The sequence below is a fragment of the Brachypodium distachyon genome, chromosome 1 (assembly GCF_000005505.3).
Source record: "Brachypodium distachyon strain Bd21 chromosome 1, Brachypodium_distachyon_v3.0, whole genome shotgun sequence".
In the NCBI taxonomy this organism is placed as follows: Eukaryota; Viridiplantae; Streptophyta; class Magnoliopsida; order Poales; family Poaceae; genus Brachypodium; species Brachypodium distachyon.
In genome coordinates this window covers 71530214-71599056 of record NC_016131.3, presented here as the reverse complement: position 1 = coordinate 71599056, position 68843 = coordinate 71530214, and the positions used below count along the sequence as shown (strand labels likewise).

General features: G+C 46.2%; 8 protein-coding genes and 1 long non-coding RNA gene across 20 annotated transcripts; 4 read left to right on the top strand and 5 right to left on the bottom strand.

The window, feature by feature from the left end:
* Nucleotides 1-619: 619 nt before the first annotated feature.
* Nucleotides 620-1429, bottom strand: LOC100833210 (LYR motif-containing protein 4). Of its 2 annotated transcripts, none has more exons than XM_003558698.4 (2): nt 1271-1429; nt 620-1188 (listed from the first exon to the last, which is right to left on the bottom strand). In XM_003558698.4, the coding sequence occupies exon 2, from the start codon at nt 1171-1173 to the stop codon at nt 895-897; it is 279 nt and encodes a 92-aa protein (XP_003558746.1). In that variant the 5' UTR covers nt 1174-1188; nt 1271-1429; the 3' UTR covers nt 620-894. The 2 variants fall into 2 exon arrangements, with proteins under 2 accessions (XP_003558746.1, XP_010229152.1); XM_010230850.3 differs by having other exon boundaries at nt 620-1204; nt 1271-1428.
* A 96-nt stretch (nt 1430-1525) lies between these two features.
* Nucleotides 1526-8507, top strand: LOC100846678 (protein CHROMATIN REMODELING 35). 5 transcript variants are annotated; one of them, XM_024454800.1, is made up of 7 exons: nt 1526-1681; nt 2751-3363; nt 3687-3791; nt 4210-4443; nt 5558-5752; nt 6246-8023; nt 8126-8507. In XM_024454800.1, exons 2-7 carry the CDS (start codon nt 2752-2754, stop codon nt 8127-8129), a joined length of 2928 nt encoding a protein of 975 aa, XP_024310568.1. In that variant the 5' UTR covers nt 1526-1681; nt 2751; the 3' UTR covers nt 8130-8507. The 5 variants fall into 5 exon arrangements, with proteins under 5 accessions (XP_024310568.1, XP_024310572.1, XP_010229150.1 ...); XM_024454804.1 differs by having other exon boundaries at nt 3705-3791; nt 8126-8345; XM_010230848.3 differs by having other exon boundaries at nt 3699-3791; nt 5585-5752; nt 8126-8345.
* A 202-nt stretch (nt 8508-8709) lies between these two features.
* Nucleotides 8710-12482, bottom strand: LOC100846373 (BEL1-like homeodomain protein 7). Of its 6 annotated transcripts, none has more exons than XM_024454808.1 (7): nt 12147-12482; nt 11739-11951; nt 11589-11652; nt 10408-11152; nt 9951-10333; nt 9794-9854; nt 8710-9712 (listed from the first exon to the last, which is right to left on the bottom strand). In XM_024454808.1, the coding sequence occupies exons 4-7, from the start codon at nt 11125-11127 to the stop codon at nt 9104-9106; spliced, it is 1773 nt and encodes a 590-aa protein (XP_024310576.1). In that variant the 5' UTR covers nt 11128-11152; nt 11589-11652; nt 11739-11951; nt 12147-12482; the 3' UTR covers nt 8710-9103. The 6 variants fall into 6 exon arrangements, with proteins under 6 accessions (XP_024310576.1, XP_010229144.1, XP_014752493.1 ...); XM_010230842.3 differs by having other exon boundaries at nt 10408-11219; nt 12147-12480; XM_014897007.2 differs by having other exon boundaries at nt 10408-11216; nt 12147-12479.
* A 10659-nt stretch (nt 12483-23141) lies between these two features.
* LOC112270026 lies at nt 23142-23720 on the top strand. The gene is made up of 2 exons (XR_002962324.1): nt 23142-23466; nt 23593-23720. It is a non-coding gene; the product is annotated as an uncharacterized LOC112270026 (long non-coding RNA).
* On the bottom strand, nt 23618-29623 carry LOC100832280 (beta-galactosidase 5). The gene is made up of 19 exons (XM_003558695.4): nt 29231-29623; nt 28775-28870; nt 28576-28688; nt 28393-28459; nt 28208-28300; nt 27759-27902; nt 27349-27437; nt 27094-27199; nt 26896-26983; nt 26615-26733; nt 26368-26529; nt 26077-26255; nt 25832-25941; nt 25635-25744; nt 25438-25548; nt 25222-25329; nt 24935-25137; nt 24416-24749; nt 23618-24229 (listed from the first exon to the last, which is right to left on the bottom strand). The coding sequence occupies exons 1-19, from the start codon at nt 29396-29398 to the stop codon at nt 24110-24112; spliced, it is 2520 nt and encodes an 839-aa protein (XP_003558743.1). The 5' UTR covers nt 29399-29623; the 3' UTR covers nt 23618-24109.
* Nucleotides 29624-38386: 8763 nt separating this feature from the next.
* LOC100831990 (protein TORNADO 2) lies at nt 38387-39434 on the top strand. The gene has a single exon (XM_003558694.4). It carries the CDS (start codon nt 38541-38543, stop codon nt 39351-39353), a length of 813 nt encoding a protein of 270 aa, XP_003558742.1. The 5' UTR covers nt 38387-38540; the 3' UTR covers nt 39354-39434.
* A 43-nt stretch (nt 39435-39477) lies between these two features.
* Nucleotides 39478-40323, bottom strand: LOC100831683 (protein PAM68, chloroplastic). The gene has a single exon (XM_003558693.4). It carries the CDS (start codon nt 40249-40251, stop codon nt 39610-39612), a length of 642 nt encoding a protein of 213 aa, XP_003558741.1. The 5' UTR covers nt 40252-40323; the 3' UTR covers nt 39478-39609.
* Nucleotides 40324-42464: 2141 nt separating this feature from the next.
* On the top strand, nt 42465-43107 carry LOC112270209 (E3 ubiquitin-protein ligase ptr1-like). Its single transcript, XM_024458083.1, has 2 exons — nt 42465-42791; nt 42870-43107. The coding sequence occupies exons 1-2, from the start codon at nt 42524-42526 to the stop codon at nt 42902-42904; spliced, it is 303 nt and encodes a 100-aa protein (XP_024313851.1). The 5' UTR covers nt 42465-42523; the 3' UTR covers nt 42905-43107.
* A 13843-nt stretch (nt 43108-56950) lies between these two features.
* LOC100846067 lies at nt 56951-67156 on the bottom strand. 2 transcript variants are annotated; one of them, XM_024462123.1, is made up of 14 exons: nt 64688-67156; nt 64467-64595; nt 64190-64378; nt 64040-64107; nt 62222-62811; nt 62005-62124; nt 61171-61269; nt 60449-60537; nt 60170-60379; nt 59752-60024; nt 58977-59121; nt 58571-58704; nt 57647-57727; nt 56951-57548 (listed from the first exon to the last, which is right to left on the bottom strand). In XM_024462123.1, the coding sequence occupies exons 1-14, from the start codon at nt 67139-67141 to the stop codon at nt 57462-57464; spliced, it is 4668 nt and encodes a 1555-aa protein (XP_024317891.1). In that variant the 5' UTR covers nt 67142-67156; the 3' UTR covers nt 56951-57461. The 2 variants fall into 2 exon arrangements, with proteins under 2 accessions (XP_024317891.1, XP_010229142.1); XM_010230840.3 differs by having other exon boundaries at nt 56953-57548; nt 60449-60534.
* Between the last annotated feature and the right edge of the window lie 1687 nt (nt 67157-68843).

Genomic DNA, 68843 nt, shown 5'->3' with positions numbered 1-68843 from the left:
ATGGACTGGCCAGTGAATGTAATTGATAAGAAAAAAAATAAAGATATCTTGTTGACTGACAAAAAACAAATAACTGTGAAACTTGGTCCAGCAAATATGCAAGGGGAGCAAATATGAAACAGTGGAAGCGCCCTACAAGGCCGCAAAGATTATCGGACGAAAAAGGCACAGGGAAGGGCACCAGCCAACACAAGGTCGGGGGATAGCCTCAAGGCCTAGAATGCATGCTGCCATGTGCCCTATGCATGATGGAACCTGAAGAGTGAACATCAATTTTTGTGAATGTATATTCACAACCCTGGTCCTTAAGCTACCCAATGGCATCTAGCAACACAAAAAGAAGCATCAGGAGTTATTACTTCAGTCCATCTCCATGTTAGAAAGGGCCAGTGTTTTGGTGCTAGGGCTATAAAATCTGGTAGACACTAGTTAGTCAGTGGTGCATAACCTATATTTTCTGTTTCGCACAACAACTTATGATGTATGCAATCTAATCTGGTTTTAGCTTTGTAGCTGTGGATGAACCCCATATCCCCCATTCCATCAACCAGAGTAACATGACTTTAATGGACGATTGCCAATTCAACACTTTGGTCAGCACCACAAGTATGCAGTAGCATGAAAATACATGTGAGATGTGATAGACAAAGCCAGCACAGGTCCAAGAGTACCATAGCAACGCTATGCAGGTAGCAAGATAATTTTACAGGTAACAATGGCATGTGAATATGTGAACATATGATTACTATGATCGTTTGTTTGCTAATTTATTGAACAAAAAGGAACCATGTCATGGCAATTACCCGGCAAACATAGTATCAGCAGAGTTACACAATGGCGTCAAATCACCGTAACCCGACTACACAACAGAGCACTGAAACCTCTCTCCGTGGATCACTGCACCTTCATCATCTCCGCGACACTTTTGGCCTTGGGCGCGTACAGGGAGTACACCAGCACCTGCCGCTTGGCCACCTCCAGCTGCTGCTTCCCGTCCGCGAAAGCCGCCGCCGCGGCAGGCGCGTCGGCGAGGGCGCGGTTCTCGCGGAAGGCGTCCGCCGCGCGGCGGCGGGTGTACTCGCGGATGTTGTAGTCCGAGAACTGCCTCGCCGTGCGTAGGAGTGTGCGGAAGAGGGAGAAAACCTCCGGCCTGGATGGGGCCGCCGCCGCCATGGTCGTGTGCCGAGGCTACAGAAGAAGAAACCTACAGATGCCTGAGGGCTTTGGAAGGTTTGGGGGAGAGCGTAACAAGACGAAATTGATGCCTCACCTCGTGGAGGAGCTCTTGGCGGCGCACAGGGGAGTCGGCGCGGCGGGAGCAGCTAGTCCGGCGGGCGATGGGACGAGGAGGATGTCAGGGGGAGCGGCGGGGGAGAGAGACCGATCGACCTAGAGAAGGGAGAGAGGATTGTGGGGTTTGGGGGAGCACACGCCACACGATGGCATTTCCCTGTAATTTCTAGTCAAGTTTGGAGGCATTTTCTGAAAAGGCAGACAGACAGCTGGAACTGGAAGGCGGAAGCTGAGCTCCGGAGAGCAAAGAGTCATGTGAACTGTGTTGTGGAACACCCAACGTTTGCACTACTCGAGAAAGAACACAGCGCCTCTTGCCCTCAACAAATCTCTTCTGCTTCTAGCAAATCCTCCCAAGGCTTTTCGGATTCCTCCGTTGCCCCGCAAGGTACGTTTCCTCCTGCCCTCTCCCGCAGCATCCCCTCGATTATTTTCCGCGGCGCTCTTCTGCATTCTCCCCCCTTTTGCTCTCCCCGGTTCTTGGGTTTGGGGTTTTGGAGCAGCGCAGCTGGGGACCGATCAGTGCGGATTTTTTTTCCGGGTAGGATCATCTGACTGATATTGTCGATCGTACCGGACGCTTTCGTAGTTTTTTGTCCAAATAGACTGGTTTCTTGAGGTCGTAATTGAGAAGATCGCGTCATAAATGGAGCTGAAGGCAGTAGGTTTGGTTGCTGCGGGTTGTCACTTACAAGCAGAAAAATTATCGGTCGATTTTATGCTCATTTTATTGGCTGAATTTATTGCGCATTTTGGTATTAGTGTTGGGCTGACTGACCAACAGCAAACTCCCCAAAATTTGGTCCCTGGCGTGACTTCATTTTCCAATTGTTGCCCCTGTGGTTAAGATGGCTGGATTTGGCTGAAGCTTCTGTTCTTGATTTTTGTTATTTTCTGAAGGAACATACTTGCTCTTTTTGGTACGTTTTTATTCTATGGCTATGGTGATACTTAAAACTAATTAACAGGGTTAGAATGAAAACATCGAATGCTTATACTTACGGGAGTGTCTATTTCTCAGTCGACTGAGAAATAATTATTTCTCAGTCAACAATGTAGCCATCCAATGAAGACTTTCTTATCCATCGGACCTACATTAATCTTACACGAATCTCAATGATTGAATCAAAAGGTTGTTATCATCGACTTAGAAATAGTTATTTTTGAGTCGCCTAAGAAATAGCAAAACCGTATACTTAATGTGTGACGAAATCGTTGATCTGTTTCTTGAATTTGTAGACCAATGTTTGTTTGTGTAACTTGTAGTTATGGTCACAAATAACTGTTCCCATCTGTTCTGTTATGGCCACTCTGTACTTGCTATGCATATTAGCATGGTGAAGGGTGACAAATGCTAATATGTATAACTAGCAAGTACAAAGTGGCCGTAACAAGTATGAGCATACTTGCATTACATGCCGCTTAATACAGCAAGTCTTTTTTCTTCTATTCTGCAGGATGGATCCTAGTGGCTGCAAAAGACAGAAACATGAAATTGAGCATGATAGCTCACCAGGCAACCAGTCTCAGGCAACCATCATCAGTCATAACAGTTCTGTCCGCCTTCGATTTCTCGAGCAGTTTGACGACTTGAAGTATGCAAGTGCCACTAAAGATTACAAGGCAGTCAATGCCAAGATGCATGAACTTCTCAGCACCCTTGAAAAGCTCAAAGAAGTACCTATCAAGTTGCCCTATGTCAGTCCAGTGCTCAAGACATCAGATGCAAGATTACATAGCGCTACCCAAAGTGGGAGCAATTTTAGTTCTGATAATATTATTGACTTGGATCCGGACAATGTTGGAGATCATACCCATCCTAACATGGAAAATACTGGGGCTCACAATACAACCTATTTAGTTGATTCCGGTGACGGGGACATGATTAAATCAATCAGAGATGGAAATTCATCTGGTTGTATGCAAAATGTCAATTTTACCCAAGAATGCTCATTGGCTGAGCAGCCTGGCCAATACCAGGACATCATCATGTTGGGTAATGAAAACATAAATTCTGAAGATCAAGCTGTAGCTAAGCAAGGAAATGACATCATGGACATTGACAATGAGGTGCAGTCAACTCATCATTAAAATCCAAAAAAATAAATCAATGCATCTGATATAAGGCATTATTACCATAGTTTTGTGCTGCATTAATAAGAGAGGAGGTCAATAGGATTCACAAAATTGGAAATTGAGTCTCTTTTTGCCATAAATTGATTATATATTAGGAAGCCATAAATCATTTTTTATACAAATAAGATATGAGCATGACTGTCCCTAAATATTTAGTCAACTTCTGCCACTGCTTAACAGTATCAAGTTTGTCTAAACTTATGCTAACATGATAACTTACATTTTCTTTAAATTACTTATTACTGACTAGTTGTCAGCTGTGTTTCAAGCTCAAGGAAAGTGCTTTATTTGATGGCCATAGTTCTTCAGAGTCACCAGAACTGATCAAGCAAGGACATGGCGACATAAGTATTTACAATGAGGTTGACTTTTCTGTTAGCTCTGCAAATGTTAATCAATATTGTTGAATCATATTATGTCTATATGCCTAACAATATCACATCTCAGTAGCATCATAAGTCCTTGAACAAGGAATACAAGCATTAGTAAGATGTTGTATTTCGCTTGGAATAACTCAATGATATCTGTGAAGTAAATTTCTAATATGTTATGAATTGGGTATATTTCTAATCTTCTGACTATCCCGCTTTAGTTTGCTTTGTTGAACTACAAATAACTTTTGCTTTCGTTTCATCAATTTTTTTCCATATAATATACTTGCTCTGTTTCAAAAAGGAAAAAATAACTGTTTGATTTAGTGAGAGATTTTTTTTAATAATCACAATGTTTGAATTTATGGGTGAAATTATTTCTCCTAGTCACTGTATTGCATTTCAACAGAACCATGACGAGCAGAAAGGAAAAAGGGAAGGGGAGGGTGAAGATGTCCAAAGTGCAGGAAGCATAGAGAACAACAGTGTACCTGTTGTAGATTCTTATGATATATCTTGTGAGGTCATACAAAGTGAGTCAACAGAAAATGGAAATTATGATCGCTATGATAACAATGACAGCCCAGTTGATGAGCTAGAATACCTTTGGAGGGACATGTCGCTTGCATTGGCATGTTCGAAGGTATTTATTTAATCAACTCTTTGCATTTGTCTTTTGATATATCTTTTCTTTAGTTTCCTGGATCAAGTTAGACCTGAGTATTTTCATGATAAAAAACCTCAGTGCCTAGTTTCTTTCGTATGTATTTCATGAAACAGTGATAATGGTTTTGATGCAGCATTCTCTGACTACTTGGTTCTCAGCAAATACACCCCATAGAACATATACATGCCTATACCCTACTAGCTAAATGCCGTGCGTTGCTACGGATAAAACATATTAGACTGCTCGTGAATTAAAAAACTTTTATGTATTAATGACACGTGTTAGTAATTTATCTTAGCTTCGATGGAAAACACCATCCATATCTTAATTATTTAACATATTTAATTGTTGTGTTAGGAGGTGGTAAGCTTTTTTTTTTACGATAGAGGAGGCAAAGAGGTGACGGACCGACGCCACCAATTGCCTCTTTTATAAGAGTAAAGATAGTTGAGCGCCGTTGCTCCGTCTACTTGGTGTATAACTGTATATTGTCGAAAAGAAGGAAACGAAGTGATTGCTGTCTTCGTTTTTCGAGATTTTACTACCTCCTTTTCACAAAGAATGGCACACATGTTTTTCAAGATTTTACTTTGACCAACAATTAGACTAATGATTTGAGGGTTATGTGATACAAAAATTATACCATTGGATTCGTATTTCAAAAACGTTTCCAACGATATAAATTTGTAACATATAATTTACATATTATTGGTCTAATCGTTGGTCAAAGTTCGACCTTGAAATGCGTGGGCGGCTGGGCGCCATTCTTTGTGAAAAGGAGGGAGTATAAGCCAAGCAAACCCTTTATTTGGTGCAACACACGACCAAATAGCAGAATAATCCAGATCTTGCAAACCACCAAAGTTTAACAAGTTGGTACAAGCTCCTCACAGAAAAAGATCAGGCAGCTCCAATTTTACTATTCCTTTGATCAGGCAAGGATATGTGACCATTTTCTGCATCACATGATCTGATGGGTTGTCTTAAAACAGAAAGTTTTGCATTTGTCTCAGATCCTTTTAATTTTGTTCGTCATCATACTATTTGAATTTTTTTTAACAATGGTCCTTTACTTTCTTATTCATGAGAGTCTCGCCAACTTAGCTTACCTGAACAGACCATTGGAAGTGATCACAGTATTGTTCCGTCGGAGAATACTTGTGGAGAAGTTGTGGATGATTGTCATCATGACTTCCTGATGAGAGATGATTTGGGACTTGTTTGCCGTGTTTGTGGTCTGATCAAGAAACCCATTGATACTATTATTGAGTGCCAGTGGAAAAAGGTACGGAGCTTGTTATCCAGTTAGTCCAACTTACTTTGTTGAATGTTCTGGTGATAATTACTAGATGTATGCAAAGTATTAAATTTTCATAGTTACTTCTTACATGTTGGCAAGTTTTTTGGGCATCATAATATCAAGTGGTTATAGAGCATCCTGTCAACAACTCATTGATGCTTAACCTTGAATGAAGCAAATGATATTTTTTCTTTATCACTTATTGTGCCATTAATGACCAATAGACGAAACAATTTCTTACGCGAACACTCATCGAAATCTTATTTACTTGTGGTCTAACTTTTGACGGATGCAGTTGGTTTTGTTTTTGAACTTCAATTCCTAAGTCGCGTATGAATTACTGGGATGTAATTAGACCAAGTAAATCCTGTCCCAATCCCCCTCCTTAAAAAATGTGAATAAAAAATTTCCTTTTATTTTACAATTTCCATGCTGGAACTTGGAAGTTACATCTCTCATTTTCTCTTGCATGCATCAGCCCAAGCAATCATACAGGACATACCCGTCAGGACACAGAAACTCTAATGATCTGGATACACCTATTAATCTTTCAAGAAACATTCTTCAAATGTTACCTGATCCTCTTTCGATCCACCCTCAGCATTTACAACAGATGAAACCTCACCAACTTGAAGGTTTTAATTTCTTGGTCAAGAACTTGGCAGATGAGAAAAACCCTGGGGGCTGTATTCTAGCACATGCACCAGGTTCTGGAAAGACCTTTATGCTAATTAGCTTTGTCCAGAGCTACCTGACCAAATACCCTGAAGGACGGCCATTGATTGTCCTTCCAGTGGGCATTTTGGCAACATGGAGAACAGAATTTCTCCGTTGGCAGATTGAGGACATTCCCTTGTATGACTTCTACTCCTCCAAAGCTAATAACCGGTCTGATCAATTAAAAGTTTTGAACTTGTGGGAAGAAAATAGAAGCATAATGTTGCTTGGGTATGAGCATTTTGCACGCATAGTTTCTGAGCACACTTGTGATACTGAAACCGTCAAGTGTCGAAAGAAACTGTTGAAGGTCCCAAGCCTTGTCATTCTAGATGAAGGCCACACTGCCAGAAATAAGGAAACTGACTTGCTCACTTCACTTGCAACAATAGAAACTCCTAGAAAAGTGGTGCTCTCAGGAACCTTGTTTCAGAATCATGTAAGTGAGGTTTTCAACATTTTGAACCTTGTCCGGCCAAATTTCTTGAAGATGGAGAGATCCCGTGCGATAGTGAAGCGCATATTAAGCAAGGTTGATATGTTTGGGAAGAGTGCATGGTCAAAGAACACTTCAGATAAGTGCTTCTATGATATGGTTGAAGAAAACCTTCAAAAGGATGCAAATGATAAAATCAGAGAGATGATCATTGAGAATCTACGTGAGCTAACTGCAAATGTGCTCCACTATTATCAAGGCGAGCTTTCAGAGGAGCTACCTGGGCTTGTGGACTTCACAGTTTTTCTTAATATGACTACCAAGCAGGAAGAGAGCATTAAGAGTTTTGTGGGACAAAATAAATTTAGTAAACGTTCAAACTGCAATGCTGTTTCTCTTCATCCATGCTTAAAGGATATCAAGAACATATGTGAGAAAAATGAAAATACCACATATCAGAAGATCTTTTTGAGGAATCATGAGAAAATTAGCTCCGTGATGAGTGGAATTGATATAAACGATGGGGCGAAACTAAAGTTTATACACAATCTCTTGTCTCTTTCAGAATCTGCTGGAGAGAAGGTACTTGTGTTCAGCCAGTATGTCTGTTCTCTACTTTTCTTGGAAATGCTGTTCACAAGAATGAAAGGATGGAAACCAGACATGCACATGTTCATGATACATGGCGGATCAGTTCAGAGAGACAAGACCATCGAGAGATTCAACCACTCACCAGATGCTAAAGTTCTCTTTGGTTCCATCAAGGCTTGCAGCGAGGGCATCTCGCTCGTTGGTGCATCACGTGTTGTCATTCTGGATGTCCATGAAAATCCTTCTGTGATGCGCCAGGCGATTGGACGTGCATTCAGACCAGGACAGACTAAAATGGTGTACTGCTACCGTCTCGTTGCCGCTGACTCCCCTGAAGAGGATGATCACAAGACAGCCTTTCGAAAAGAACGGGTGGCCAAGCTGTGGTTTGAATGGAACGAGGTTTGTGTAAATGATGATTTTGAGCTTACTGATGTTGATGTTTCAGAGAGCGAGGATATTTTTCTGGAAAGCCCTGCAATGCGACAAGATATCAAATCCCTATACAAAAGGTATGTGTATCTTAATCATGAATATGAATCTGATTAAACCTGTTATTTTCTGCTATGAGGTTGAATGCATCAATGAATACACAACAATTTGTTTTGTTGCAGGTGAATACCAGTGGCGAGCGCTAACCAATGAGCATGCAGTACAATTGGTATAGGTGGTTCAAGTGAGAAAGAACCCAGGAAAGGAGCTGAAGCAAACTTCCTGTGCTTGTTTGCAGTATTTTGCTTATCATTTGAAGTGTTTTAGTAGTACAAGCACTTGCACTCTAAGCTTTGGTTGACATCTTGTGTCTTCATTAAACATGACGATAAATTTCTGGACATCAGTGTACGAGCAGTCAAGTATGTGGTACTGCAAAATGACTATTCACGATTTCGTTCGGTTTCGATCTTGTGCCGTTCGTGTGGAACCAATTGTGTGATGTACGTTCTCTGTCAGATGAACAAGGCAACCTATTCTGAACTATCTAAGAGCTGTTAGTACTATTACTCTGTGAAAAACCAGTACATCCATGTCACTGCATGTCACGGCTGCCTGAATCAGACGATCATATTGCTTATCCATGGGATCTAATTACCATGCTGCATGTGTCTACAATGTTTCCTTTTAGGTTCATAAATTCTGCTGTTCTGTTCTTGTTCCAAACTGCAAATGGCAGCACATCTTCAGAAAGTGAGAACAGTGCTATAGGAAACATCGCTAGAAGCATGATTTTAATTATCTGCATGTCTAGGAGCATAAAAGAAGGATACAGTTCAAGAAACTGGGGTCCAGTTGGATCAACAAATCATTATCGTGTCAGGAAAATGATGGATCAACCAATCGGCGCCGGCAAAAACCTGTGCAGGCTAAGCCAAAAATACCAATCTACTACTGTATCATCTTTACAGCAAAAGCTACACCCCCCACACCCCCCCCCCCCCCCCCCCCCCGGCTCATATACACCTTGAATCATACAACCTACTCCACTTATACCGAACCAGTCTGTCCAGTTGTACCGTATAATTTTGTATGTATATGTACGTAAAATCGTGTACCATGTATACCCGGCCCGCCGCCGCCTGCGTTGCGCTGCGCTATTACGTGACGAAATCGTGCAGCAGCTGCGCCGCCGCCGCGGACGAGGAGCCGAAGCGCTGCCGGTCGTCGCTGAGGAAGTCGAAGTCGCCGGGGTTGCCGTAGAGCAAGCCCTGCTGCTCGTGCTCGGCGCCATTGTTGTTGTTGTTGCCGCTGTTGCTGTTATTGTTGTTGTTGTTGTTGTTGCAGTGCTGCAGGCCCAGCGTCAGCGACACGCTTCCGCCGCCGCCGTACGCCATGAACCTGCCGTCGTCGCCGCCGCCGTGGTGCGCGAGCGCGTCCAGCAGGCCGCCGCCGCCGCCGCCCGGCCCGTGGTGGTGGCCCAGGAGCGTGTACGTGCCTTCCATGGCGGCCACGGGCTCCGGCTTGTAGGGGTTGTTGATCATCAGCTGGGCCTGGGCCTGGGCTTGCCTCGCGGCGGCGCTTGTAGGGCTCTGGAACTCGTCGCGGTCCTCATGGTCGTCGTCGTCGTCGGCCTTTCCCCCGGCCTGCTGCTTCTGGTCCGAGGAGGAGTTGGTGGAGTCCATCTCGGCCCCGAACTCCTCCTTGTACATCTCCTCCACCATCGGCTTCCACAGCCGGACCCTTGCGTTGATGAACCAGTTTGACACCTACGAAGATCACATCACGCAGCGAGAATTAACACGGGATCGATGCTAGCTGGAGTAGTTCATGTCGACGATGGAGCTCACCTGACCCCTGGACAAGCCGGCCTGCCTCGCCAGCATCACCTTCTCCGAGTCTTTCGGGTACCTGGACATATCCATGGCGGATCGGTAAATACTGATTCTAATTTGGAGAAGATTTCCTTCAAAATTTGGAGGTGATCAATGGTAGCCAAGAGCTTACGGGTGGAGGAAGTGCTCGAAGAGCCAGGCGCGGAGGACGGAGACGGCGGACTCCGGGAGCCCACGCTGGGGCCGCCACGCGTGCTGCGGCTGCTGCATCAAGCCGCCGAACTGCTGCATGGCCCGCTGCTGCCGGAGGTGCTGGTCGATGTACCGCAGCCTCGACAGCCCCGACGATCCAGCAGCAGCAGGGTCTTCCCCGAGGCTCCGGCGCGCCGACTGCACCTGGGCACCGATGGCGTCCCTGAGCGACCGGAAGTGCCTGGAGATGGTTTGCAGCGCCAGCGCCGTGTACGGCCTCGCCGCGCCGGCGCCCGCCACCGCGTCCAGCGACGCCGCCACCGCCTGCATCTCCCTCTGGTACTGCCTGTACCTCCGGTCCACCTACAATGGAGATCGGATCAATCATCGACACAAGTAATAATTTTAATGCGCGAGTTAAGTTTAGGTTCAGTTACCTGGTCGAGCATGCCCATGAGCGCCGTGACCTTGTTCTGGACCTCCTGCCTGTCGGCCGGGGACAGCTCGGGGCCCGAAGAGGAGTTCTCTTCCTGCTCCTTGGTCGTCTTACTCCCGGCGTCGCACTCCTCCTCCTCCTTGGTCGTCGTCGTCTTCTTCTTCCTCTCGACGATCGCGTCGCGGACGCTGACCACTTCGTCGAGCAGCTCGCGGGCGGCCTTCAGGAACCTCGAATTTTGCACGTACACGCTCCCCTGCTGCTGCCTCGCGGCCATGGCCATGGCCATCGCCGGCTGGCTCATCGGGCTCGCCATGGCGCCCGGCCGGTACTGCTGCTGCTGGTACAGGGACACCCCCGGCACCTGCGTGCCCAGGCTCAGCGACAGCCCGCCACCGCCGCCGCCCTGGTGATGGTGATGAAGACGACGCTGCTGCGTCTGCAGGTCGCCTCCCATGAGCAGCTGCGTCTGCAGGTCGGCGGTTGCGCTGCCGCTGTCCGCCGGCTGTCCGTTGTCGGCCCTGGAACCCATGAACGCGGCCGGCTCGTCCTGCGCAATGTGCGCGATGGTCGCCGGGAGCGGGATCAGGCCGCCGGTGGAGGCGTCCTGCAGGTATGGGTTGGACGACGGCGCCATGGGGTAGTGGTGGTGGAATGACATGTCTCCGCCCCCGCCGCCGCCGGCGAGGCCCCTCTGGTCGGTGGAGAAGAACGTGGCCATCTTCTCTCTCAGAAGAAGGTGTACTCTGTCATCAGAAGGGTCCTTTTATATCGACGTTGAGAAGGTTCAGGTTTTGTCTTGAGTAATTCCTACTGGCAAGAAGCAGAGGATTATTGAAGACTCTTTAGCAAATCAGCCCTACTACTTACTATCATGAGAAGATGATTTCAGCTTATTCATAAATTCAAATTGCACTAGTTCTAGAATTAGATTATATGTAACTTCGCATAATTGCAGCAAAGGAAAGATGGCTAAAACATGCTGTGTATCAACATAATAATGTACTGAATCAGGCAGAGATTTGGTATCAAGCGAGTAGGCAACAGTCACTGCAAATTCATTCAGAAACTCTCAACAAAGTAGCAGTATAATTCTCTCAAAGGATAAAAAGGAAACTGCTGAAGTCAACTGGGAAAAGGATAGAATGAATCCAACGGAATTCAAAGCATCTATCTATCTACCTGGGAGAATAAACTTCAGATAACTGCACTTTCTGCAACGCAATTCCCAAGGCTTTGACAGTACCTGCATACAGGAAGACACCCAAGCCTTTTCAGTCATTTGATGAACTCAGCGTCTAATTTGAGGAAAACACCAGTCCTAATCAGTACCTATCAAAGTGGGGGGGCAAAAGGTCTAACCAAACTCGACTTCACACAAATTAAAACACCAGAAATATCAGCTGGGGTCTTCTTGACTTCAGACTTTCAGAGAAATCAAGCCAGAATTCGAAAAACACTTGCTTGCCTGCTTGGTACTCGATCAATTCATAAACCACACCGAACAAGAAATCAGCTCAAAGAAAGCAAACTCTCCAGTTGGTCCTGCACCCACCAACCACAATTAACTAACCAGAAACAGAAAGCTCGACAAGCAAGAAGCACCAACACCAAGAATCTAAACAGAAACCAAAACCTTGATCTAGAAATAACTAGAAAAACCTTTGTTTTCAGAATCATCTACAATTTGATGGATGCAAGAGAACAAGATGAGCTTGATAAGATAAGGCTATCGCATACCTCTGCATGAACTGGCTTTCAGACGAAGCAAGAGCAAGTGTTCTTGCCTCTTGGTGCTATTTTCTGACAGAGACCACCCAGAACTGGGACAGAGCTGATCCCAGGGATTCTAAAGAGGGGTTAGCAGGGGGAGAGGAGATTTAAAAAATAATAAGAACTGGATTGTATATGTTGCTTTTGGTGTTCTTCTCTTTTGGTTGTTCTAGCTCCTCCCTCCTTCCTTGAGCAATAATATACTCCTTCCACCAATAAGGGCCTGCCTAACACTATCTCCCAGCAAATCCTAAAGAAACCCCACCACCATTTTGTTTGTTTCCTCTCGCTCTTATTCCTCTCTATCTCTTTATCTCGCTCGTTTTCTCACATAGGTTTTAGATAGTGCATAATCCCTCAGGATGCATGAACTTGGACGGCTGAGATTGACTGGGATAAGAAGTATCAATTTCTTTGTGATCAACCGACGCTCGATAAAACCAAGATCCTGTAAATTCTACTATGGTACTACTCTGCAGAATATGCTTTCACACATGCAACTGTTTTACTTTAATTTTTACTGAACAATCAGACGATTCAAATCGGCCATGGATTAGCTCAGCTCATCCGTCGCAAACAGCCGTAAAACAAGAGCCATATTCTTCAAGAAGAAGAAAAACATTTTTATATTTGTGGACAAACGTATAGATTCTTGCCAGTTTTGAGTGACCTTGCAGCATACTTGTTTGGCAGCAGTTCAGTTAGTCCACTCAGTGCACAGAAAAGTAGGTGCAATACCTTCCTCACTTGCTTGGTGTTTTTCTAGCTGAAAAGCTCCCAACTTGCCATTTCTAGGTGATTCTCCCCTGAGGCCTTGATTGCAAGGACACCAATCGATCACTGGGAGAACTTTCAGTAGGTGATTGTATCTGTTAAGATGTATTAGTCCCCTAACCACCAGTTGGTAGACCTAAACCCTCTTTTCTCCCCTTCTGAACCTTCCGTATCTCCCAACTGACCATCATCATCAGATGCTCCTAAGCAAGTGCATGGGGGGAGGATGCTGACATCTGACAGAACCAAGTACAGTCCTACATACATGAGCTCTTCTACGGTACCCCATAATTAATTTGAACCCTTTATTTTTTAGATCTAAAGGCTCAGATTTGTTGATACTCCCTAATACTCCAATTGAGGTGTATGGAGTAATATGATGGAGCATTCAGAAGTAAGGGCAAAGACATAATCTCACGGATGTTAAAAAAAAATCCTGAAAACACACGCCGACCGAAACGCTAGAGGACGGGAGGGCGGAATGCGTGCGGCGCGCGGGCTGGGTGAAAGGCCGCGGCAGCGCACACTGGGACGAGGGCGGTGGCGCCGTGGGCTGGTCGAGGGCGGTGGCGGCCCGCTGGAGGAAGGCGAGGCGGCGCCAACGCGGAGAGAGTTGGCGGTGCGCGCGGGGAGGACGGCGACGTGCGCGGGCAGGGAAGGCGGCGGCGCGCGCGGCGAGGACCGCGACGGGCGCGGGCAGGGAAGGCAGGCACGCGCGGGGAGGACGGTGACGGGCACGGGCAGGGAAGGCGGCGCCGCGCGCGGCAAGGACAACGCAGGCTCGAGTGGGGAAGACGATCGACCTATTTCTTAATTATTATTTTATCCATGCAAAAATATGAAAAGACAAAAATGCCCATTTCTAATACTCCGTTTAGTCCTGCTGGAGTAATGGGTACCGGAGAATTTGCCACATACATTTGCATGACCCAATCTCCTTTCTTTTCGTTTCTAGTTAAAGGGGCACAGGAGGGCCCCTAACACCAGATAATGAGATAACAATTGCAAACCTTTATTTCAGTTTGGTGGCAATACTTGCTTTTGAAATTGGACATGTGGTAGTGATGTGCAAGGACAAGTGTTTTCGTGGTCCCCTCCTATCATGAATTTGACCCCTCAACCCCCCTTGCCGCTGCTTTGCGAGTCGCCTCACTTACATGCGGGGCCATTCTGAATGACGCGAGATTCGGCAACAACAAATCGATGAACAGTTGGGTGTTATTCATTATGGACACGTAAACTCTATTCTCTATTCAATAAGTATATTGTGCACGTCTCAAGATTGTGGTTATTAGTAATTTAATAGTGAATAAGTCGCAACTATATATGTGGATCTGATAATTCGAAATTAGTAATTCCAATTGCTTTATTTCTGTCAAGCTATTCGTATTAGAGTGTAATTTTCAATGTCATTTTCAAGCTTTTATTATCAATAAACGCATGTCACATCCCATTTATTTATTCCCCTCTCTCTTCTTTTTTGTGGAAACCAAGAATTCTAGGTACTATAGACCGGGGTATCAAACTAAAGAGTCTTCAATGCATGGCCACATTATTCAATATGGTGACAGTGATTTTCTGGGTGAGCTGTTGCCAGTGATTTCAAAGTTTAGTTGACTTAATGCCATAACTTTTTTTCCAGTTCTACAATTTCGAGTTTTCTAATTTTCGTGTGAGCTTGCTCCCTCTGTTCCAAATTGTGAAAACATAATCATATATTACCAAGGAGAGGAATTGTTACATTACATGCATTTACCCCAGTTTGATTTGTTGGTATACCCAAAAAGGGACAAAAGATATGACATCATGCATTGTTTAGTACGGAGTACTAGATAAACCATTTCTTACATTATTCATGCAGATGTAAGGCATGATGCATTCCGGCCATAACATATAGTATTGGTACAAATGTGAAGTTCACAATCCTTATTTTCCAAGAAACATATAGACCATGCTGCATTCAGATCAATCATGCCTAACTGCACTCAGTTTTATACTCGCAACCCATGAAAGATACATAACTGTGAAGCTCACAATCCTTAATTTCCAAGAAACTCATGGGTCATATGCATCACAATTAGTTATAGGCATCCCATCGGTCGGATGATTGGATGATCACCTACAGGCTACAGCTAGCTAACAGACCTGTCGGTCCTTGAAAACGGAGAAGCTTCAGTTCAACGCCGTTGTAAACAGGCACACCCTACGTGTCGTCTCTTCACTGAAAACCTCACAAGGCTTGTTCAACACCTTAATGGCTAGCTAAATTAATCAACTGGCTGTCTTGTGATTGTCCTCGCCTAGCCCCCCCTTAGTCTGCTTATCTTAATCAAAGGTGGCCTCAATTCTGTCTCATTTCGTCACCAGAATTAGGCGATGGTGACTGGCAAGGTGTCGCCGACGTGTTTCCCCGATAAGGCCGAGATAGAAGTTTCCAATGATTTGAGGGGCACTGCAGGATAACAGAGAATAAACTCCCCGGCACATTCGTGAGCAGTCCGTAGAAGAGAGAGCGGGTCTGTTGATGTTCAGTTGAGGGCATTGACAAGAGCGTGAGTTGAGTGTGACCAATCATAGGCGCATGCTGCATGCAGCAGACACGAAGCTGTCACCTCGACGGAAAAGATGGGGGGAGGGTCTGGAAAGATACTTATCCGAAGATCACAAGGAACAAGTGGCAGCTCCACGCGAGGCGATCGATCGAACATCGTGAGGCCTCCTAGCTTAGCTAGGTTGGGGGGATATAAACTAGGACTAGGAGCAGTAGTATCTTCTTTCTTAACAAGTGTACACTCCGTAGTAGTACATCATTATCCTGGTATCAGCTTCAAGTTAGTGGCAGACTGGATCGATTAACAAATTGGAAAGGAAGTAAAAGATCGTAGTAGTACTAGTAATAACAAGAGTTGGGTTGCCGATCTTTACGAGGACAACAAAAGAAACGGAAACCTTATCGGTCGATCTCGTGGCGGCCATAGAAAATGTAGTATATGCGGCCCCGGCCCGTAGCGTTCGGAAATGGGACTCTGCCGAACGACTAAGGATAGAGTGGAATTTTCTTCCGGTCATCGGGGTCACGTGAAACGCGCGGACGGTGATGATGGCATTATCACAGCCCGATCGATGAGCCGCAGTAAGCAAACTAGCAAAGCCATTGTCTAACAAAAGTCGTGGTACCCTGCCTCTTTCTTGTCGTCTTTCTCTGACTCTTAATTTTCAGGTCAGTTTGCAGTCGGATAATCGGGAGAGATGTTGGGGACGAAGCCAAGTGAGTCTCAGCACCTGCTGCTGTTGTTCCTTGGGATCGTCTTCCACCAGTTTCCATTCGCGTGCCGCGACGCATAAACCCTTAAACAATCCCTGATTGAATTGGATGCTATAGTAGTATCATCACCTAGATTATTTTTTTGCAATTACTATCATCCATCACCTTGATGCATGCATGTTTAGCAGAAAAAAAGGTCTTAAATGACTGATTTAGCATTGCCGGTCCCGAAGTAGCAACTGACCGATTTGTTTGATGTTTACCTTTGTTCCGACCCTCCGCGCACGTACTCAAGTCCTCAGTCCAGATCGAGATCAACCATCACCTTCTCCTTGCTCTTTTCTTCTCGTGTTTCATGGCAAAATCAGGGATCGTAGCTCGTTGCTCGGAGTGGTACGGGCTGGCTGGCGATTCCGATGATGCCGTGGGGTATCATGGAATGGAGTGAGCTGAGTTGATCAGTCCCCGCCCGCGCCTTATCCCCCTTTGCTTTTTCCATATCAAGATCTATCCCGTTCTCGTGCGCTAGCTGCTTTTCCACAAAGCAAGCGTCGGCGGCGCCCGTCGACGACGAGTCGAGCGGCTTTTCTTTTGCGCCTTGGGCCGACGGCTGCAGCACGGCACGTCCTGTACGTGTGGCCAGTGTCTCCAGGTCCAGGCATCTTCTTCGGCTCTTCCCTTTAACTCGAAATAATTCTGCACGGGGACAGCTAGCGGGAATTAACACATGGCACGAAACTCGGCAGCAAGTACAGGCGCGCAGGCACAGAATCCAGCGGAAACAGCGTCGCGCAGCCGCACTTGGTGGCCAATAATTAGTGTTGTTAAAAACTAACTAGTTGATTTTATCTAGTTTAAACTAGAGTCCTAACGGAAATAGATATCATCTTGTTGTATTCAAATTGTAGCTTGTAATGTTATATGCATGCAATATATAAAGGGACAAGGGCCGGCCGATTGTGCCGTGCGTTCCACCATAATCAATCTCCTTCTATAGCTTGTTCTTTTCATGGTATCAAAGCCTACCGATCTACCATGACTTCCGCCGCGATGCAGAGCGCTACTTCCGGCGCCATCATGTCCAGCACCTTCCTGAGTCTTCGCGCGGCGATCCCTACGGCGCCGATTAACTTTGCCAACCTCATCACCATCAAGCTCACGCCAGAAAACTACCTTCTATGACGAGCGCAGGTCCTTCCAATCCTGCGGAGCAACCTTCTCATGGGATACGTCGATGGGACCTTCCCGTGCCCCACAGAGAAAATTCCCAATCCTCAGGCAGGAGATGGAGGTGCTTCTCCGACAATCCCTAACCCGGCTTTCCAAGCCTGGTATCAATAGGATCAAGCGATCATGTCGGCCATCCTTTCTTCACTCACCAAATCAGTGATTGGGATGGTCCCCCTCGCCAGTTCATCGGGCGAGGCCTGGTCCACGCTCGCCGACAGCTTTGCGTCACAGTCCCCGGCGTGATCGATGCAGATTCGTCATCAACTGTCGGCTACCAAGAAGCATAGTTTTTCAGCGACCGTCTACTTCAACAAAATCAAAGCCCTATCCGATACACTTACGACGATCGGGCAGCCGCTTCACCCTGAGGAGTTTAACTCCTATCTCCTTGCTGGACTCGACAGCGACTATGATGCTCTCATAGAAGCGGTTTCTGCTCGAACCACCGTGATGCCGACTCGTGACGTTTATGCTCAGTTGATGAACACCGAGCAGCGGATCGAGTCTCGCAAAGCTGAGGCCGCTGCTGACTTCCACACCGCCAATGCCACCAATTTTCGGAGCAACAACTCCTCTGGTGGAAGATCATATCAGCAGCAGAACCAGAGGAAACCGATCTACTCCAACAAATCGGGATCCCCTGGCCCCTCCTACCCGATGCAACAGATCAACATCAACAACCGCACCAACAACCCCAACCGTGTTCCTGGTGAAGATCGTCCTCGGATGCGGTGCCAACTTTGTGATGCCGTCGGCCACATTGCCTCTCGCTGCTTCAAGCGATTTCAACGTGATTTTCTTGGCGTTGGAAACGATGGCAGATATACTGACTGCCAAATTGCAGCGGCTACTCAAGGCGGGCAAGGAGGGCAGACTTCGGCATATGCTGTAGATACAAGCTGGTATGCTGATACTGGGGCTACAGATCACCTCACCAATGAGCTTGATAAGCTCACCACCAAGGAGAATTACCACGGCAAGGACGAGGTTCATTCAGCGAATGGTTCAAGTATGCACATTAGTCATATTGGTCAATCTATAATTCCTACACCCTCCAAACATCCACTTTATCTCAAAGACGTTACATGTTCCTTCCGTGACTCGTAATCTTCTTTCTGTGCATAAGCTTGCTCTAGATAATAACAGCGATATGGACTCGATTATGAAGACACATTCAGCCCGGTTGTCAAGCCCGCCATGATATGCCTGCTTCTCTCTGTAGCTGTCACCCGGAATTGGCATGTTCGTCAACTTGATATTCAGAACGCCTTTCTCTATGGCATTTTTGAGGAGGAAGTCTATATGCGCCAACCCCCTGGTTTTGAAGATTCTGCTCATCCTAAATATCTCTGTCGCCTTGACAAAGCTCTATATGGATTGAAGCAGGCACCTCGAGCTTGGCATGCTCGTCTCAGTTCTGTCCTTCGTTGTTTGGGTTTCACTGCTTCTTCGGCTCACACGTCATTGTTCATTCTTCATCGGCATGATGTGGTCATCTACCTGTTGGTTTATGTGGATGACATGATAGTCATTAGTTCATCTCCGGTTGCTTCTGATCGCTTGGTTCAGCAACTTCGTCATGAGTTTGCTGTGAAGGATCTTGGTCCGCTGCACTACTTTCTTGGGCTTGAAGTCCTTCGATCACCGGGGCGTGGTTTCCTTCTCTCACAACAGAAGTATGCTCTTGAACTTCTACGCCGAGCTAGTATGCTTAAGTGTCAACCTGCAAGCACACCCATGGTGGTTACGGAAAAGCTGTGTGCTCTTGACGGTGATCCACTTTCAGCTGATGATGCAACCAGGTACAGAAGCATAGTTGGTGGTCTCCAGTATTAACTATAACACGTCCAGATCTTTCCTTCGCAGTCAACAAAGTGTGCCAGTTTCTCCATGAGCCACGAGATTGTCACTGGACAGCAGTCAAACGCATCCTTCGATATGTTCAGTTTACACTATCACACAGCTTGAGTATACTGCCTTCGACCAACTCTTCTTTGTCAGCGTTTCCAGATGTTGATTGGGCTAGTAGTGTTGACGATCGCCGGTCCACAGGAGGCTACGCAGTCTTTTATGGCTGTAACTTTTGCTTGGAGTGCTCGTAAACAACCTACAGTGTCACGTTCCAGCACTGAATCAGAATACAAGGCACTTGCCAATGCAACAACAGAGATAGTTTGGGTTCAGTCTCTCCTTCAAGAACTGAAGATTCTCTTGCCGCAGCCTCCTATACTTTGGTGTGATAACATTGGCGCAATATATTTGTCGTCAAATCCTGTGTTCCATGCACGTAGTAAACACATTGAGGTTGATTTCCACTTTGTCAGAGAACGAGTTTCTCAGAAACAGCTACAGATTCGGTTCATCTCGTCTAAAGATCAACTTATCTTCACGAAACCTCTATCTTCTCCGGCGTTGGAGCATTGCAAGCGCAATCTTTGCCTTCTGGATCCAAGCTAAGATTGAGGGAGGGTGTTAAAAACTAACTAGTTGATTTTATCTAGTTTAAACTAGAGTCCTAACCGAAGTAGATATAGTTGAGATATCCTTGTTGTATTCAAACTGTAACTTGTAATGTCATATGCATGCAATATATAAAGGGACAAGGGCCGACCGATTGTGCTGTGCGTTCCACCGTAATCAATTTCCTTCCATGGTTTAGTTCTTTTCAAGCGTACCCAGTGCTGACTGCTGTACTTGTTGTAATGGCATCGCCGTCGCGTGCTGCGTGCAGTGCAGCTGCAGCTGGGCTACACGTTTTTTAGAAGAAGAGAGGAGAGAGGAGGGAGGGGCAGCCGGCCGACAGGTGCAGGGAAGGGAAGGGACAGTCCATGTGTGCGTGTCTGGGTGATGGATGGATCTTTAAATGTGTGTGAACGGCCGGCGTGATGGCATGGCACGGAACATGGCTGGCTGGACGTAAGACGTGCGTACGTGCGTGCACCGGAGGGCCGTGCTACTGCTCCCCCCCGGGCGGTCGGTGCTGTTTTTTCTTTTTTCTTTTTCAAACGAGCGTGAGGCTTCTTGGCCTCTTGGGTTAGAGCGCCGGCCCCTGGGAGGGGGGGTGGGCCTTTGACCAGACGAGTCCGTTTCCTTGCTCGTACGTTGGTTGGAGCGGGCAGAAGGGCCCAAGCCTTAATACGCGCTCCATCGCTGCTTGGACGGAACAAATTGTGCCATCCGTAATTGGACCGATGTGGATATCCAAATGTGCTTGCCATCCCCGCTAGCATAACAATTTATGATCGATGCACCGTTGGTAGCGTTATCCAAGAAAGGCGGTGAGGGGAGCATATCCCAGCACCAGTTTTTGCGCTCTTCATCGAAAGAGATAGCGCCTCTAAGCAGGGCGTGCCTACGTTTTTGGGAGACGTGTTGCCCACGTAAAGCTTGCCTCGTGCCACACCCCAGCTAGGCAGGATCCATCAACTTCCCGTGTTGAAGATCAGGTCCCGCGCGCACATACGACGTCAAAGTGTCATACAAGATGTTGTGCCGCTTCATGTTGACGCTGACGATTTTGCTGCCGCGGGGGGGGGGGGGGGGGAATTCGTGTAGTCGTGCATGTCACCACATTCGAACGAGGCAGCTGGGGGTGGCAGCGCAGCCCATCTCACCCATCGTGCCTCGACCGTCGAGACGCGCGAAGAGGGGCCTCACGTCAATTAATACGTCGCAGTGCGTAGCCACCGTTGAGATCGTCCGAGATGAGACGGACGAATCTTCGAGCCATCGACGTCGTGTGCCTCGATAGATCGATCCCCCACGCGTCCCCGTCATCGTCCCGCGAGCCGGCCGGGCGGGCGCGCTACGGGTTTCACTTTCCGGGGCGACAGCGGAGGGCGGAGCACGTTGGCCATGGCGTTCGGTAAGGGGCAAGAGGAAACGTACGGCGGATCTGATCCCGATTGTACGGCATGGGGTTGAGCCTAGCTCGCGTGCATTATGTACACCGGACCGGACCAACGGTGGTGGGTGGAGGAGCAATTGGTGGTACGTACGTACGCGTCCGGCCCGTGGTCTCGGCCACTGCACCGAGGTAATCAAACGTTTGCTGCTCGTACGTTTGTTTGCAATTTTTGAGTTATGATGATGATTTGCCATGGGGAGATCATCGTTAGGCTAGGCCTCGCATGCATGGGAGACGGTTTTCTTTTATTCTCGCTCGATCCGATAGGATTGCCCCGTTTTTTCATCGAATTCCCTACTTGCTCCGGCAAATGTTCGTGGGGATTGTCTTTCCCTCTTTTATTTATCAAAATAAACCATAGGTTCAAAGTTACCGCTGGAAAAAACACACACATGAATCTTAACAAACACCATCATTTAAGTCAAACCACATGTGAAAATTATTACGTCACTAAACACCATCAAATTAAGTCAAACTACAAATCCAGAAAGAGGTCCAGGTGGATTTTCAAAATATTGTGTGTTTCCTTTAAAACCGATGTAGCAAAAGTTCTTGTATCTTTCCTTTTCTTCATTCCTTTGAATGAAATGGGTGAATAGTGTCACCAAACAAAATTTGGATATCAGCTTGTTTTTCTTTTCACTTTTCCTACAAGTCAAGGAGGCCTCTACAGGGCAATTCTAACTTCAAGCGGAGAGTCCACCGAGAATAAAATTCTACAAAGAGAACAGAAATCAGGGAACATGACCATTAGGACCGAGTGCTCACACGACTCCATGAGATTGCCCTTCGCCGCACCTTGTCTTGTCGATGATGGCAAGTTTGGCCTAAAAGGAACAATTCTTCAAGGCCACCACATGTTTTTTTTTATGGTTTGCATCTCAAACATGTGGGCCCCAGCCAAATGCCTCTTTTTTTTACTTGACCTAGAAATTTGGAAGGAGTGCAACACCCTCGTTTTCAACAACATAACTATGACTCTGACGTCTTAACGAGCATGTTAAATACTAGAGGAAAAAGCTGGATTCTACCGAAATGAATCATTTAGTGAGAATCACATCCTAGTTTCCACGTCTTTTCCTTATTTTTTTTATTTAGGTCTCATTCGGTTGTACCCAATCCCCACGGAACCAGCCCCAACCTCGGTTTTGTTTCAAATCGGGGGCTGTGGCCTAAACATCCAGCCTGTCACACGTTTCGGAAAACTGGATCCGGGCTGCTAGAACCTAGCTAAGAAAGGCTACGTGGGCCAAATGGGCCCTTCTCTTGGAGTAAAACGATAAAGTAAAAATACTGAGAATACTGTCTCAACAAAATACTGATAATACTGTCTCAACAAAATACTGATATACAGTCTGACTACCTGACTCAGTCACAGACCTGCAGCACATTGTCAGCCCCAAGTGTAGCGGCTGTAGAGTTGTTGACCCTAGGACTGACAACATTTTTATACTACAAAATATCTCCAACTAAACAATGCATCAGATCAGCCTCGGCCAGTCCCAAAAGGCAGTATAAAATGTCATCTTGCGCGTGGCCTTCCGGTCCCAGAGACCAGAGATCAGACGGGGGCATTAGCTTCGGTAACCGGGATCGTCGGGCAAAGGGAAGGGGAGGGAGCACATCGTCAAAAAGACGCCTGTTTTATTATTGCACCTGCACTGCAGCCTGCAGGTTCGCCATGCCAAAAGGACGCAACGCGACCCTGCGTTCTCGGCCTTTTTCTGCTGGGATCATCGGCCTTTTTCTGCTGGGATCATCGTGCATGCTTGTTTCTCATCGCTAGATTTAGTGCTCATACTTTTAACGCTTTACAGCTTGGATTTATCGCCGGAGATAGTTCCTGTACGGACTTACTGCGTTTGTTTTTTCCTTGGCCACGCGAATGAGTATATATTTCTATCTAATCCCTCCCGGCATCAATAATTCCGACCTGGTTATTAGGCCCGGTAGGAGCAAGCAAAGTGTCGATGCTATGATTAATCAGGATAATGTTGTGTCAGGTCATGGCTGGGCTGTCTGGCACGGGTTTCTGCAAGATCGGTGGCTGGACCGGCAACGAAGCATCATAAATGTCGTTCCTTCAGACAACAAGCCGGTGATGTTCATCAGTATGTTTCCTAGCTGGCAGTACTCCCTATTTTATAGGATCAGAATCAGATCCCTGCTGCTTCTCACCGACGAAACCATTTCAAGCGCCCTACCACTAAATGCCACAAATCTCCTTGAATTTTCAGGCTGTCAGCTAAAGGAACCATACGGTTTACCACAAGATAAAGTTGGCATAAATCTCCTTCGAGTTCCAGGTGGTTTACCACCTTAAGAAAGAGCAAGTGAGCAACCTTCAGAAATTAGAGGTTCCTCTGATAGCAAGTATCTCAAAATAAGGATACATGCACAAATCACCCTGCATCTTTCTTCTTCAAGAAAAACAGGCGAGACAGGCCACACATACTAGCACAATGCAAAAGAATGCATCGAGTCTTTTGCCTCTACTCTCCTTGCATCCCATTCCAGGACCAACCTCAATTACCAGTTGGTCGCTTTGAACAATTCATGGAGATGCAGTAGAGCACGGAACTAATCTGAATCCGACATGAAGGAATGCTACCAATGGCCTTCTAATCCTCCAGCCGCATCTAGGTGAAGTCGACACTTTACAATTGAACTCTCCTCTCTGCTAGCTCAGCTTGATCATGCACAAGGCCACCGTTTTCGACACTGCTTTTAAATTAGTCTAGTCGAAGAAGTCACCTATGTACCAGGAGAACACACCGCCTCAACTGCCACCTTTTTCATCTCCTTAGGGCAGGGATCTCCACCAAAGTTATCGGGGGAGATGGTGACGGCGCATCTTTGTTGCCCAATGCAGTTCTGTTCAAATGAACACAAGAAAACTTAGTGAGTAGCGTAGCATTGTGAACACAGGGATTTTGCAGAATTCCAGCAGAGTTAATACTATTTCCCGCAAAATTCTTCTGCACCAAGTAGGGTGGTGAGGTTGATATTTCACATGAAGGGAATTACTTTAGTCTGAAGTTATGAAAAAGATAAACTAACCTTCTCAAGAACAGCGTGTGACTTAGTTGAATGGCAATCCCCTTGCTGGAAATTTCCACAGGTCCCAAGAGGTGTCCCAAAGCTAGCAAATTTTATGGCAGAAATAGTCTGACCAGGTGCACATCTTAAATGCACCTTCGGCCTGTGGAACTCAACCTCCCCTGCATTCTCAATCTGCCAGTTCTTGATGTTCGTATGATACTCGGATACATCAGCGCATACACTTGAGACTGACCTTTTCACAAGGGAAATCTTCGAAGAATCCCCACCAAGTTCCTCAAAAACAACTAATAGATTTCTTGATGGTTGCAACCAGGATTTTGGCACATGATACCTGTATATGGCAGTTTGAACCATTTTGTTATCATGGTAGCATCAATTATTTCACTTAAAGGAGCATAAACAACACAGAAAAGAGAATTGAATTCTCCAGTTTTAATATGGTGAAGAAAAATGGGATAAATATCAACCAGTACAGTATGTGGTCTCTAATTCAAATGCTGTAGCAACTGGTCTTACCAACGTTGTGTGGGCTGACCGCAACCTGCTTGACATTTGGGTGCCCGGTATGATCCGGCGTAACTGCAAGCTTTGCAGTCCCCACTTGCATATGATGTCGAGTACCGTCCAATGCTTTGTCCATTTATCCAGATTTGGCCCTTTCCCATGCTACCCATATCCAGAGCCAGAGGTTCGTCACCAGTCGGAGTATCAAAGTATGCCTATTAAGATGAACTATCGTAAGAGTGGGGTTTAGAAGTATTACAAACAGGTAAATGGTTATGAGGATTGATTTTTTTTCATACCCTATACCATGACAATGGCGCTTGTGCTAACAATGATCCTTGCATCCACTCAACTGAGCTTGCGCCTTCTAAGGAATTCAGATTCATCTGTTCACCTTTCAGCCCAACCTAGCATTGATAAAGATATATTTACTATATTTCTTTTTTGCAGGTAGATATATTTACTTGTCTTGAACGTAAATTTGTCACCCGAGAAGATACTGGAGCTGCACATACCTGATAGGACCAAGTCTGCCAGGTGAGATCTCGCGAGCCCACGTCCAACCCATGAAGCACAACAGGACCAACGATACCAGTATTCCATGTCTCATAATGCACCCCGACATTCTATGTAGCAGGACAATACTAGTCAGTCACAGACCAGATATTAGCTGTAATGCTGTATAAGTTCATGTAGCAATGAGGGGACGAACCGGCAGTCCACAAGCAATACTCAGCAGTGCAATTTTGTTAGTACCAGCACGAAGGTTGGCATTGCCCTTATATGAGAATTTTTTAGCTTCCCTTGTTCCAGAGGCAGAACCTACAGCGACAGTAAAATTATTTTATTCACTGTTCAGTTCCTAACACCAATATAGTCAAAACAATAAAGCCTTTTCAAGTAGAAAACCTTGTAGCTGTCCATTGATAAAGATATGCAAGGCATGTCCAGCAGATTGCACAGTGAGAGACAGAGGTTCGCCACCTTGTAGAAATTTTTCAGATGGGCTTACATCCACACTGCAAATGTAGATAAAACCTTTTCAGGTATAATAATCATCTTATACATATCAAGGTTTAGCTTGAAGGACAGCCCAAGATATTCAACTTTGATCACGTTGATTTAGATATCTGCAAATTTCACAAAGGCATTACCTGGTGATGTACCATAGATAATCACTGCTGTCTCTCGTGACGTTGAGCTGTTCCAGTAGACCAGTTGTGGTGAGCAAAGGAGCAGCTGCTAGTGAACCAACCTCCTCATCATATCTCTCCCACATCATTGAAGACTCCCCATCTGCCCACATTTGCATTTGAGATGTCTGAACACCAACCTGTGCAGATAATGACAGTTTGAACCAGCTACACAATATAACCATACAGTGGATAAAAAAAGATCTGAGTATGACACAATGCTATTCTGACATAAGCACAAGCAAAACTTACAGTTGCGGTGTTAAAAACAACAGTTTTGCAATCAGGCAGGATGCTGATTGACCAAGGTGGAAGGCTGTAATGCTCATTGTTGAAGACAACATTTGCATGAGAGTTAGAATTGTAGTTCGCGAGAAAAGCTGCACAACTGGATGGAGATCGGAAGACATGGGCCTGAAGTAAGGTTGTACGTGTAAGTGACACATCACGCCATATAGGATATATACTTCATCGACAGCAAAACCCAATCAAGACAGACCTCTTGCATACTTCCAAGAGTAGTCACAGCTGGATCAACAGAAACCAACGCCGGCTCACATAACTTGACAGCTCTATGGAGTTCTTTAAGATGTCCATACTTTGGTTCTCTCGCAAGTCCTGGATTGTAACATCAATAGAGTTCGAGTAAGAACGATCCAGCCCCACTTCATAAAACGTCAAATCTTTATATGACAAAAGTCGCCACTATGCTTAAAATAAAGATAAATAATAGGTAAAGTTAATGATTATACTGAAGGTCTTGCGTATTTCTAAATTTACCATATTCATCAAGTGGAGCATCATAATCATAGCTTGTTGTGATGAAGGGACCTCCAGCAGTGCGCCCAAAATTTGTTCCTCCGTGATACTTTATTCAGGAAAAAAAACACCAACTATGAATATCTCCCCCATCAGGTAGCTTTTTAAGACAACATACTAACCAAGTAAGCACATATGTAACTTGTTTCACTGCCATACCATGTAGTAGTTGATAAATGAACCACCCTTCTGTACGAAACGAGCAACAGCAAATGAAAGATCTTCAACCGGTCGTTTACGGATGGTCCCACCAAATTCAGTAAACCTAAATTATTGCTCATATTAATAAAGTTGTATAGAAAAACACTAGGAATCAACAGAATGCAGGCGCTAAAGATGTAAACCACATCAATGAAAATTGTAGCTGCATGATTTTCACAATCGATTGGATCTTTTCTACAAAAGAGGACTTACCAACCAGTCCAAGCTTCAGTCCACATCGTAGGCTTGTAAGGCTTGTTTGGAGAAAATGCATCACAGTAGAAACCATTGCATGCATTTATCTGTACAAAGGACAGGTTCAATGTAATTTCAACAGTTTGTTTGACAACAGAGAAGATATGTAAATTCAACAGTTTGTTTGACAACAAGTGTACAAATTTGTATACAAACAGGAACCAAATATTCTATAAGCCTATAACACTAAATTGAACCCACGGAAATATGCATCAACATCTATTGTATCCTTGTTACAAGATACACAACTAATCCATTTAGACATATTCAGCACAAAATTTATTGCTCTTAAGAATCTAAGAAACCAGCAGTCTGCACGATTGCGGCAATTGATCTTTCCAAGTCGGTATGGAACAAGAATAACATACCACTGGATCTGGTGCATCATCCTGCTTGCACATCACCCACGGCACACCAGTGTCCAATCCCACGGCCATCTTTGCTGCCCAGTTACTATATGACTTGCCAGCAGCACCAAATGATTTCCCTTCTGGTCCATATTCATTCTCAATCTGGACTCCAAAACACAATAGCCAGAACCGTGAGCATCCAGGGAAAAACATGCAGAGTAAGAGGAACCATGTTAACGAATTTCTATCATTATGCCAAATACTGTATTGCTACTTTTTGTTTTGCATCAGGAGTACAAAAAAAACCAGGGCAATTGAAATAAGCAAATGAACAGCTTTACATGTCATGAAAGAGCAATTTCTTGAAGCATTTTAGCATTCTGTACAGGGCACTTATCTCCGCGTGCAGCAAACAGTCATACAATGTAAAACATTTGCATCCAGGTTGATGAAATGTGTACACTTGCCTGCGAAAGGATAATAGGGCCACCTTGGGAAGCAAAGAGTTCTTCGCTCTTCATCATTCCTACGATTTTCTCTGTGAACCCCTGCATTGCCGTCTGAAAAAACACATAAGGCTTTATTGCCACAAACATAAGGAAAACACTGCATCTCAGACAAGATCCAGAAATGCTGGAGAACCTCCACAGACCTTGAAAGGCTCATTGTCTGTCCTGAAGCTGATGCCCGGAACATACTTCAACCAAACTGGAAAGCCACTGCAAAATTGCATGGTAACCCCAAGTAAAATGAGAGAAGTAAAAAAAAATGTCATGCAGTAAATACTTGGTCCATTTCTACGGTGGTGATTTTAAGAAGCTGTGATGATGAATACCCGAAATTCCACTCCCCGCAAATGTAGGGACCGATACGGAGATGTACGAACAGCCCGGCCTTCTGGGCGGTCTTAATGAACTTGACCAAATCGTACCTCCCTTCGAAATTGTACTGCGGCAAGCGAGAAAAAACCATTGAAATTCCTAGCTGCCATCACAGTTCACATCGGGGGGAATTAATAAACGTAAATGCCATACATTTCCGGGAGTTGGTTCGTGCCCATTCCAGAAGACGTAAGTCTGGATCACATCTAAGCCTCCATCTTTGGCCTTCTGAAATAGCCCTTCCCACATCTGATCGAAGGAAAACCAAAAAGTCAATCAGTACGCCAGCGAAAGATTCGGAAAGATGTGCCAAGAAACAAGCTAATCAGCTAGTACATTATTCCCAGCGCCGAACAACCAAAAATTCCCCCTCCCCCACCCCAAAAAATTTTGTAAAAAATAATCAGCATTTCAAGAAAATCTATAAATATCAGGAAGAAAAGGAAAATGCCCATCTATCGCTCCGAAACATCGGAGAAAGAGGGAGCATTTCACTTTTTTCATGGCATCTCCACCAAGAAACCGCGAACCACGCCATAAACCACCCAAGAAACTTCCCCGGCAAAGCAAGAAAAAGGAAAGGAGACACTTTTCGAAGAATGCAGTTACTTCGGGGGTGCTCCTGGGGTAATGTATGGATCCGGAGAAGAGAATCCTCCTCTGCCCGTCGATGAGCACCGCCTTCTTGTCGTAGGTCACCGCACACTCCACGGCGGCCGCAAGCAAGGCCGCCGCCGCCGCCCAGCAGAGCAGGGCAGCCGGCCACCGCCGCGCCATCACTCCCCCCCTCTCCGAGAAGGTGGTAGCAGGAGACGAAGAAGAAGACCACACGGGAGGACACAAGCAAATGTGCTTGTGCCTTGCGTGGTCTTCGCTGGTCTTCTTCGGTTCTTCCCCACCACCTCCTCCTCTTCCTACTCTTCCCCTCCTCCCCCTGTTTTTGCTGATGCCTTTCTTGGATTCTAGGATTCTTTGGCGAGGTTCTTGGGAGGAGCGTCAGTGGGGCGCAGTAGCTCAGTGGAGCTTTTGGCCTATGGTGTTATTATAATCTCTCACACATAATTTTGGAGAGAGAAAAGAGTTTTCCGTGTAGCGAAGTTAAAAGAAAAGAGACTGTAGCCGCGTGTGTATGTGTGGGGGCCGTAGGAACCGTACAAAGATGGCAGCTCAGCATGGTGGTGGCCTCTTTCTTCCAGCGGTGTTGATGACCTGTGAGACCAGCGGCGAGTTCTGACAATGGGCTCATCTTTCCGTATCGACGCTATCGTACAAACTCTGTTAAAGAAAGCTCACACTTCACACTGAACATGCCTACTACTAAAGACGATTTCTGACAAGTAATCCTACCATTTGGCCACCCCTTTTTTCTTCCACTGATTAATTTCTCCGCTCACATAAGTTGGTGTTTACACCTGTCTGCCTACACTACAGGCTACAGCCAATCAAGCAGGAGAGGAGATAAGCTTTGCAATAATGTTGCCATGCCATGCTCCTCTTTCGGCAACCAAACCCCAGACGCTTTCATTCCAACAGAAGAAAGCGCTGAAACAATACCCGCAAAAAAAAAGAGTAGTGAAACAAAAGCTTCAGCTCTGATGATATGCCTAGCTCACTATAGTAGTGCAGGGTAGCCGAGGAGTAGTCATCTAGAGGAGTGTTGCAGTCTCATCAGGATGTCTCAGGAGTAGCCTCTCTACATCGGGAAGGCTGGCCAGTTAGTTAGCAGGAGTAGCAAAACGAGAAACAAAAAAAATGAGAGACAGGGATAGTGCTCGTATTTGGCTCTCTGGACAAGGCCACAAGGGTATGGGATGGAAAGAAAGAATGGGCGCGCACAGACGCAGTGGCCGGCTCGTTGGAGTAAACAACAACCGTCGATGACCGGAATCCAGTCCTGTGAGATAACCGTGTCCTAGGCCGTCTACAGGCTAGAGGTCGTTAGTTGACAGGCGGCCATTGAATTCGCTCACACTCGGTGAGGTGTGTCCGGACATGAAATGCGGCTAACCTGATCAGGACAGGGTTACACCGACGTAGCGTACGTAGGCGCGTGTAGCAGCATTGTCAGTCAGTGGCCATACATACGAGGATATTCGGTCCATCACATTCCCGTACTCTGCAATATGCACCCGAAGCGCCACACGTACCTGTCGATCTTGAATATATCCGCCGGGCAACGACGAAGAACACAATCGAGGCTGGGGAACGAACGCCTTTATAAGCAAAAGGAGAAGAAAAGCGGAGCCTGATCAAATTAAAGGAGAGAAAAGAGAGATGTTTCGGTTAGTCAGTGGAGGCAGGCACCTACTAACTCTTCTAACCAACAGACCCAAAGCAAAGCACATTGCATCTGTGATGTGATCTGCGCTGTGGATGTGCCCCCCGTCACAGCACATCCGTGTGTACGTGTAGGCGGCTTTAGCCGAGCGTGTCCAGGCCCCGTGATCCCAAAGCCCAGAACGCAATCCTTCTTTGCCTCGTGACCGTGCTCCCGCAGCCATCCTTCCGCGTCACTCGTCGCTCGGCGTACCGTGCTGGCGTGTTTGGAGGCTCCTGGAAATAGACGGGACGAAGAATGCGAATGGAGCAGGCACACGGGTGGCCTTTCAAACAGAAAGGTTTATACGTATGTAAACGATCTTACCGCGTTGTTGTCGAACGAACTTCTCTCATGCGGAAAGCACTTGGATTATCGGATGGACATTGGAGGGTCAATTGGAAGGGGAGATGGTGGTAAATGTCACCAGAAAGAAAGCAACACGTAAATAGGACAGACCAGCCAAAGTTGGACGGAGGTCACTTGTCACAGTGCCCATCCGTGTTCCGCGCATTGCTGGTCTCTGCTCAACTCTCTTGACCACCACCACCATCCACACATGGCTGGGCAGAGGAGAGGGGCCACAGCCCCCGGGCCCATCTGACCGGTGGGCCTAGAACCGTGCACGTGGCTGTTCCCAGAAGTAAAATCGGTCCACTTGTAGTAGTACTCATTATTCTGCTCCTGCTGCTGCTCCTGCTGCCTGCATGCATTCTTACGCCACATGGTACTGGTTGTACCATACGTACTACTCATGCGACTCGTGTCAACCTCATTAAGAAGCTCGCTCTGTTGCTTAACATAATAAGCTTTAGTTTTGCCCTAAACTAAAAAAATTGAAGTTTGACTAAACTTATATATAATCAACATTTAGAATATCAAATAAGCGCACTATGAAAATATGCATCACGATAGATTTAATAAAACTAATTTAGAATCATAAATATTGGTAGATCTTTCTATAGACTTGATCAAAGTTTAAAACGTTTGATTTATGACAAAGTTTAAACTTCTCCTATTTAACAACAAAGGTAGTAGTTTGGAAACATATCAACGGTCGTCTCCTCACATCGTGTCGTACCACATGAGATTGATTTGGTTGTCTTCGTGTCGTACCACATGAGATCGATTTCAAATACAGATGATCGATGTGTCGCCGACCATCTAATAAAGCTGGCACTTATAATGCCATATATATTTTAACTTTTCTCTAACTCCACCAAATGTTTATGACTGCATTTTCATAAAATCCTCCATTTTGTTAGTTTGTTCTAATAAAAATGATTACCAAGAGATAACACGTCAAAAAGTTTTAAACTTTCGTTCAATTGGTTTCACAATGTTTGTGCCCAGCCAAGATATTCTTTATAATTTTGGAATGGTGGGAGTAATACTCATGAGTGCTGATTAAGCACCAATTCTTAAGAGATGCTTGATTGCTTGCTAATTAATTGACACTACTGTGATGCAACGATATATAATGTTACAGTGGAAGCGTTGAAGACCTTCGTCTCGCTGATTGGCACAAACAGCTACACAAACATCGTCTCTTGGAACGAGACGACGGAGGAGGTCGATGGCACAATGGACTCGGCTACCATGACGGTGAAAGCAAAGTTGTTAGTAATCGGCCTATTAATTCTTCAAAAAAATTGTTGTTGCACTTCCTGAATAATGTTAATGACTGCATTCTTTATAAAATCATACATGTTGTCAGTTTGTTATAATTATAAACGATCAGTAAGAGATAACAGGTAAAAGGTGGGTTGGGGCGGGGGAGGGGGGCCAACGCCCCCTAGCTACCCTGGCCTACACATAAATGAACGTCTTTTTCCTCGTCCTCCTCTCTTTCTCACCTACGAAGGCGTCATCACCTGGGATGACTTCCGGGTCCCTAATGATGAGGAGCAAGGGCGCCGCACTTCGTCGTGTCGTTAGACGGCTCTGGTGTGATGCCGCGCATCTACAAGTTAAGTACTCCCTCCGTCACATATTAAGTGATTTTCTATTACATGTATCTAGACGCTGTTTAAGCATAGATACATTCATATTTGAACAATGTTGAGTCACTTAATATGGGACGGAGAGAATAGGTAGCTATTTCTCCAAAACCCATTGTTGATATCTTCATGGAGTTCGTTTGCAATATACATATTACATGCATGCCGTTCGTTAATTGGGTATACGTACTTTTCTTTCATCGTTGAGACATATAACACACGCAAACTCGATTGTATTCTCAAGCATCGAGTCTGCAAATGCACCGGTCCATCTCTCTACCAACTCCTTCAATTGGCCCAATGCCCACATACGAATTTTAATCGTCGAAAAAAAACGAACCGTTTGCTCCATGCGTATGGTCTCACACGACCTCTCAATCGATGCCCCGCACCTTACGCCTCCTTCTAATCCCAAAACAAGATTTGTGCCAAATCTAAAAACCTAGCGGCCAGTTCTTTGCCTCCTCGCTTGCTATGCTTCCCGGCATATCCCCACCTTTGGGCGTTGCCGGGCTCGTCGTTGTTCGGCGCTTCAGCCGTTTCGCGGCTGCACGTGCATCGTGCTCTGACCCAAAGAACGCACGTACCGGCGTCTCGTAATAAGAATGGCGTAAGAATGCATGGAGGCAGCAGGTACACATAAGAACATACGGCTCTGGTACGACCGTACTACTCACATGCGACTCGTCGGCGGCGCATATCAGACGGTCAAACAAATCTGGGTTCTCCGACTGGCCAACTGGCCAAGCTAAGCGTGGCCCGGTGTCCTTCTATCGAGAGAGCATCCCGCAATCATGTTCAGGGACCCCAGATTAACACCAGATTAGTAGTACATGTCAGACTCGCATGCATCTCGATTGGCTGGGGTTTTATATGGAGCTGGATCGATGAGAGAGACGCACGCGCTTCGCTTGCCGGCTGCCGCGACCGTCGGCGCCAACTTTTCTTTCAGTTCAGGTCTCTGCAGATTTGGTCGCGTGCCGTGCCGCGACGGGATATCACATGGTTCCGTTCCGGCCGGGAGCCTGTTCCTGATTCACATCAGATCAAATCATCGGCAGAGCACAGAAGGCGAGGTTGGCGAGTGTCTCGTGCGCATGCCGTCTTCGGTCCGTACTTCAGTTTATTTTTGAGGGTCAAGGAAGATGCATAAAACACCATATAATGATAAAAAATTGGACATACCACCATCCTTATTTAGCGCGGATGTACGTCGTCACACTTGATGCACATGTCTGTGTATTCCGAATAAATTTTATACACCGTATTAATCCTAGAGGTCGAGCTAGCCCGTATCAGTGAGAACGAATAAGCTCTTCCTCGCCAGGACCATCCGCTCAGGACAGTATACTCGCAAACTGACACAGTACACTGCCTCCGATACTATCGTCATTTTGTATTTTTTTTCAGACGCAAACGGTAGATCCCGCGATTCGATTAAAAGAAAGAGTTGGCCCGTTTATAAAGAAAACCGGACCTGAAAATCGATACAAAGCACAACTTATTGCAGGAAAGCCGTGCGAAAACACCTGACAAAGAGCATACACAAGACGAAACCAAAAAAGCAAGCCGCTAACGCAAAGACGAGACCTCTTCCGCTCCAACGACGCCGAACAGGGAGCAGCTCCTTGCGCCAAAAGAAGGTAGGCAGAACTGGATTTCTTCGACGACCGGAGCAAGAAGAGGTTGCCCCGACGAGAATGACTCGCACAACGGCAAGCCCGCGCAGCACAAGGTCATCCCTGGCCGGATCCCAGCCAGGGCCTCTAGAGAAACATGCTACGCCGCCTAACGAGGGCTCCAGAGGCAACGCCTCCATGGAGGATACGACATCCGAGGACGCCGCCGTTACCCGACCTGGACGTCGAATCAGAGCTTTCGCTCGGAGGCACCTCGTTTGCGAAGAGTGGGATGTGACGGAGCTGCACAATGACGCCTTCAGGAAGGAAACGACGTCCAAGAACGCCGCCGTCCCCAGCACCGACGACGTCGATGCAGGGTTTTCACCTGCAGCCGCCGCACCCACCATGGACAGGAGCGGACAGCTCCGCGGCAAGCCCGACGGCCAAGGACCTGGCCAGAGGCCACCACACCACAACGAGCGCCAGCGAAGCCCGCCGAATGCCACGTGCCAAACCACCAAACGGGCACCGGCCAGGGCGCCGCAACCGCCCCCTGCCCCGGATCTGGCCCACAACGCCGCCTACGGCTGCCGAGCGCCACCACGCGGCCCCACGTCGCCGCCCCGCACCACGCACGCTGCCCCCACGCCAGCAGATCTGTGCCCCCACGCCGCAGTGCACCGTCCTGCACCGGCGGCCTTCATGCGCCACCCCACGGAGCCGTGACGGCCACCACCGTCGGGAAACTCCACAGGAAGCCGCGCCATGCCGATCCAGCATCAGCAACCACGGATCCGGCACCACCACAGACGGAGCAAGCTGCTCCGACTAAAGATCGGGCGCAGACACCGCCGAAGCACGCAAATCGGGCACCATCGGCCCGACGCCCTGCCGCTCCGCCGCAGGAGAGGACCGGCACTAGATCCGGCGCCAAAGGCCGTAGAACCGGCGCCGCCGGCCACCCCCGAGCTCGGAGGGGCCGGGCTGCGAAGGAGGGCGCAGAGGAGACAAGGACGCCTCGAACGAGGCCCCACGCGGGCTTTGCCCGGCGACGGACTGTCGGCGGCGGCGAAGGGGTGGAGATGAGAGGTGGCGGCCGAGAGTTGGGGCGATGGGGGCGCCTCCCAAGTCGCCCGACGTGAGCGACGCGGGGGCACTTTTCCAGCCGGCAGTCTCCTCCTCCCAAAGTGTTCTTGCATTTCTGTTTCGTCATTTTGTATTAAGTATCTAAGTGGACGGCATTTTTTATGAATAAGAGTGAGTAATTGCTAACGATCAGAGACGTATGCAGTATGAAATACGAGAGCATGGTCGGGCATCGATCGATGGTAACTGAATAATAATTTGATGGCAGTTCGCTTCAGTCTCACTACAAAAGCCCCGTGATCCAAGGCCAATTCAGGGTCCAAACCCATGGCCATGCCACCGCGTCTACGCCTTGCTGTACCCAAACTTCCTTTGCCGGGCATGCATGCAAGATGCAACGCAAGTGCTGGTGGCCCACCTGCCGGTCGCCAGGCGCTGAGATGCGTGCGCGTTTGGAGTCTCGTTCAAATGTACTCCTTCCGTCCCATAATATGACGCATGCACGTATATCTAGATTTTTAATTTGATTAATTAAATATGTATATTTTTTTAAAAAGTACATCATTAAATTCGTTATCGAAAGAACTTTCTAATGATATAATTTTTAATTATTTAATTTATATTTATTTAGCTAAATTAACGATTTACGGATGGACGTATTATGTATTATGGGGCTGAGGGAGTAGACACGAAGCAAAAACATGGGACTGACGCGTGACTGCGTACGTACGACGCACGCAAAATCGTACAAGAGACAGTGCGACTGGACGGGAGCATATACAGACACGCCGACTCATTCGACTAGGGAGACTCGAGGGTGTGACATCGTACATGCCTGCATCTGGATGGAAAGAAAAGGGTGCTTGTCGACATACCCGACATAGCTTAATTACCGTGCCACGTCTCACCTAAGTAAAATTTGTTGTCAAATATGCAAGAGGCCACACACGTGATCAGTACGTAGGCCAACAACGGCAAAGGTGGTCACGCACATCCGTGTACCGCGCATGCACGCATGCTGCTTGATCTGGGCCTGAGCCCTTGATCGCCCAATGCATGGCTGCCGCAGGCCGCAGCAGCGGATCTAGAGGACATACGTGCTGTACTCACACGCCCATGTCTGTCTGATCACAAGTATATATGGCCATGGCACGCTTGTATTCTACTCCAGCACCAGCAAATATATGGTCAGATTATTTGAGGACATGTTTGGCTCGAATTTGCATCCAAGTAAAACGGTGCCCGGTGAGAAAACGAGATGCGCGCGAATGCCAAGCACAACTGCACAAGCAGCTTCTCTGTTGTGCTTCTGCAACTGCATAGTCATGGTGGGATCGACCGATGAAATTGCACGAGCGGCTGCCGGCCTGCCGGGCGGACTCGTCGGCACTAGCTCTACTAGATCGCGATCAGGGTCTATCTCTGATCAATTTGCCTCACTCGTCATCAAAAGAACAGCACGTGTACGTTCTTCTTTTCAAGCATGTATTCCTGCCTTTCTGGTCGCAACTCATTTTCAGGTCGCCGGCAACGCAAGTGCTAGAGTGTCTCTGTCACTTGACTGCCTGCGCAACTGCATGCGTTTATCTTCTTATTATGCCTCGCCACTTATTAATTCGCTGGGAAACGTTGCGCTCCAGCACACGCGGCATCCATCCACACCCCGCCGGCAGGCGAAAGAAGTCGACCGGAGATCCGCCAACGGGCAAAAGCTGGTTCCAAATGAGAAAGCCAGATCAGATCGGCGTGCAAGAGCAATCAGCGGCGAGGAACAGTCGGAGGGACTTTTTTCCGAGCGACCACAACTGACGGCGGGGGGCACGGAGCCACTAGCCAGGTATCGCGCATCACGGGCTCAGGATACGTACGTGACGTACTGCTGTGCGGCTGGCACGAGACGATCGAGAGGCAGTTAATTTTATGGGATCCATCGGCGACTGCGTTGCGTCGGTGGAACGGCACCGGCGGCCGCAACGGGAATTTTGTTTCACCCATGGATATCTTGTGTGCGATTCAAGGAAGAGGCGACGACGGCACCAGACGTTGATTGATATTGGTACCTTCGGTAGGCTGGACGCCGCGTACGGATCTGGATCTCGATCGAGAGCTCTTGGGTTGGTTTGGTCTCTTTTAGCGAGATTGGGCGAGAGCTAGAATGGCTTCTCTACATATTCGATCGGCGTAGATTTGGGCACTCCAGGAGTGTAGACTGTAGAATCGTGTTAAGTTCTGTGGGGCATCTAAACACTAGCAGTAGCAGGCGGCAGCACGCAATTTTCGGACGCTCAGAGCGGAGAGAGGTAAGCTTAAGTTCATTGGCCGGATTCAGCCCAGCCCATTTTATAGGCGGAGGCCGGGGGACGACCCAACCCACTAGTAGACAGATCTTATTTACACAACCCGTTAGTTGGGTCTCTGTGGGCTCTGGGCCCCTTCCGCAGTTCCCGCAGCCCGCGTCGCTCGGAGCCCGGGAGAGAGCGGACTGGCCCCTTTCAGCAAAAGCTACTGGCCGGCCTAAAATCTCACGCTATGTTCGCTCCAGAAGAAAAAAAAAACTCTCACGCTATGGAAACAAATGGTATGGGACTAGGAATGAATTGCAGACGAAGCAAAGAATGTTCGTCAGCTGGATGCAACATGCAGAAGAGATGCTCCATGCGTGCGTGCATACATTCCAGCTGTTTTTTCTTTCCACTATTCCGTTTGTAAAAAAAAAACGGCAAAAGGGAAGGAAGAAAGAATCCGGTACTCTGGTAGCACGTAACGTATTTGGCTGGCCGGACAGCACTGTGCCTGTGTTCATATAGTTCAGAGGCTCAGAGCCCAGCTCAGCTCCGATCCTCCGGCCGGCTCGCTCGATCATCAGGCAAAAATCACCCCAAATCAACACCAACATGGCTCTCAACCACGTGGTGGCAGCGGCCATCAACCTAGCGGCGGCGCTGCTCTCGATCCCGGTGATCGCGGCGGGCATCTGGCTGTCAACGCAGACCGACAACGCCTGCGTCAACCTCCTCCAGTGGCCGCTCATCGGGCTCGGCATCGCCATCCTGGCCGTCGGCCTCGCGGGCTTCGTGGGCGCGCTCTGGCGCCTCCCCCGTCTCCTCCTCGCCTACCTCGTCGCCATGCTCATCCTGGCCCTCTCCCTCGCCTCCCTCGTCGTCTTCGTCTTCCTCGTCACGACCGGCAGCTCGGGACGCCCCGTGCCCAGCAGGGCCTTCCTCGAGTACGACCTCGACGACTACTCCGGCTGGCTGCGACAGCGACTGGATTCCGCTAGCCGCTGGGACGGCATCAAGACTTGCCTGGCGTCCACGCCAATTTGCCCGAGCCTGAACCAGACGTATGCGACGGCGGAGGGCTTCTTTGCGGCGAGATGGCTGTCCCCTGTGGAGTCCGGGTGCTGCAAGCCGCCCACCAGGTGCGGCTACACGTTCGTGAACCCGACGTTCTGGATCAGCCCGATCGACGGCGCCGTGGATCCTGACTGCGCTGCGTGGAGCAACGACCAGGCCCAGCTCTGCTACTCCTGCTCCTCCTGCAAGGCCGGCGTGCTCCAGAACCTGCGCCGGGAGTGGCGCCGTGCGGACCTCATACTCCTTGTTGCTGCACTTGGTCTTCTCGCTGTTTACGCCGTTGGATGCTACACGTTCCGCCAAGCCAAGACTGACAATCTCTTCCGCCGCTACAGGCAGGGCTACACCTAGCTAGTAAACACATGAATTCCTTGTACAAGTGTACGTGTCCCGATTATCTTCTTTTCAGAATCAACGAGTACCTAGTTCATATGCAGAGTACGTACGGGCAATGGGCCAAACTAATACAATCCCATCATCAAACAGACCGGAGCTCTTAATTAATTGGGAAACGATTCTTTTCATTGGTTTACATACAAGATACACATCTACAGCTACGAACATCAGCTTAATCGAGTTACCTAGCAACCACAAAACCTCCTATGCTTCATCTCCGGCGGGGAGGGGAGGGGTTCCCTCGGAAGGACTCCCAGAAGACGGGCCAGTTGCGGCGTGCCTCGTTCCAGCCGAGCCAGGAGCCCTCCCTGTTTGGGTCCCAGCTGGCGGACACGATGCCGTAGCTGATGCCGGCCAGCGCGGCGCCGAAGAAGACGAAGGACAGGCCGTAGGGGATGAAGGTCGGCACGTCCACCTTGGCCACCTTCTTCAGGTAGTAGAAGGCCGGGAAGAAGCCCAGCCCCAGCGCCAGGGGCAGCCCCACCGACGCCCCCACCCGCCGCATCATCCGGTTCGTCACCACCTCCGGGATCGCAACGTCCCTCTCCTCCTCTTCGTCCTCCTCCTCGTCTTCGGCGTCGGCGTCTTGGGATGCGGGGAGAGGCGGCTGGCTCGTGTTCTTCTTCTCGCCGCGCTGCCGCCGGCTCTTCTTCCCTGGCCGCCCGATGGTGATGACTTTGGGCTCCGCGGATTCGCTGGCCCCGTCGTTTCTGGTCCTGCGGGCGAGGAGCGGGCGCAAGCGGCTGTTGGGAGATGTGGAAGGGTGGATTTGGAGGCGGAAGATTGGAGGCGAGCTGCAGGAGAAGGCGGCGGCGGCATGCGCGCGCGGCGGAGGAGAGAGCAGCAGCTCCATGGCGAGAGCCCGATTTCGAATCACTTGGAAGGGGGCATCTTATCTCTAACACACACGGGCCGGGGACCCAGCAGTTCAGATTTTTCAGACGTGTTTCTGCTGGATGAAACGCCTGTGCACTGAGATTTTCTAAATTATTTTTCTAGAACCATGTGACACACAATTTCAAAATAATTTCTAAATCATTTTTTTAGAACCATGTTTCATCCGTGGCAATTCTTCTGTGACATTTAGATACACGCAATCAAACTAAATGAGAACAAGAGCAGCGCATCCCACGACAATGTCGCATTTTCCTTTTTTGCGGGGAACACAACAACAATAAGTTAAATAGTAAAGTATGGAATCAAAGTAGAACGACTCGTCTCTCAGTACGGGCCGAAAGGGTCTGATGTTGTTCCGACCAATCTCTAACCAATCTTTTCGCGCTTGTAATATCCTTCTCTGGCGGAGGCGGCAACGATCGATTTCATCCTTCATCCCTCTATCCGCATCACGAATCCATCTTCTTCACCCAAGTATGATTTGGTCGAGCATATTTGGAAAAATATTAGAAATGACTGAATTATTACAACTAGTTTGATGATCTTTTTTTTGTGCGTGTTAATTTTCCTTCTTCACACAAACTTTTCGCACATCTAATCATTAATTATGTACCAATTAAGACTTATTTAATAATGACTATTCTTTTATGTTATGTAGTTAACATTTTGCTACCCTGGATATAAGTGTAATCTTTATGTTATGTACTGAACATTTTTTACATAAGTGTGATTATGTTGTGCTGATACACAGTAGACCACATTTTTTGACCGGAGGCCCATTAATTAGAACTCCTGTAAGTCGTTGGACCTTTCCTCCTTCAACATTTGCATCTGTATGTGCCGTGGGTCACACAAATGTGTGGGCAGGAAGCCTCACTTACCATTTCAATAGATAGAGATGGCGATTAAGAAAATATATATCATACACACAGACGACTGCTGACGTTGGATGGTGTGCCAAAATTTATGCTTGTTTTCTGTTTTGCTTTCTTTCATTTATATATGAATTGCCCTCATTGTTAAGTTCTTTGTCCATAGACAGGCCAACATGGACAGACGCACATGGACATCACATAAATAATATATGTGAAATTATAATATCAAAAAAAGTGCAATAAGGATAAGTTGCCCATTTTTAAGATTAAAATTTCTCATAAATGTCTATTAAATATAAATCTTTGAATGTGCAAATTACTTTTTTTTTGTTGAAATAGATTGACTCTCCGAACATTCCATATTTTTGTTCTTTTATTAATTAATTGCTGAGATCCACGACCTCCGGTATCTACGTTGTAACGTTGCATTAACATTGGTTTCTCTTGTTATGCAACATCTGTAGCAGTACCAGTGGGGACCTTCCCCACTTCTTTTGTGTCAAAAAAATATATTCTGCAGTACCTGAATTTCGCAGAGACGTACGTGTGGTGCTTTTGTTGTACAGAACACTCTTCATGCAGCTGGCCATGGACGACATCGTTGGAGACCCATTGCTCGACCCGGACGACATACTTCTTTGTACAAATTTCTCATACGTGTCATCATTAATTCCCAACCAATTCAAACTTATGTAATATTGACCATCTTTTATGTTATGTACTTAACATTTTTGCTACCCGGGTACAAGCGTATTTTTAAGTTATGTACTTAACATTTTTTTACATAAGTGTGATTATGTTGCGCTGACACACCGTAGACCATATTTTTTGACTAGAGGCCCATTAATTAGATCTCCTAGAAGCCGTTGGACCTTTCCTTCTTCGGCATTTGCATCCGTATGTGCCGTGGGTCACACCAGTGTGTGGGCAGGGAGCGTCACTTCGGCATAATGCTTGAGTTCAAGACATTTTTCTGGGCGTTGTGCCGGGAGATGGTGCGCATGTGGCATCAATCGGACAACCTTTTGTTTTCGCCGGCCTGACAATGACAACTTCCGTCGCTGCAGCAAACCAAAGAGCTGATCCCAACGGTAGTGTTGCTGTAAATGTTGGTTTACTAGTTGATGGTGAGGTTTTGGGTGCTGCTGGCCTGGCCGCAGTGCACTCCTAGTCAGACACGCGCTCCGACCGCATCCTCCTCACACGACTGCTAGAGATGAACCGTGCCCGTGTGGGGCACCTGAACGCACTCATGCGGGGCACGGGCGCGTCCAGGATCCGGCAGGATCGACGGGGTCCGGCTCGTGCCGAGGCTCAAGCGCGTCCTGTTGTTCGAGGCGCGGCGGTGATGCTATGGACGCTGCCATCGGGGTCCAGGCCCCGGTCCCACCGTTCAAGTTGCTTGTTGACCAGCCGCGGCTGCTATTGGACTCCTTCGCGTACCTCTCCTGGGCGTCCCACCAGGAACTACTCAACTGCGAGCTCACCGTCCAGTTTCTTCACGAGGAGGGCTCTCGGGGAGGGGTCGTGCGCGAGTGGCTCACTCTCGTTGGCCGCTCGCTGTTCGACCCCCAGCTCACCCTCTTCTCCGCGTGCTTGCACCGGTTCTTCCTCAATCCAGGTACGTTGGATGGTGTGCCAATTTCTGTACTTGTTTTCTATTTGCTCTGTTTCATTGTTTTTCTTTGTCCATGGACAGGCCAACAAGGACAGATGCACACGGGCATCACATAAATAATATATGTGCAATTATGATATCACAAATGTGGAATAAGGATAAGTTGCACATTTCAAAGAAAAATTCACATAAATTTCTGTTAAAATAGAAATCTTTGAATGTGCAAATTTCCTTCTTCTTTTTGTTGAAATAGATTGACCCTGTAAACTTTTCCTATTTTTGTTCTTTTACTAATTACTTGCACGTTTACTGTATCAAAGTTGCCCAATCTACATAAGTGAAACTTAGAGAGCAACAATGTTCAAGTAGATTATTCTTAATTTTATTTTGAAAGACTTGTTGACTTATTTATTTATTTTGAAACGTACAAATCTTAGAATGTTGCATAATGTTTCAGTAGTTGCACATTCAACTTATGAGCAATAGAAGCCACTCAAATGTGCAATTTTCTGTGTGCTTTTGAACATGCTGTTTATTTTTTTGTCTCTACATGTTAACCAGTCTACACATGAATCTGAGACTTATTTTAGGCCTATCTGGACCCCAAGTTGGCGGACCAAAAATTAGCATTCATATAGGCTAAAAAAACCAATTAGCAACACACATAGTGTGAAATTAGAAGAGACAGGCAAGTGAATTAATACTGTAGCATTTGGTTGTCTGAAATTACGGAGATCCACGTGCGCCCTTTTCTTTCATCTGGTTCCTCACTTCGAACCTGTGTGTATCGATCTGCATGAACATTGGTTTATCTTGTTACACACTATGTACAGCGAACCACCCTACGAACCTGCAGTACCTGAATTTCGCTGAGAGGATAATCGGTTTAGTACTGATATACAACGTAAAGGTGGGGGTTCTGTTCCACATAACACTGTTCATGTACCTGGCCGTCCCTTCCAATAATTTTCCTTCTTTGTACAAACTTCTCATATGTGTAATCATTAATTCCCTACCAATTCAAACTTATGTAATAATGACCCTTCTTTTATGTTATGTAATTAACACTTTTGCTACCCTGGGAACAAGTGTATTTTTTTTTATGTTATGTACTTAACGGAAGTGAGGACCCGATGTACAAGGGTTTCCTGAGCAAGCTCGCAGCGGTGATCGCCTTGCACGAGCATCTTCTGCCTAGCTAAGGAGTGGGTGTTCAACCATCTGAATCCGTTTGCCAGGAGACGACGAAGGAGGTCGTCGACAACTTCAACGCCGTATCCCTTCCCCAACTGCCATGTTGCTTGAGCTCAATAGATTCTTCTCGACGTTGTGCCGGGAGATGCTGCGTGTGTGGCAGCAATTGGACAATTTTCATTTTCATGGCCTGACAACGAAACTTCCGCCGCTGCAGCAAACCATAGAGTTGACCCTGACGGAAGTGTCGCTGCTGATGTTGATGAACTGTTTCATGGCGAGGCTACCACCATTGCCATCATACAGCTAGCCATGGACAACATCGTGAGACCCGTTTCTTGACCTGGAAGACATCACAAACGCGAACCCAATCATGCACGCAAGCTTCTCAAACGTTCGGGTCCAGGGTAGTTTGAGTAATCTTTTTGTGTGTGTTAATTTTCCTTTTTCGTGTCAACTTCTCATACGTCTAATCATTAATTCATTACCTATTCAAACTTATGTAATAATGAACATTCTTTTGTGTTATGTACTTAACATTTTTGGTGCAAGTGTATTTTTATTTTATGTATGTACTTAACATTTTTTTACATAAGTGTGATTATGTTGTGCTAACACACAGTAGACAATATTTTTTGACCGGAGACCCATTAATTAGAGCTCCTAGAAACTGTTGAACTTTTCTTCCTTCGGCATTTTGCATCGTATGTGCCGTGGGTCGGTGTGGGCAGTGAGCGTCACGTATCAGTTCAGCACATAGAGATAGCGATTAAGAAAATATGTATCATGATGGATTGCGACGCTCAACCCATGCAAAAGCATATAGGAGGAACTAAGCGTAGGCTGGCTGGGGCAAATCGATTGGGGTTATGTTTGATGCTAAATCTCTAGAATAAAAGTGAGAAATAAAATCATTTCTAACTTTTCCAAGCAAGTAACATATCTTGCATTCCGGTTAACTCAAGGCCTAGCTAGTCAAGGGTATTCTTGTCACTCTATTACTGATGTGTAACCAACCAACTAGATGTGGGGAAGGGATGGAACAAAGATGCAAGATGAAGATGTTGGAAAAACAAGTATGGACAAGGTTGACAAAGCAGCATATCGTTATCGCAATTGAAGCCATAAGGATTAGGCAGATCTATGCTGGTGCAGCTTGACATTCACAATAGTTGTAGGATGGGAATGTGGCAAAGCGGAGCTACTCTAGGAGTGGGTACGCATGGAGGTGGGACGGTGTCTGAGGGGGAGGATCGGGTGGGTGACTAGGCTTAATTAGGAGGAAGTAGGAGAGGGGTGGTAACTGGTAAGGATTTTATATGGCGCGATGGAATAGAACGGAAGTAGGATGGTCTTGCGTTTTGTTCTAACGGTTCGAGTGGTATCTTTTACTGACGAGAAAATTAAGCACCGGGGTAGCTAGTCACTCCGCTAACGAGGAAAGAGACGATAGCATTTCCATAAGTAGACTCTCCTCCTTACTAAATCGTTATCCTGCCCTCTTTTCCAGGGAACCATAAGTTCCGGACGTCGACAAGAGAGTTAGGGATCTACAGCTGGTTCGGTTGATTTGTAGTGACACGGGTCGAAGAACACCATGCATTCATTGATGTGTGTTGAGGGTCCATACTCATAAGATCTATTCTTGTAAGCCATAGACTCATATCCTTTCTTCCTTAATTCATTATTCCATGAATTCCTCAAGATGAGACTCAACAAAATGCAAAAATCTAAGACTCGTATAAGGCTACTAAATAAAATAAGAAAAAAAAATCAAACGATCAAATTACCACCCCGAATATTCAACTGACTGATTAATTTCTTAATGATGTTTGGGGTGGCTAAGAAGGCGGGCGTTCCCTTGAGGGTATGGGCACGTGACACAGAGAGACGACTGCTAGCTCCTCCTTCCTTGACGTATCCAGATGCAAGTCCCGCGCGCACACCTCACCGCCGATCGGCTGAAGAAGAATCTCTCGCTGCGCACCTCGTGGCGTGCACATGCACTCACACATACATAGTTCCATCAAGGATATAGTTAATTCGTGGGTGTTGCAAGAGTGGATGGAATGGATCACCGACATCGGCGGGATCGGCCATGCCTGGGAGATCCGATGGGTTGAGGCGAGCAAGGTCGGCATCGGGGATGATGTCGAATGGGAGTGGGACGAGAACCACATGGACACAAGTACTGCTTCGAATCAAAGGAGTGACGGGAAGTGTCGGTTCGAAAGTTGCAGTACGAAGAAAGTACGGATATCTAAGAGACGGAAAACGAACTTTCCGGGGAACCGATTGTGGGGCGAAAAATAATATTAAAAGTACCATTTACTTTTTAGTTTGCAGAAAAATAAAAGAAGAAAAAAAAACTCACCAGCGATGGCACGAATGCGGCGGGCTCCCGACAGCGACATGATCTGCGCCGGCAAGCCGTGACGGCAGCTGGGCCTCCAGATCTGGTCACCCGGCGACCTCCCATTCCGCCAACGTCTTCCCCAGCGGTGACATCCCAGCAGCGACGGATCTCGGACATCTTGCTCAGATCCACCGGATTCCTGCGACGACAAAGGCCTCCCCGTAGCAAAGAGAGACGGCGGCACCCGGCGGCAACACGGGGAGAGCGAGGCAATAGCAGCGCTTGAACGGGGAGCAGCCGTTGCAGCAAACCATAGAGTTGGCCATGACGGTAGTGTCGCTGCTCATGTTGGTGGACTGTTTGATGACGAGGCTACCACCATTGCCGTCGTACAACTAGCCATGGACGCCATCGTTGAGACCCATTGCCCGTCCTGGAAGACATCACAGACGCGAACCCAATCCTGCACGCAAGCTTCTCATAAGTTCGGGTCCAGGATAGTTTGAGTAATCTTTTTTTGTTTGTTACTTTTCCTTCTTCATATCAACTTCTCATACGTCTAATCATTGATTCATTACCAATTCAAACTTATGTACTATTGAACATTTTTTTTATGTTATGTACTTAACATTTTTGGTACAAGTGTATTTTTAATTACTTTATGTATGTACTTAACATTTTTTACAGAAGTGCGATTATGTTGTGCTAACACACACTAGACCAATTTTTTTGACTGGAGACCTACTAATTAGAACTCCCAGAAGCTATTGGACCTTTCCTCCTTGGGCATTTGCATCGTATGTGCCGTGGGTCACACATGTGTGTGGGCAGTGAGCGCACGTATCAGTTCAGTAGATAGAGATAGCGATTAAGAAAATATCTATCACGATGGATTGCGACGCTCAACACATGCAAAAAATCATATAGGAGGAACTAAGCGTAGGCTAGCTGGAGTGGGATGAGAACCATGTGGACACAAGTACGGCTTCAGATCAAAGGAGGGACGAAAAGTGTCCGTTCGAAAGTTGCAGTACGAAAAAAGTACGATTTCTTTAAGAGACGAAAATTGAACTTTCCGGAAAACTGAGGGCTGATTTTTTTTTTAAAGTACCATTTAATTTTTAGTTTGCAGAAAAATAAAAAAGAAGGATAAACTGACCAGCGATGGCACGACGACGGCGGGCTCTGGACAGCGACGTGATCTGCTCCGACAACCGGTGGCGGCAGCGGGGCCTCTAGATCTGGCCACCCGGCGACCTCCCTTTCGGCCTACCCTAGCGATGAGATCCCATCAGCGACTGATCTCGGAATCTGCTCCGACAACCGGCGGCGGCGGCAGGGCCTCTAGATCTGGCCACCCGGCGACCTCCCTTTCGGCCTACGTCTTCCCTAGCGATGAGATCCCATTAGCGACTGATCTCGGACGTCTCGCTCAGATCCGCCGGATTCCTGCAACGGCGACGACCTCCCGGCGGCAACCACACTTTTTTTCTTTGCCGAATAAGCAAGCAAACATTGACGTTTTTCCAAAAGTCTTCGTAGATCTTTTCCGAAGAAAAATCGTCTCTTATTATTATTATTACTTAGTACATTTGCATCGTAGGCACTGCCGAGGTCAACAACTCATTCTCTAGCTGCCTCGTGCTCCTCTCCCAGGACACCATGCAGCTTGTCCATGAGTTCCTCGACAAGGCCAAGGAGCGTTGCCTGAGTGAATGGTTGGGGAGTTCATCTAATGTTCCTCCGCAGCATCCTTGCCTGCCTGCTGGTCCGCCTCTACCTATTATCCACCTGGCCGGTTCATCACTATAGAGCCGAGGTGGATGGAATGCTTCCTGGACCTTAGTGCCATTGTTCTCGTTGCGCTTCACGTTGAGATGTGGATGGCGCCACTATATCTAAACTTCTGTAGGTTGATAGTTTCCGACTACCCCAACTACAATGGAAGGTAGGACCTGTTGTACAAGGATTTCTGAAACAGGCTCGTGGCGGCGATCGCCTTGCAGGAGATTCTTCTACCTAAGGGTTTCTAAAACAGGTCCCGCGCGCACACCTCATCGCCGATCGGCTCAAGAAGAATCTCTCGATGCGCACCTCGTGGCGTGCACACACAGTCACACATACATAGTGCCATCGATCTATAGTTAATTCGTGGGTGTTGCAAGAGTGGAGGGAATGGATCACGGACATTGGCGGGGTCGGCCATGCTTGGGAGATCCAATGGGTTGAGGCGAGCAAGGTCGGCGGCGGGGATGATGTCAAAAGGGAGTGGGACGAGAACCATATGCACACAAGTACTGCTTCGGATCAAAGGAGGGACGGGAAGTGTCCGTCGGAAAGTTGCAGTACGAAGAAAGCACGGATTTTTTAAGAGACAAAAAACGAACTTTCCGGGAAACTGATGGAGGGGCGAAAAAAATATTAGAAGTACCATTTACTTTTTAGTTTGCAGAAAAATAAAAAAGAAGGAAAATCTCACCGGCGATGGCACGACGGCGGCGGGCTCCCGACAGCGACATGATCTGCGCCGACAAACCGTGGCGGCAGCGGGGCCTCCAGATCTGGTCACCCGGCGACCTCCCTTCCGGCCTACGTCTTCCCCAGCCGTGAGATCCCAACAGCGACGGATCTTGGACGTCTCGCTCAGATCCACCGGATTCCTGCGACGACAGCGACCTCCCCATAGCAACGAGAGACTGCAGGTCCCGGCGGCAACACGAGAGCGAGGCAATAGAAGCGCGTGAACGGGGAGCAGCCTTTGCAGCAAACCATAGAGTTGGCCATGACGGTTGTGTCGCTGCTCATGTTGGTGGACTGTTTGATGGCGAGGCTACCACCATTGCCGTCATACAACTAGCCATGGACGACATCGTTGAGACCCATTGCTCGGCCTAGAAGATATCACAGACGCGAACCCAATCCTGCACGCAAGCTTCTCATATGTTCGGGTCCAGGATAGTTTGAGTAATCTTTTTTTGTTTGTTAATTTACCTTCTTCATATCAACTTCTCATACGTCTAATCATTGATTCATTACCAATTCAAACTTATGTAATATTGAAAAAATTTAATGTTATGTACCTAACATTTTTGGTACAAGTGTATTTTTAATTACTTTATGTATGTACTTAACATTTTTTACGTAAGTGTGATTATGTTGTGCTAACACACACTAGACCAATTTTTTTGACTGGAGAACCACTAATTAGGGCTCCCAGAAACTGTTGGACCTTTCCTCCTTGGGCATTTGCATCGTATGTGCCGTGGGTCACACATGTGTGTGGGCAGTGAGCGCACGTATCAGTTCAGTAGATAGAGATAGCGATTAAGAAGATATATATCACGATGGATTGCGATGCTCAACACATGCAAAAAATCGTATAGGAGGAACTAAGCGTAGGCTGGCAGGAGCGGGACGAGAACCACGTGGTTATCGTACACATCTCGTGCAAGGAGGAACCACGTGGTGCCTCGCGTACAAGATCTCCTTGGCTGCCCTTTATCTCATGCCAGTCTCCGAGTGGGTATCGTGGTCACCAACACATTCTCCGACTGCCCGGTGCTCCTCTCCTAGGACAGTATGCAGCCTGTCCATGAGTTCCTCGATAAGGCCAAAACATGTGACGCCTGAGCCAAATGGCCCGGGAGTTCCTCAACGTGTTCCTCCACAACAGCCTTGCCGGTTTGCCGATGGTACACCTCTACCTATTGTCCACATGACCGGTTCATCACTATAGAGCCAAGGCAGGATGGAATGCTTCGTGGACCCGAGTGCCATTGTCCGCGTTCCGCTTCACACATTGAGATGTGGACGGCGCCACTATGCAGTAGAAGTTATGTCAGACGATGGTCTCCGACTATAACAACAACAATGGAAGGCAGGTCCCGTGTACAAGGGTTTCCGGAGCAAGCTCGCGGAGGTGATCACCTTGCACGAGCATCTTCTGCCTAAGGAGTTGGTGATTGACTATCTGGCTCCGTTCGCCTAGGAGACGGCGAAGGACGTATTCAATAGCTTCAATGCCATGTCCCTTCCCCAGACATACATCTCATACGTGTAATCTCTAATTGCCTATCAATTCAAACTTATGTAATAATGACCATTCTTTTATGTTATGTACTTAACATTTTTATTACCCTGGCTACAAGTGTATTTTCAAACGTTATGTACTTAACATTTAGTACATAAGTGTGATTATGTTGTGCGAACGCACAGTCGTAGACCACATTTTTTGAACGGGGGGCCATCAATTAGCTAGAGCTCGTAGAAGTTGTTGGACCTTTCCTCCTCGCATCGGTTCCTCCTCACATCGGTCCGCCTCCCCCGCTTCCTCCTCCTCGCCCCAACGCCTCCTCCTGCTCGCCCAGATGCCACCTGCACCTCTTTCTCAATTTCCAGCCTAAGGATAGAACGTCATGATAAGTATCTTTAGAGACAAATATATCTGAAGCAGATTTTGAATTAGCAGCATGGAAGAGTCAAGATCCTTGTGGTCCGAGTCTTTCTTTTCCGTTCTTGTTTTTCTGGGGATGTTTTTCACCCAATTCATAAGGGGAGAATCATCATCTACGACATCAACTCCTTTATCTTTTATCTTGTTCTTAGCATTTTTTTACAGGATTTCTCCCACTCATGGGTGGCTAACAGGAATAACATCATATTATTTCTATCATCTTCGCAGAGATCAGCAACCTTCTCACCATAAACTGCAATACCATTTCTAGATCCAGCCCGCCAACGCCGGAGCTCGTCACGGTGCGGATCGATGAGAATTTTTCCTCATGCCCCATTGATTACTTGTCAAATTCTAATGTCAAGTTTGACTGCTTCAAAAACTTTATGTATACAACCACAAATAATTTCATCTCATTTTTGCATTGATCCCGGCCAACAAAATGCTCTGGCTCCCCTGTGCTCCTCTCCGGGACACCGTGTAGCTTGTCCACGAGTTCCTCGACAAGGCTGACGTGTGCCGCCTGGGGCGAATGGTCGGAGAATTCCTCAAAGTGTTCCTCTGCAGCAGCCTTGTCCGTTTGGTGGTCCACCTCTAACTGTTGTCCACCTAGCCGGTTCATCAGTACAGAGCCAAGGCACGATCGAATGCTTACTTGACCCGAGTGCCATTGTCCGTGTTCTCTTCACGTCGGTCGAGATATGGACGGTGCCACTATATCTAAACTTCTATCATACGATGGTCTCCGACTATGCCAGCAAAAATGGAAGGCAGGACCCAATGTACAAGGGCTTCTGGAGTAGGCTCGCAGCGATGATCGCCTTGCAAGAGCATCTTCTGCCTAAGGAGTTTGTAATTGACCATTTGACTCCATTCGGCCAGGAGACGGCGATGAGGTTGTCGACAACTTCAACGCCGCGTCACTTCCCCTGACTGGCATGCTAGGCAGTCGTGCTGGGCACGGGCGCGTCCAAGACCGGCAGGAGGACGTTGTCCGGCTCGTGCCGAGGCACAAACGCATCCTTTGGTTTGAGGCGAGACGCCACCTCGCGGAGGCTATGCTGCTGAAGCTAGTCTCAGGGTCCAGGTACTAGCCTCTGCCATTCGAGATGCACATCAACCGGACACGGCTACTTGTTTTCTATTTTGCTCTGTTTCATTTGTAGGAATTTCCCCTGGCGCTTGCTATTTCTTTCTCCACAAATAGGCCAATAAGGGTAAACGCACATGGGCATCACATAATGATTTGGTCTAGCACATTTGGCAAAATATTAGGAATGACTGAATTATTATAACTAGTTTAAGTGATGTTTCTTGTGTGTTAATTCCCTACCAATGAACTCTTATGTAATAACGATAATTCATTTATGTTATGTGTACTTAACATTTTTAATATCCTGAGTACAAGTGTACGTTTTGCGTTATGTACTTCACATTTTTTGCGTTATGTCCTTAACATTTTTTATGTGTTTGATTATGTCGTGCGAACAATTAGAGCTTGTAGAAGCCCATCAATGTTAAGTACACATAACATAAATGAATTAGAGCTTGCAGAAGCTGTTGGACCTTTCCTTCCCGCATTTTTGTGTACAAGCTCGTAGAAGCTGTTGGAGCTCTAATTGCTCGTACTCAGGGTAATTGTTCCCACTAGTGGACCGCGTTTGTTTACCGGAGGCCCATCAATTAGAGCTTGTAGAAGCTGTTGGACCTTTACTTCCCGCATCGGTGCCGCTTCCACCCTCTTCCTCCTCCTCGCCCCTATGCCGCCTCCATCTCTCGCTCCTCCTTGCCCCGATGCCTTCACCTTTTGCTCAATTTCCAGCCTGAGGATACAACATCATGACGAGTATCTTTAGAGGCAAATATATCTGCCGAAGACTTTGAATTAGCAGTAGAATAGTCAAAATCCTGGTGTTCTGAATCTTTCTTTTCAGTTCTTGTTTCCTTAGGAATTTTTTTCACCCAGTTCATATGGGAAGAATCATCATATACGACATCAATTCCTTTATCTTTTGTCTTGTTCTTAGCAATTTTGGACCGAATTTCTACCACTGACGGGTCGCTAACATGAATTACATCATCTGTACTTCTATCATCTTCACGGAGATCTAGCAACCTTCTCACCACAACAATACCATTTCTAGATCTGACCCACTGCCGCCTATGGCTGGATCCGCCGTCGGAGCTCGTCTCGGTGAAGATCGATGATAATTTTTCCCTGTGCCCCATTGATTACTTGTCAAATTGAAATGTCAAGTTTCACTGCATGGTGCGATCCGTATATTTTTCAACAATTTTATGTGTGCAATCATAAACAAGTCCATCTCATTTTTGCATTGGTCCTGGCCATCAAAATCCTCCCTATCGACGAGAAGGCATGGTTCCATCCACCGTCATTGAGTCGGGCGCCTCGTCTGGACCGTCCAACGTCATCTCGCTTGTTCTCAAGGGCTTCGACTTAGTGGGAGCACGCCGGTCACGGCGCGGCCATACACCGTCAGGACACCGTGGGGCTTGTCCATGAATTCCTTGATAAGGCCGATGCGTGCTTCCCGGGGCGAATGGACACGCAGTTCCTCGATGTGTTCCTCCGCAGCAGCCTTGCTCGCTTGCTGGTCTGACTCTAACTATTGTCCACCTGGCTGCCGTCATTCGAGATGCATGTCAACCTGTCGCGGCTGCTTGTTTTCTATTTTATCTGTTTCATTTATAGGAATTTCCCTTGCTATTTGTTTGTCCACAAACAGGCCAACAAGGGCAGACGCACATGGGCATCACATGAATAATATATGTGCAAGTATAATATAAAAAATGTGCAGTAGTTCCCAAGTTTGAATAATCTTGATTCCAAGCAACTGAAGAACAATTTGGTCTTGCACATTTGGCAAAATATTAGGAATGACTGAATTATTATAACTATTTAAGTGATCTTTTTTTGTGTCTTAATTTTCCTTCTTCACACAAATTTCTCATTCTTGTAATTATTAATTCCCTACCAATTCAAACTTATGTAATAATGACCATTCTTTTACGTTATGCTATGTACTTAACATTTTTAATACCATGGATACAATGCTTTTTTATGTTATGTACTTAGCATTTTTTACGTAAGTGTTATTACGTTGTGCGAACATGCAATAGACCATCTTTTTTGACCGGAGGCCCATTAATTAGAGCTCCTAATTAAAAGCCGTTGGACATTTCCTCTTTCCGCATTTGCATCTTTATTTGCTGTGGGTCACACCAGTGTGTTTGCTGGGCAGGGAACGCCACATGTCAATTCAGTAGATATAGATAGCGATTGAGAAAATATCTATCATGATCAATTGCAGTGCTCAAGCCATAAAAAAATATGTGAAGAACTAAGTGTTAGCCGGCATGGGCGAATCAATTGGGGTTATCTTTGACGCCAAATCTCTAGAATAAAGTTAGAAATTAAATCATTTCTAATTTTCTAAGCAAATACCATATCTTGCAATCGGGTAAACTCATGGCCTAACAATGGACAAGGGTGAAAAAGCAGCATATCGTTACCACAATTGATGCCACAGAGATCGGACAGAGGTTGGTGCAGTCCACATGTGTTCACAATAGTTGTAGGATGGGTTTGTGGTGAGAGGGACTATTCTAGGAGTGGGTACCTGTGGGCGTGGGGCGGCGGCGGCGGAGGAGGATCGGGTGGGTGACTACGGTTAAGATGGAAGTAGGAGAGCTAGGAAGGATTTTATATGGGTGATTGAATAGAACGGAATTAAGTAGGATGATGGTGCTTTTTGTTCTAACGGTTCCAATGGTATTGAAGAGAAAATTAAGAATGTCTCTCATTATTATGACTTAATACATTTGCATCGTATACATTGCTTAGGTCACAAAACCCATCCGACCCTCTTTCCAATTTTGGTCCTCAAAAGATGAAACGTGTGGGGTTTACCAGCTATGAGATTTGCAACAAGGCCCACCAAGTGGCGCCTCCCAGTGGCGCATGGCAGCGCAGGAACTCCCGGCGACGGCGTGCAGCGAGATCCACGGCAGCTGCAGCGCGTGCAAAATCAGCAGCGGTAGCAAGCAGGGGCGCGACACGAGAGGAAGAAAATGAGGGTCGGGCGGAGGAGAAAACCAGGGAGAGCGTGCAAGGTGAGGCCCGCGCAAGCGGTGGTGGGGCCTAGCAATCATGTTGCGGGGTCACCCACGAAAGAGAGAATCCGACATACTCATATTCCGCTCCAAATGATTCCGAAACAAGTAGCCACATGAAAATGTTATGCATAATTACATGGGGCGGAGTTGGAGCTCAAGTCACCTGATGCACCACTTTCATGCAAAGTTTTTTCAAGCAACATTATATTAGACAGAAGTGCTTCATTGGACAAAATGAGAAGACAATGTATAATATTCCCTCCGTTTCATATTAAGTGACTCAAATTTGTCTAAATATGGACGTATCTATACACTAAAATACGTCTAAATACATGTAATATTTTGGTACTTAATATGGGACGGAGCGAGTACAAAAAAATAGCAATCTAAATGCTTACTGAAATGATGAAACAAAGGGCTAAATTACTTCAAAATAGATGAGCATTTCCAAATCCCAAAATACATCGTCAAACACCACAGTTCAACACCCTACAAGATAAAAGGCAGTCCCATAATGGAACATAAACCATAGTTAATGTTCCATATTTTGAAAGGGATTTCATCTAATAACCACAATTGTTGCAAAGTACTCATTCTGATTCTAAATTCTTGATTCAAATTTGCCTAAATACAGATGTATCTATTCTTAAAAAGCGTCTAGATACATGTAATATTTCGAAAACAATTTAAGATGAGAGGAAGTACATTGCAAAGATCAGGAAAATTACAGCAAAAAACAGTTGAACTGAATTGGCCACGGCCACCGGGCAACGGAACAGAGATGTCTAGATGCCTGTGTCCTCCCGTCAGATGTCGCCCGGCGGGTCGGCGATGCGCTGGGCAGATCGGCTTGTGCTGCGTTCGGCCGTTGGGGTTGCGTTGCCGTCCCGAAGACTGAGGGAAAACGCGAACAGACTATTCGTTTCTTTCTTTCTTGAGGAAAGCCGATTCGTTATCGCTTGATCGATCCGATTCTTGTTCCGCTTCCGCATCAGCATTTTTTTTCTTTTGAGAGGACTTCCGCATCAGCATGGATTCGGTCCAGGGGGCAGGGGCGATTGACTGGTCCAGCCAGGCCTGGTCGAGCCTTCTATGCGTGGGCTGCACGCGGCCGGAAACGAGGCCCTGATGCATGATGCACAGCCCTGATGCAGTGATTCCCAGGCCTCTTTAGATGTTAAGTAGCATCAGGAAAACGTTTGGGCCCGTATGCCTGTGCATCAGGGTAGGCCCATTGGGCTCCGCCCCTCACCAGTCATTCAACTGAAAATATTGTATTCGCTAAAAAAAAACTGAAAAAATATTGTATTCGCTCGAAAAAAAAACTGAAAATATTGTACCTTACCTTTTCGCATCATAATCAACAGGTACATAATTATAAGAGTGTAACCTTAAGAAATCACCACTCAATCGCATAAAACAGAAAGAAATGTCACCACTCACCAGCTCATGATTTAAAATGTGAACTTTGGAACAGTAGAACTTCTATCCTGACGATGTCCACTTGCACGCATCAATTGACTATTCGATGAACACCAATCGACTTACCCAGCGCCGATGCTGAATTGGTGATCGCCGACGCCCGTGTGTCGGTGCGTGTGTTGTCTCACGTGTTGTTTTGCATGGAAATTCCTCCTACATCAGTATTGCCTCTCGAATTTGCAAAATGTTCCTCGGAAGACTGACGCCACTGAGAACAAGATTGCTAAGGTCATGTGCCGAGGAACTCACTTCTGCACCAAATGAGACTCCGAGTTGTGGTTGCTGGTGCGTCCATTTTCACGTCTACGTTCAATTAGATTTAAAGGCCTTCAAAAGCATCTGGCGAAGCCAGATCAATTGTTTTTTTTTCCTTTTCGAGACGAGGTCTATTGGAGCTAGACAGATCAACTGGATTTTTTTCCTCTGAGACGAGATCTAATGGTCTTTAGCGCACAACATTGGTGGAGGGCCCAGCAAACTGGAAGCCAAACGAAAATATATCAGCAGCAGCTGCAGCTGGCAAAATTAACGGCGACGACATAACACGAGCACAACGTGACTTCATAAAATTCCTGGAGACAAAATTCACACCCAATACTGTCGGGACCAGGTCAATGATTTCTTCTTCAAATTTTCCAATGGTCACAACAACTCAGTATAACGGCATTCTAGGTGCAAAAAACTGTACATCATTGATGCATATGGATAAGCCTCCAATGTAGTCATAAAATTTGATGGCTGGAAACGCCTCAGTCGCATGATCGAATAACCACCTCTAGTCCTCTACGGCAAAATCGTACTGACAGGATAAGGCTCAGTTATCATCGCCACTTTTCTCCTTCCAGTAATGCTTAGATCACCATTTATTTTAAGATGAGTCTGCAACAGAACCAACAGACCAGTGCAACACCTGAATTACCGCATTATCCTCATCCCCATAGCTCAAAACAAATTTTGTATTTCTATCTAATCTTCACAGCCAGCCACAAGGAAAGACCTATATCTCATAACACTTGTTAACGACAGCACAGCACCCTTAACCTGAAGCAAATTAATTTGCAGCTTCAAATAAGAGTACTTGAGGTTGTAAGTGACCTTTCTCGCACATAATTAGAACATCAGCCCAGTCACCAATAATCTGCAACAAAAGACAGAAAACCAAATAAGGTTATTCTTCAGAGCTAGGGTAGAAAAAGAAGGGACTTCCCTTCGGTTGGCAGGTTTATATCTGGTTACCTTAACAGTCTGGTCATCATACATGACCCAATGCTCATCCTCGAAAGCAAAGCAATGATAATGCTGCCCGTAGTAACAAACCTGCATGCATAAGAAATACCAAAATAAAAGGCATGCTAGATGATGCTTTAAATGAAAGGTTTGAATACTCAGGTGGCTGAATTTAGTGAAACGTAAAGAAATACAGTAAAATGCAATGCGCCCATCCACGCTCATGGTTTAGAGATGTCCAAACATATACCAAGTTTACAGCATGCCACATTACTAGTCAAAATAAAAAGTTCAACAACGTTTTTGTTATAACTGTATATGATAGCTAGTGTAAAATGCGACTGCGCTAATACATGTCATTCATGGAACTGATTTAGAGAATATGAGTTCTGCAACAGCGACGGCATACTATAGCTACGCAAGTGCTACAAGTGTAATTGCCAACTGAAAATATGCTGTAACTTCTTAGGGATTCCCAACATAACATATGGTATCAATACTTGCCCTTTTGTATCCACTGCCGAAAATATGATGTCACTGCTTAAGGATTCCAAACAGAACATATGATGTCACCACTTTGCCCTTTTGTACCCGAAGTATAGCCTGGCCATCCCAACACTGGGGTAATTGGTTTTGCACATTCACTAGCTAGTACAGCAAGCTTTGTGGGGGGAAAATAGCAGTATTAGATGGTTAAATGGTTTTGGGGTTTTGCACATTCACTAGTTGATACAGCAAGCTTTGAGGGGGAAAATAGCAACCAAAACAAGGTAGCTTAGGTTCATGCACAAATATAACAGAGACCGTGACATATTTTTAAGTTGATTGCTTATCATACGAACAGAACATATTTACTGCCGGTCCGCAGTAGTAACAGTACCATCCGATATCTATTAAAATGTGAAAGAACAAAATGGGTCTTTGTAGCCATACCACTGATACCAGAGAATGTTTGGTTCCTTGATCTAGACCACGGTAGAAAACACTAATGTCTATCTCAGTCGAAATACCAGCCAAAGTTGCAGATATGTCATCAACACTCTCTTTGCTGTTCTGCCATCCCAGAACTAAAATAGAAATTTAAAGGGTAAGAAGAGATACATGTGAATAAATTATCTCATTGCAAGAAAAAAAGTGCAACCCTTGCACACATGCACACTCACACAAAAGTGAAAAACAAATGTAAATGATATGCAGGAAGCAGATTTTGTAGAAGTTATTGAAGATGGTAAACTAAGATTGAAACAGGCAATCCTACACTACACAGAAGCATTTTGAGAGAGTAGTAAAAGATCAGATATGTTTTATGCATATAAGTATCCAAGAGATAGAAGCTTACCAACAGTAAAAACATGAGGAGACCTAGAAAGAATGTGGTGTATATGGTTTGGTTTTCCACAACCGCCAACATCAGGATCACAAGCTAGCTGATCATTCATTATCACCGTCTTCAAAAGATCGTCAAATGGATCTGGACACATCATCTGTAGCATGCAACAAACAATAGCCGAAGTCCAAACATATCAGAAACCACAGAAGACAGATAAGATCCAGTTTAGGTCCCTCGCCTCTTTCCAGAGTATATTTTTTGTCCCAAACCCCAAAACCATTTACTTTAGGACCCCATGTATCAACACCGTTGCGTCAAGACCCTCCAGCAAAACTATCCTAATTTTGGTCCTACATAACACTCGCAAGGGCTTTTGTTCGCATGACATGACATGGCCACCAATTGCCAGCCTCTGGAAAGCTCGAACTATCCCAACTTTCTTGCTAGATTCAAAGAACCGCAGCCATGCTGCACGTGGGAGCCATAAAAAGCTCACCTCAATCCTAAGTTTTACAGAGGGCATTCTCTAATTTCTTAAGGAATAGGTCCATTGCCAACATAGATACAGTCGATGTCATGTAGGACGAAAATCTCAATGGTTTTCCTCTAGGGTATTGTCGTTACAGTTTAATACATGGGACACCTAAAGTAGACGGTTTGATGTTTTTGACCGTTAAATTCGAGAAAGAGTTGAGGAACATAAACTGGATTGTTCCAACAGAAAATAAAGGGGAGAACAGAATATTGCATATCACAAGATTCAACCCAAGGAAAACACACCAACCTTTGCAGTACGAAGTGAACTAGCATTGATATTGTGGAAGAATGAGGTGTATTTAAGTCGCCTAGACTCTAATCCACAATTGTGGCAGTTCATCCGTTCATAGACATCCATCCCAAAAAGATGATGTGCAATGCAAGAATTGTTTGCACAATCCCATGAGCCGATAGAATTGCTCTCATGAGATTTAGCATGGCTGTCAACCAGACAAGTGTACGACTTATGCAAGCACTCAAAAATCACCCCCAATACCTCAGATGCATCATTCATTTGTCCCTGCAATAAAACCAAATAACATTGATGTAGCAGCAGATTGACAAAAGAGCCATTATAGATGTTGAGTGAGCCTTTGGATAAGAAAATGGTGCAAAAATGTGTCTCAACACCCCCCTAAACCATGACATAGCAGACAGAAATTTACCTCCTGAAAGAACCTGTTGTTCGGATAGGATTTGCTCAAAGCTATCCTCAGAGAAGTAGGTGCAACAGGCTCTCCTTGCCCCTTGGATGCTTTGCTCAAGTCAATGAAGATGTCATATAATGCACATACAGCACAAGGATCTTCAATATGCTTATGCTGTGATGATGTTTTAAGGAACTCATGTCGAAACCGTCTCAAATGCCATAATGACTGCATATAGAGGATCATTATGTTAAAAAAGATCACAGTTGCATAAGCTTCATAAGTTTGAACAGTTACCTGGATAATCACATTCAAAAAACAATTGTATTCACCAGCGGCATTTTTTAAGCCAGCCCCGTGGACATCTTTCCCATTTGAAGTACCTGCTGCATCAGCAGTATAAGAATTATATAAATTGCATAGAAATTAGAGAGAATTAATATCATGCATCGTGTTTATAAGATGGGAACATCATGTAAATCATTTAATGTAGTAGCACATCAGCATACAATCTACGAATCTACCATGAAAGTGAAGTAGAAAACAAAAAAGGCATAGCAACCAAGCCCAAGTCCTAACCAAGCATAGATCCTTAGACGAGACTTTGAGGTAAACTACAACCAAATTGTGTAGGCTTGAATATTGCAGCTCTTATTGATACTATTTAATAGCCTCATGAATTACAGCTCTTATAACCTTACATTTGCAATGACTTGGAACTAATGTTCTGCATCTCCAAAAGCATCTAGGTTTTGTCAGGGATACAATCAAACTAATCTTTGTCGTGGCAATTGAGCATCACCATACAAATTGCTAATGTTGCATGTGATCTAAATCAGAAGTGCACATCTGTAGCAATTAAAAACGCCTTAACATGTTACAAAAGTGATTTACGATACTAATTGGACATCACCATACAAGTCCTAACAAAGCATACAGAAGTTCACAGATTTTCAAGAGCCAATATATGAGTTCGTCAAGAAGAAAGAAGGCAGCAGTTAAGAACAGTATTGATATACCAAGGCTTTGGCTCACGGCTTTTCTGAGGTCTTCTTGGAACCTTTTGTCAGAATCATCCTCAATACATACAGTTGCTGGTGTGATTACGCCACTGTCAACTGGATATGAAAGGACCATGTTTAAATATGTTCAACTCAAAATAACAAGGAAATATCTGACATACTATGCATATTTAACAAGTCAGCAAGTTATGAAACCCACAAGGCATACAGCATGGGCAGAGAAATCGTTCCAAAAGCAATATGTGGATGTGCATATGGTCATGGTGAATAAGAGGAACGAACAAGTAGCTGGGTAAAGGACACATGTGCCCATGACTATCCATCGGTTCACAGATCCGTGTTGTTTTGGACTTATGTGCATTCAAACATTAAAAAATGGTGCAAATCACAGTTGAGACACCTTGTTGGTGTAAAAAGATAAGATGTTTCCACTAACCGGAGGGGCTAGATGATAAGGGGCGAGGCAGACATGCATGACAATCATCTAATGATTTAGTAACACAAATCAACTATGAGTAAGTGGTGCATCAATATGTTTCAGAACATCACAAACTTTAAGATCAATTGGGGAAATGAATTTCACTCTAAACATGTTTATATATCAGAGTACAGCAAGAAATATTCTACCAATCAGTTTGAATTAAATGACTCTAGTACTGCTTAGCATTTATGTATGTATGGAAGGACACAGATGGGTAGTACACTAAGAAGAACCCAGTGTACAGATGTCACTATAAGCTAGTGCAATACGTAAAGTTTTTTCAACCTGAAATTAAATCAAACAGCAAAGATCAGGTTATACAAATGTAATACAAATGAACTACACATTACCTTTCTCAGCCTTATTGCCATTCCATGGATCACTTGAAGACAACAAAGAACTGCTCCATCTTGGAGCCATCGTACCATTCTGCTGACAAGATGCACTATCACCACCATCATGGACAGCGCCTGTCATACATGCAACAACAGATATAAAATATTTGGATAGCAGTTGTATAGGGACATAAAATAAAAAGGATAATTTGGACAGGACATAACCAATAACCTTGGATGCATTTCTTATGTGGTTGGCTAGTACCACTCTTAGACCTTTGGATGACGGGATTAGTTGGACGTTTAGTATGATGTGGATAATTTCCAACTCCGTTCATTTTCAGTGTTGGTTTAGTAAGGTCCATGTTGCTGCCGGTAAATGAATGTGCTCCAGGAGATCCATTTGGTTTCTCCCTGCGATTATCCTCAACCTTTTGAAGCAGGTCCATATCACCAAATTTGGAAGTAGAACTATTCTCCTGCGGAGCAACTTGAGAAAAGCGAAAATCACCAAACTTTATGTCTTCAAGATAACCGGGTGAGATGTTATTGGGTGCATCCGAATCCATGCTTAAATTTACATCAATGGAATAAACAGCTATCCCAACATCAGAAGCTGCTGAAGAACTTCTAGATTGTTCTGCAAGATGCCTCTGCTTAGCCTCCTCCTCTATCCTTCTTTGGTACTCCAAAGTTTCCTCCAGTTTTCTTTCCTCTGCTTCAAGTTGTGCTCTCCGCCTAAGCTCTTCCTCTTGTTCATTTGAGTGTCCATTGCATATTGAAAGTTTGTGGTCGAAGTCATCACAATCAACAAGAGTCTGACTGCAAGTTTTAACATGACAAAATAAATTAAAGAGATAAAAATATGAATGTTGTAAGCCAAAACAAAGCTGATCAGGTTGATGAAATCATTAATCTATTGCTGCCTATTTTTGTTCATGCTGAGCATACTAAAAAGCAAGGCCATCACAATTCAATTTCACTGACAGAATGTAGAAGCCTTCTGCTGTATATCCCAGCGAGCCTAAGGGATATGAACAATGATCCCAATAAAGAAGCCCTAAGAAAACAACGGTTCCAGGTGCCTGCTACACAGCCCACAACAAATATGCAGATGCTTGAGTACAGATCTTACACCATGATATGGTGGGCGGCACCTCCAAATAGATGACACTATCTTGTAAAAGAGAAGGGTGGGAGGTTTGCCAATTCACTAATACAGGGCCTAAATGAGGAACAATAAGATGAAGCGCTGTTTCAGCATATGCAGTGGTGTTACAGTTGGAAGTAGACATAAAATTGCAGGAGAAGGTACAGGAGTGATCTGATATTTCAAAACAATAAACTCATATTGGCTGCAGAGCCAAATTAGAGGTGGGGATTCTGTAGGGTTATTCAAGTCTCAAATTTCAGTTAACTGTCTAACCAGAGGGCTGTAATAGTGAAAGGAATGTGCAATATTGATTGAAGCAATCTAAAAAGATACAAGAAATAATGCACAAAATTGGGTGAGTTTTACATGGTTCGGACGGTCTACAAAAAGAAAGTTTGGGAGACCATTAGACTCTCTTTGCCATGCTCAAAGGATGATTGATAGTTATATGTGGAAAACTTGAGGTCTCCAATTTCGTAAGGAAACTACTCCTGCCTTCCCGCGTACATACCTTGGTTGAAAAGGGTTCACGGATTTCCAAATTTCCTGTTGTTTACAGGATCCACAACCACAGGTTTCAAATTATCCTCATAACAAGCTGAGCATTCGATTATCAACTAAATGCTACAGAGAAGTAACACAAACAACATGATTCAAAGGTCAAAACAGACCTTGGTAATTTTGCAGCAACTATTTCCTACAGTAAACTCTGCAGACAACTTGTTATGCAATCAAATACCACAGCAAAAAAATAAGAAGGCAACATTTCAAGCATTTCCATGGAAAAAAGAAAATGTACAGTGTGTTCTACTCAGTTCTAAGTAACTTTGATAAATATGTCCTTTGGCAAGTGAAGAACACATAATTATCTGAACATGGAGTACAAGCATTACTCACGATTGCTCTGATGTTTCCTCATCAACGCTGTTCGGGCGAACAATGTATTGATCACTCCAGCTCATATCCTAGAAAATAATATCACGGGAAAATTAGCTTAATGCTGACAACAGGAGTATGCAATATGATCACACTCAAAAGCAAAACTACCTTGAGGTCCTTATATCTCCGAGAATCCTTCATTTTTTTCTTGTCCTTCGATTTCTCATTAGATAGTTTTTTGTCACCCCCTTTGTTTGCATTCTTCTCCGCATCCAAAGCAAGTTCAGCCAGGAAGGCTTCTCTTGCAGCATCAGATTTCTCTCTAGCATCCTTGTCCATGAGCTCTTCCAGACGGCTCTAAATTAACAGACCATAGCCATAGTTAAGACATGAATAAAAAGCAAAAAACATTTTAACAAAGTGCACAGAGATGCAGTATACATACTCGCAAGAACGATTTCAAGAGGGGGAGGAAAATTGTTCGGTAATCAAGGAAAGAAGCCGGTGCAAGTTTGAGATCCAGCTGCTGCATCACAGCTACACTTCGCATGATCCTAGCATCTAACTTGCTAAGCTGCAAGTGGAACAGTTAGAAGAATATAAATTGTTATTGCATGTTGAAATTTATACAATTTCTGCACGTAATGCAATATCAGAAGAACTGACCTCCATAGCAATTTGTTCTTTCAGCTTCAAAACAGCCGTCTGCACCACTGAATCATTTGGATGCACAAAGTCATGCAACCTCCAATCGCTTACTTCCGCCCCGTCAAAGTCACACAGACGCGAGGTCATCCCAGAAAAACCTTCATCATACCCAAAGGGCGAGGTGCAAACTTCCTTTAGGGCAGTTGAGATTGCATCTAACTCAGATCTGTAAGTAAGAAGCTGCTCGGCATTAAGATTCGACAACTCATCATGACGCTTCTTCAGGAGCTCCTCATATCCTTGATACGAATACCGCCCCAGACAGTCCCTTTGCCTTTGCTCCTCAAGTAAAATATTTTCCACAGCAAGCACACCCTCCTCATTGCTCAACTGTTCATGCTTCCGTTCACAACAGTGTTTCAAGACAGCAAACTCCTTCTCGAGCATCTGAAGAACTTGCACCCCCTGATTTGACCTCTCTTCAAGCTTACAAGTCCATTCTGATAGCTGATCTCCAATCGGAGATCCAGCATACAACCACGAAATGAATTCATCAGTATCAGCATTCTCAGGACCAGACTTCCCGCCAAATACCTGGCTATCAAGGATCAGCTTTGACGAACCAGAGTCTAGTGTAACTTTCTGCAGGACATCGTGATTTTTCCGGAAACAATCCTCATCACCTAGTTCACCATCCTTCTCTGAGCATCTATTAAGCCCACAGGACTGAGTTAGGTCCTGCAAGAATTTGAGAACCTTACGCAGTGATGGGGCCTCCAAGAAGCAAATGCAGAGCGGTGACTCATCAATAGAGTGGTTAAGAAGCAATGACCCAGAAGGCATCCCTCTAAGTTCCTCCATAGCAAAGTGTATCACCCTGTTCAGATGGCCCACTGAAATATTTTTGTACTTCACGAGTATTTGGAACAACGAATGGATCCTCTCCAGAATCTTCGCTCTTTCATCATCATCAGAAAGCGGCCACTTCCGGGCACCTTCCCTCATCGCCGCTCCAAAACTATCACACTCTTCATTGTGTGGTGAGGCTGAGGATTCTGATGTGTCTGATTTGTCTTTGATACTCCAATTATCCGACGACATTGAATCCTTGTCCCTATCTGGGCCAATATTGTCTGCTTGCTCTTCCTCAAGCACTTTGAGTGCTGCAGCAACATCCACCGGCTTCCAGATCGAACTAGTGAGCATTGCTGCCCAGTCAGCATCAATCAACTGTGGCACCATCTCCTGCAGCTGAGGTGGTAGTACACCCACATGCTCCCGCAACGTATGCTGCAGATCTGCATACCGCTCCTCACACACGCCACATGCCCAGAACTGCCAATCCCCATTCTCAGTGACAAACTCCAGCACCTCATTAAGCACAGCAGATGCTGCAGTAGCAACATCTTTCTCCTTTTCCGTTGCGGTATCATAGTGTGACTTAAGCTCAGAAATGCTAATGTTCAAGAACGCTAGCCTCTGTTCTATGGGCATAGTGACCCAGAACGCACGCACCTGATCCATGCGGTTGGATGCCGATGAGACAGTTGTCTTTTTGGACCCTCCCTTTCTCCGATCAACACGATGCCCAGCTATTGACTGAGATGATGATGATGATGGGGCTTCGTCTCCCTGTGACTGTGGTGGCGAGGAGGAGGAGGAGGCAGCAGCAGCATTGTGCTGCAGCTGCTGCTGCTCCAGTAGCCTCATCGCAGCGACCTGCACCTCGACCTCCTTGCGTCGTTCCTCAGGGGTCTTTGTAGCCTTCTTCAGCTCGTTGGGTCGACGCGGGGCTGGCGCCGCAGGGAGGAGATGGAGCTCCGTGGGGTCGTCAGCCAGGCGGAAAAACCCCAGCTTATCGTCCCCAGTGCCTCCAAGGGTCTTGACCCAGGTGGATAGGGACGAGAGATGGGCCTTCTGCACCAGGTTGCGGAGCTCGGCTTGGACCTGCTCGGGCTCGGGGGGCGGCACCCTGAGGGAGTGGGGTGCCGGGTCGGAGGGCGACTCGATGCCGAGGCCGCGCTCGCACTCGGCAACGACGTCCTCGTAGGAGCGGTTATCGGAGGCGGCCTCGTAGAGGAGCATGGCGCGGAAGTGTGCGAGCTCGACGGAGTCCGGCGCGAGGTCGACGGCGCGGCTGGCGGCCTGGAGCGCGGCCCGGTGGTGGCGGGCGCGGGCGGCGGGGTCGGTGAGGACGGCGGCGGCGCGGGCGTGCACGGTGCCCTGCGCGCGGAGGAGGAGCGGCGATCCGTCGCCGTGGCGGGCGAGGGCTTCCTTCATGAGCCGCAGCGCCTTGGGCTGGTTGCCCCGCTGGAGGCAGGCGAGGGCCTTGTCGCAGTCGGCGCGCACGGCGGCGATGTCGCCGCCCCCCGCCGACGCCGCCGCCGCATCGGGCAGCCGGAGGAGGGCGCCGGCGGGCGGGGGCTGGGGCGGAGTAGGGTTTGGTGGGGGGCTGCGCTTCTTTCGGCCCATCGGGGGAATGAGATTTGGGCGAAGCGGCGTGCGGGGATGCGGGGCATATATGTATAACAAAGAGAAATGAGAATAAGAAAGAACAACAAATTTCTTTTCCTCTCCCTCTGTTTCTGTGGGGCTACCACCTAACACGAGCCGGAGGGGATGATGGGGATGCGGATCGGAAACGGGGGCAGATGGGAAGCCGTACGCGACGCGACGGTGCGTCGGAGTGAGTGTGAAGTGTGCCCCCGCTGCCTTCTCTTCCTTGCCGATCGCGAAGCCGTCTCCACCGTGTCACTCATGAGCCGCTGGCCAATTTTCTCAAATTTTCGTCGAGAAATTAGAGGGTTACTTCTCCCAAGTCCCAATCAAGCAGGATTTCGAACCTAAGGATGACTACGCTGTATATGCTTTTTTTTTAACAGCTCGTTCGGACCCCGAGTCTTGTTGCTGCCCGGTTGAGCAGGTCTGTCGAGATCCTAATCAGGGGACTGTCGATAAAACCATAAATATTAGTACTCATAGTTTAAGAGAAAACTTTGTGATAAAAGTTTTATTATTGTGACTACCTATCTCTCATGCAAGGGAATTTTATAGGTCCGGTCAACTCTGACTAAATCACTTCAAATAACCTCAAAAAAGTTGGCACTCAAAAAATATGGTGCACCGGTCATAGGCATGGACGTGGAAGGAACCATTCGAGGTTTCATTGGAAACGGTGCTGTCATGAAATTTGCACACAATTCATTCATAACATCAACAAAATCATCTATCTTATGCAAACCATAATTTGCAGCATACAATTTCTAAAGTACATTTTCCGTTAAAATAAAGCGATGAGAGCAAGGATATATAAGTTTGAATGGTTGGAGTCAAGATGACATCCCCAATAACCACACTAGTAGCATTTACAAAATATCCCCTAGTTGGTTGATATCCTGATCGAGAATCATAACCGGTATGTATGCTATTCAATAGGCCATATTCTGATCGAGAATCATAACTGGTACGTATGTTATTCAATAGCATCTTGCAGAATGCCTACACGATAACCATGACACACCACATTTGCTAATAGCTTGGGGTGATAGTATTTTTCGGAGGTGGCAGTGCAACAGAGCTCCTCTCCTTCTCCGAGAGGGACAAATTCAGTTGTCTTCGCTGGCTCCACTTGGGGAAATACGTCACCGTCGACTCTTCCTATTCGCGGGGAGCACCTTCGTCAATTGTCATTGCCATCTTAGTCAACATAAATATTGACTCCATCTCAATCATTGATCTCATCCCCCTCTCACAATTGGTGTAGACCGAAAATGCCCAATAACTTATTGGTGTCATATGCATCAGCTGAATCATATACTAGTCAAGGATATGTGCCTCATATCCTTAACGACTAGGGACAATTAGAACAATCATGTACAGTCTCACAAAAAAGTCATGTACTTGTCGGTATTATACCGGTGATGATGTTCAAGGACATTATAGCTCATGAGTACATAAAGAAATGTCATCATCAATCACATGGTTGTCTATATATCATATTTCCAACAAAAAGGGAAAGCATTTTTTTCTCCCAGTAAAAGGGGGTGTGAGTTGGGACTTGGAGAAGCGGCGCGCTTGGGTGCATCAGTGTGGTCAGAGAGAGTGCATGCACCACACTACAAAAAGAAATTATGAATTTCATTACAAAAATTGAATGGTTTGCTGCAAAATATAT

Coding starts and splice junctions, on each gene's coding strand:
- LOC100833210 (XM_003558698.4), bottom strand. CDS start 1,173: ATGGCGGCGGCGGCCCCATCCAGGCCGGAGGTTTTCTCCCTCTTCCGC.
- LOC100846678 (XM_024454800.1), top strand. CDS start 2,752: ATGGATCCTAGTGGCTGCAAAAGACAGAAACATGAAATTGAGCATGAT. Junction 3,792..4,209: donor ACATAAGTATTTACAATGAG/GTTGACTTTTCT, acceptor GCATTTCAACAG/AACCATGACGAGCAGAAAGG. Junction 4,444..5,557: donor TTGCATTGGCATGTTCGAAG/GTATTTATTTAA, acceptor TATTCATGAGAG/TCTCGCCAACTTAGCTTACC.
- LOC100846373 (XM_024454808.1), bottom strand. CDS start 11,127: ATGGCCACGTTCTTCTCCACCGACCAGAGGGGCCTCGCCGGCGGCGGC. Junction 10,334..10,407: donor TCATGGGCATGCTCGACCAG/GTAACTGAACCT, acceptor TCTCCATTGTAG/GTGGACCGGAGGTACAGGCA. Junction 9,713..9,793: donor CCGGCTTGTCCAGGGGTCAG/GTGAGCTCCATC, acceptor TGATCTTCGTAG/GTGTCAAACTGGTTCATCAA.
- LOC100832280 (XM_003558695.4), bottom strand. CDS start 29,398: ATGGCGCGGCGGTGGCCGGCTGCCCTGCTCTGCTGGGCGGCGGCGGCG. Junction 27,200..27,348: donor ACTGAAGCTTGGACTGGTTG/GTAAGTCCTCTT, acceptor GCAATAATTTAG/GTTTACTGAATTTGGTGGGA. Junction 26,256..26,367: donor TTGTTTTTAACACCGCAACT/GTAAGTTTTGCT, acceptor TTATCTGCACAG/GTTGGTGTTCAGACATCTCA.
- LOC100831990 (XM_003558694.4), top strand. CDS start 38,541: ATGGCTCTCAACCACGTGGTGGCAGCGGCCATCAACCTAGCGGCGGCG.
- LOC100831683 (XM_003558693.4), bottom strand. CDS start 40,251: ATGGAGCTGCTGCTCTCTCCTCCGCCGCGCGCGCATGCCGCCGCCGCC.
- LOC112270209 (XM_024458083.1), top strand. CDS start 42,524: ATGGACGCTGCCATCGGGGTCCAGGCCCCGGTCCCACCGTTCAAGTTG. Junction 42,792..42,869: donor CCGGTTCTTCCTCAATCCAG/GTACGTTGGATG, acceptor GTCCATGGACAG/GCCAACAAGGACAGATGCAC.
- LOC100846067 (XM_024462123.1), bottom strand. CDS start 67,141: ATGGGCCGAAAGAAGCGCAGCCCCCCACCAAACCCTACTCCGCCCCAG. Junction 64,108..64,189: donor GGAGATATAAGGACCTCAAG/GTAGTTTTGCTT, acceptor ATTATTTTCTAG/GATATGAGCTGGAGTGATCA. Junction 59,122..59,751: donor GTTCACTTCGTACTGCAAAG/GTTGGTGTGTTT, acceptor TGCATGCTACAG/ATGATGTGTCCAGATCCATT.